The sequence below is a fragment of the Hemitrygon akajei genome, chromosome 11, assembly GCF_048418815.1.
Source record: "Hemitrygon akajei chromosome 11, sHemAka1.3, whole genome shotgun sequence".
NCBI classification, from domain to species: Eukaryota; Metazoa; Chordata; class Chondrichthyes; order Myliobatiformes; family Dasyatidae; genus Hemitrygon; species Hemitrygon akajei.
In genome coordinates, this window is record NC_133134.1 from 131,653,048 (window position 1) to 131,725,136 (window position 72,089).

Genomic DNA, 72,089 nt, shown 5'->3' on the forward strand with positions numbered 1-72,089 from the left:
ACACTCCTTCCCATTAACTGACCAGTCCTGTTTTTCCGTCGCCAGCACTTATCTGTTTGTGTAGCTACATGCAATCTAGGCACATTATGATTTGTTAAATTATAGTTAGGCATATACAATCATTCAAAGCAATTTCCCTTAAAGAATGCCAATACGAATGACATTCATGCAGCTTTTTTTGTATGCTGATTATCTATTCCCACCTGCATCCATTCCTTCCTTTTCTCTGGCCAATATTAGCTTTTAAAATTGCTGGTTATTTTATCAAAGCATTTTACTCCCTTCTCATTGAAGGGAATTGGCTTCGTGCATAGGAATCCCCATATACACCCAACAATTACCAAGAAAATCTGCAGATGCTGGAAGTCCAAGCAATACACACAAAATGCTGGAGGAACTCAGCAGGACAGTCAGCATCTATAGACAAGGGTACAGTTGATGTTTCGGCCAAGATCCTTCAGCAGGAGTCCATGTAGCATACTTATGAGCTAAGCCCAGGTAAGGATTATAGGTTTTCTCCAGCATAATAAACCCCAATAGTCCACACAACAAAGTAATTTCTTCGTAATTCAGTTCTCCATCTTCCCTTCTTCAGGAGAAGATAACTTTCACTTGGTTCCTTATTTCCAATCAGACTTCCTTTGGACTTTCACAGCAGTTCTTGTCAGCAGAATCACCTGATAAGGCCCTTTCCACCTAGGAGAAAGAAAGCCCTTCTTAAGTGTCTTTAAAGTACATAGTCTCCAGGTTTAAAGGGATGGCTGCGGTAAGAAAACAACCACCTGTCTTTGGTTTGCTCTTATTGCTTTACCTAGTGCTTTGACAATATCAATGATCTTCTCATCGGTCCAGACCAGAGACGTTTGTGCACTACTCGAAGGAGGCTGAGATCCTGGCAGCATTTGCCTTCCTACTAGTTTGCATACTGTCCTAACCGCGCAACAGATGACGCCATTGCCATCACCCTCCACCTGGCCCTAATCTACCTGGACAAAAAAGACACATACATTCAAATGCTGTTCATAGACTTCAGTTCAGCATTCAACACAATTATTCCTCAGAAACTGACTGGAAAACTGAACACCTGAACACCTCCCTCTGCAACTAAATACTAGACTTCCGGACTGGGTGACCTCAGTCAGTCCAGATCGGAGGCAGCATCTCCAACACCATCACACTGAGCACGGGGGCCCCCCCAGGGTTGCGTGCTCAGTCCACTGCTGTTCACTCTGCTGACCCACGATTGTGCAGCAATACACAGCTCGAACCATATCATCAAGTTCGCCGATGACACGACCATGGTGGGTCTCATCAGCAAGAACGACGAGGCAGCATACAGAGAGGATGTGAGGCAGCTAACAGATTGGTGCAGAGCCAACAACCTGTCTCTTAATGTGAACAAAACAAAAGAGATGGTTGTTGACTTCAGGAAGGCACGGAGCGACCAGTCTCCGCTGAACGTCGACGGCTCCTCAGTAGAGATCTTTAAGAGCACCAAATTTCTTGGCAGAGAATCTCACCTGGTCCCTCAACACCAGCCCCATAGCAAAGAAAGCCCAACAGCATCTCTACTTTCTGCGAAGACTGAGGAAAGTCCATCTCCCACCACCCATCTTCATCACATTCTACAGGGGTTGTATTGAGAGCATCCTGAGCAGCTGCATCACTGCCTGGTTCAGAAATTGCACCATCTCGGATCACAAGACCCTGCAGCGGATAGTGAGATCAGCTGAGAAGATTGTCGGGGTCTCTCTTCCCGCCATTACGGACATTTACACTACACGTTGCATCCACAAAGCAAACAGCATTATGAAGGACCCCACACACTCCTCATACATACTCTTCTCTTTCCTGCCATCTGGGAAAAGGCACCGAAGCATTCGGGCTCTCACAACCAGACTATGTAACAGTTTCTTCCCCAAGTCATCAGACTCCTCAATACCTACAGCCTGGACTGTCACCAACTTATTGCCCTCTACTGTACCTATTGTCTTGTTTATTATTTATTGTATTGCCAGCACTGTTTTGTGAACATTATGCAGTCCTGAGTAGGTCTATAGTCTAGTGTAGTTTTTTCTGTGTTGTTTTTATGTAGTTTTGTGTAGTTTTTGTACTGTTTCATGTAGCACCACAGTCCTGAAAAATGTTGTCTTGTTTTTACTGTGTACTGTACCAGCAGTTAGGGTTGAAATGACAATAAAAAGTGACTTGACTTGACGACCTCAAAAGGTGCCAATTTAGTTGTTGGCTCACCTGATTTAGTAGAGTGTATACTGCTATGGGAAGAGCCTCTGGCCATTTCAATCCCGTTTCCAAGCCATACCTTAGCCAATATATCTTTTAATACTCCATTCATTCTTTCCACAAGTCCTGAGGACTGGGGCTGATACAGAATGTGATTTTCCAAAGTAAATGCAAACACCTGACCAAATTCCTTAATTAATTTACTTGTTAAATGTGTCCCTCTATCACTGTTAAACTTGTATGGAACCCAAAATCTGGGAATAATTTCCTTCATGAATGCCTTTACCACAGATTGAGTATCATCATTTCTAGTGGGAAACTCTTCCACTCATTTGGAGAACCTATCTACAATCACTAATAGATGTGCACAAGTCTATCTGCAAATTGGCAAATGGTGCCTTTGCAGGTAGCAAGTGATCAAATTTAGCAGATGACTTTCCCCTATTGTTTCACAGATCATCTCAGAGCTTCGCATAACCTGACCCGCAGTTACTGTTAGTCCAGGTGCAAACCATTGTTGATGTATAATACCCCTGATTCCTGGGACACACAGGGTGATTATCTGGATGTTGCCACACCTCCTCGGAGTTCCTAAAGTTCTGCTTTTCTTTCCATACTCCCTTCTCCTTTACCGGGATCCCGTCTTAGCCAGAAATTCCATTTTGCAGGATTGGGGTAGCGGTTACAAGAGTACATTGCACCTGCATATGAACTAGCGTTGTTTTTCCTGTATTAGGGGTTCCTTTAGCAGCTGCGTCTACAGCAGTTCCTTTAGTTATGGGATCTGAGGCATTAGTGTGAGCTTCGCATTCAAAGACAGCAATTTGTTTGGGCAACTGCACTGCTTGTAGCAACTTTTTTTATGTGATATGCATGCTGAATGGGTCTACTCACAGATGTAATGAACCCCCAAAGGCATACCTAGAGTCTATACTGATGTTGACTGTGTATTCCTCATGTTAGGGCAAAAAGCTCCACTGCCTGAGCAGAAGTTCCTTGGGGAAGGGTTTATACCTCTAAAGTTTCAAAGGCAGTCACTATTGCATAGCTTGCCAATAGTGAGCTGTCCATAAAGAGTATTAAATCCGGGTTGTCAAAGTGGATAGGTCAGGCCATCTCTGCTACTTTCTCACAGTCATGGGGTTCTGAGGGCTCCATCATAGGAACCAGCCTCCCTGCTTTGAGCATGGGTAATAACAGAATATTACAAAGACATTGAGTTAATTACAGAACCCCTTGTGGGTCCCCAAGGAAGAGTTCCTCATGTTTCCGTTTAAACAGTACCTCAGCTGCAATTCCCTCAGGGCCAAAATTACCCTCCCCGATAAGAATATTAGCTCCCACTTGCCTTCATGTTGATTTCCTTGGTTTCTATAATCATTACCAGGACCTGGATCCCTGAAGGCCACAGTACAATGTCGTACAGTTACTAGTTTACAAGTTCCAATCAAATTATCCAAGAATTCCCCTACTTTAATGTCGACTTCTATTTGCTGCCACAGCCAATCTCCCCAGAGTTTTCCCTCAATTTGCCAGCTGTAGAGAGCTGCTGGACTTTGTGATTGTTCAATTTTATGTAGCATTATATTGCAGAGCTCAGGTACTCTATTCTCAGGGATTTCAAGATACAATCCTTTGGAAGTACAATGAATAACGGCATTTACTTTACAGACTGCTTGACATCCAAACAAATTAAGAGGTGAGTTCTATGCTATAACATATGTTTCATCAATTAAATTTTATCTCTATCTTTATTTCAGCCAGCTCGGACATAGGAACTCGCTAATCCTATAGTCTTAATACTTTGGCTGCCTTTTGTTAATGCCACTTCAGATTAGTCAATTTAGAAGAATGTGTTACCTCTGGTCAGAGACAATTTATAAATATTTGCACTGCCAGTGGGTTGTATCCTGCTAGGGATTATCCCTGCACTAGATTCCCAAGTATCTTTAAACTGGGCAATAAAAGCAGCAATAGTCTCCCCCTTCTCTTACTGATATTTAGTTACTTGTCCAATATCACTCTGTTGCCTGGCTCCTATGAGAGTGGCATCTTTTGCTCTGTTCATCCAATCATTTATTCCATCAGTAGGACTCCATTCCCCCTGTTTCCCGATGGAGGGACCCAGTCCCCTTGGGTTTCACTGGGAAATCCTGTTCTAACTCCTGGCCAGGAAGTTCCATAGGCTACCTTGTACAATGCCTGGACCTCTCCGGGTAATAGATTAAGCATTTGGCAAGTCTGGACCAACCAGTTCTGGAAGGCTACTGGTTTGCTTCACTAATCATGCTGCGTACCTCTGCCAGGGTCCAGGGTTTAAGTATCAGGACATTCTCTACCATTATACGAGGAGCCTGGTACAGTGAGTCTGAGTTATTCAACACTGCCTCCTCAGGGGTTGCTGTTGTTGCCTGAGCTGTTGGCGGTCTCACTGCTGGGACAGCCATTTCTATTATCTCCATATTATCCTTTCGTGTATTCTTATTTATCAGTGCCTTTGTCAGAGGATCGGTGGGGCACGATTGAAGAAATGATTCACCCAGGTTCTTTCTCTTTGAGTCTTGCATTGAAACTTACCATTGTTATTACCTATTCTCCTTCTCAAGTGACTGTTGAAACAATCTTTTAGCAACTATACAAGATCGAATATTCTTTACAGTTAATATTTACAATTCTTTTTCCTCTAAGTTTGGCTAATAATTTACCAATGAGAGAGGTCTCTTCTCTTACCTTTTATTCTAAATGTTATCCTTCCAGAGGTCTCAGTATCCCTCTTCCAACTCTCCTCTTGTTCCTTTACTTGAACTCAGTGGTGGTCACCAGTCTGATCTCAACCCCGCTTCCTCAAGCAAGTCAAAGGATGGGTTCATCCTCGTCCGGTCTTCACTTCTGTCTTTCAAGCAAGTCTCATGGATGGGTTAATTTGGAATCCTGTATCATAGGAATCCCATCCTCATTGCCAATTTACTGTAGAGAATTTACCCCGTTATCAAACAGTAAAAGACAGACTCAGTATACCATTACCCCTTTAATACATGATCATGGAGAGCCATTTCAAGACTCAGCTGAACAAACTTGGCCAGCGATTCCAAGCAGCTCTTGTTAGGTATCAGCCAATTTACAAATGCTTCCATGCATTACACAAAAGAGCTGCATGTCCGCATTCAGTTCGCCAATTAACCAGACAGAGTCAGACAAAGGTAAGTAATACCTCTATATTGCCATGAGATAGACAGAAAGGGCGTAAGTCGCTTTGTTTCTTGGACAACGGTCAGCAACACTTCATTACAGACATGACCTATTGTCAGATAGTACAAGCAAGACAGGGTCTTCGTCTTGTCCTGTTACCATCAAGACCTAAATCTTGGGCAATACTTAGCCAGTCAAGCTTGACAACAAAATTTAATTTTCCTCCACACATGCTATATTTCCCATCCATTTTTTCCCCCTGAATAAAGGAATCCCATAGGTTTACATGAATATGAATAGGATATGAACCAAATGAAATCAAGTAGGACTAGCTTGAATGGGCATCTAAATTGCCATGGACAAGTTGGGCTGAAGGGCTTTTTTGCATGCTATAAGTGCCAGTGGCTTTATAATTGTAGTTGAGCGAAGTGGGGAATCTTGGTCATCTCATTGGTCTTAAGACCTATTAAATCTCTGGCCTCTAAAAAATGGCTGATTATCAACATCCTGAGAAGGGTTGTTACAAATACTTATTTTTTCTCTCTCTCTCTGGCTGCCCTCATTCTGTCAGAAGACAAATTTCAGGGTTATATACTGCATACATATTTTGATAATAAATGTATTTTGAATCCTTTGAATTTTCTCACTTTGTTTAATGTTTTCTTACAGGGAAGAATGCCACTTAGCCCATTGAGTCTATGTCAATTCCCAGAACAAACCCATCAGTTCTATTCTCCCACTTATTTCCTGGTAATCTGCTCTTCCTCAGAAGCCCCAGTGTCCATCTCCAATTCCATAAACCCATCTCCCATCTTCACTTTTCCAGCCACTCAGTTTTCCTGAGGCTTAGTTAACAGTAACCCATCAACAAGCAGATATGGTGGATTCTACTTAATTGGGACATATTGGAATCAGTACATGTTGGCTCACTTAAGCAGCTGTCCCAATTAGCAAAAGGTTCACGGAAATAATTTAAAAATATTTTAAAAGTAGACTTAGTAACAAATTAAGTATTTAAGTGAAATACAGAAAAACATTATAACACAGTCAATAGTACTACAGTACTATAAAACTGTGTACTAGTTCCTAATAGTATCCAACGGAGGAATTCATCCAGTGTACACAATAAGCAAAATCAGCGGAGACACCCAGTGCAGACAATGGACTGCTTTCATACATGCTATCAATGACTGCATCCTACAAATCTTCATTTTCACTGTAATATTCAAGATGATTGTCGATACCTTCAAATTCTTCATTAAGGTAGTAAAATTGTTTCATTTTCCCTCATGGCCATTTCTGGCATCTCCAAGCCTGATTGCTTGAAACCATAGTTCAAAATTGTTTTATTGCTTATTTATTGCCAACTACCCATGACTAAAATCATTGCTTCATAAACACACACATCTTATGCTATTTAAAAACTATTTTCTCTAAGTATGGTGTAGCATCTAATAGCCACACAAGTGCACACAGCTGACATTAGTTAGAACTTCTTCAGCAACAGTCTCCTGCTCCAATTCAGTGGCACAATGTCCCAAAAATGATGAGAATCTCAGGAATTTTCTTGATTATTCTTTTGTTCTTTAAGAATTGTCTCAAATACGTGGCTGCTCCGAGTAACTGATTAATTGGAATCCACTGTATTTAGATGCATGAGAAAACTGGAGAACCCAAGGTAGGTTAGGGGAGAACATAGAAACGTTACGCAGACTGCAGCCAATGTCAGGATTGAATCAAAGCTGCTGGAGCTGTGCTGTGGCAGCTCTTACTGCTATACTAGTGTGCCACTATTTGTTTATCCCTATTCACTGACACTTCCCCTTCCTCTCAAACCCCTCCATCCCACCCTCTCCTCCCCTCATCTCCCCCCACCCCACCACTCTCTCTGCATCTTAAAACTACCTTACCTCTAATTTTTCTTAGTTCTGGTGAAAGGCCATAGCCATGATTCACTAAATCTCTTTCACCCTCCATGAACGCTGCCAGGCTTGTGGAGTTTCCTGAGAATTTTATGTTTTACTTCAGATGTAAGATTTGTGGTACACAACTGGAGAGGAAAATAATAGTCAAAATTTTCCATAATCTTTTATAAAAGCCTCATAATTCAATAAATATTGATCTATTTTTGAAATGTTGTAATTAGGCAATTGAGCTGTTTACATTATATTAATATTTCATTCTGACAGCCTGTGTATTGAATGTCATTGCACCCACAGCATCTAGATGATCCCAACTACATTGGAGCAATTATTGTTGTATTGATACTTAGTGAGAGATTACAAATAAGTGCAATGGGGCAAAACAAAATTCAGAATCTTCAGTTAACTACATAAATCATATCTTCCTTTAATTCTTCCCTTGGGATGTGGATCACGCTGGTAAGCTCATGTTTATTGCATATCTTAATTGTCCTTGAGAAGGAGTTGTTAAACCATCTTCTCAAAGACAATATCCGACATGTTTAAGGTAAGAAGGGAGAAATTTAAAGGAGATTTTGAGGTACCTCTTTTACACAGATGATGAAATATGAAGGTAAGCTAGCCAATCATATAAAAGAGGATACAAAAAGTTTTTTTCAGATATATAAGGAGCAAAAGAGAGATGAGACTGCTGGAAAATTACGCTGGAGAGGTAGTAATGGCAGAGGAAGCCAATAAGCATTTTGCATCATTTTTCACTGTGGAAGACATGAGTAGAAAGCCAGAAATGCGAGTGTGCTGGGGGCAAAAGTGAATGTTGAATCAAAGGATCAGAGGTGAAGAGGGTCAGTAACTTCAAATTCCTGGGTGCCACTATCTCTGAGGAGCTGCCCTGGAATCATCATATAAATGCAATTACAATTAAAGCACACGGTGCCTCTAGCTCCTTAGGATCTCCTGCAGAGATTTGGCATCAAAAACCTTGACAAACGTCTGTAGATGTGTAGTGGAAAGTGTACTGACTGGCTACAATATGCCTGGTATGGGAACACCAATGCCTTTGGATGGAAAATCCTACAAAAAGTAGTGAATTCGGTCTAGTACTTCATGGGTAAAGCCCTCATAACCATTGAGCCCATCTACATGTAATGGTGTTGTAGGAAAGCAGTATCCATCATCAAAGATCCTCACCACCCAGGCCATGCTCTTTTCTTGCTGCTGCCTTTAGTTAGAAGGTACAGGTGCCTCGGATTCACACCACCAGGTTCAAGAACACCAGGTTCAAGAATCAATGGGCTTTTGAACCAAAGAGGATAACTACACCCATCTATTGAGATGTTCCCACAACAAATGATTTTACTTTCAGAACTCTTTATCTTGTTATTTCATGCTCTCCTTATTTATTGCTATTTATTTATATTTACATTTGCAGTTTGTTGTCTTCCATGCATTTGCTCCATCACTGATCCTGTCACAGTTACTGTTCTATAGATTTGCTGAGTACTCCCGCAGGAAAAAGAATCTCAGGGTTGTATGTGGTGGCATGTATGTACTATGATAATAACTTTTATTTTGAATTTTGAACTTTATTTTGAATTTTGGATTTTGCAACCAATCAGCAAGAGGTCCAAAATGCCTACCTTTCAGTCAGGTCCACATTCAATATTTAACAAGGTAGAGCTTCGCCACAGTTTTATCATGTGTGGGATGTGGGAAGTCTGGGAAACCTTATCCCCATTCAAACAGATGCCCTTCTTTTCTGGGCCTGCGTTCTCTGCTTTTAGCTCTCCCACCATAAGAAACATCCTCTCCACATTCACTCTTTTAAGCTTTCACTACTTGGTCACCTCTCATTCTTCTGAATTACAGTGAACACAGGCCCAGAGCCATCAAACACTTTTCATATGACAAGCCATTCAAACCTGGAATCATTTTTGTGAACCCCCTTTCACACTCTCCAGTTTCAGCACATCCTTTCTAAGATAAGGGGCCTAAAACTGCTCACAATACTCCAAGGGAAGCTTCAGCAGTGCTTCATAAAGTCTCAACATTATAACCTTCCTTTAATATATCTGGTCCTCTTGAAATGAATGCTAACATCACATTTGCCTTCCTCACCAGACTCAACCTGCAAATTGACCTTTAGGGAATCCTGCACAAGCATTCCCAAGACCCTTTGTACCTCAGTTTTTTTCTATTTTTGCTCCATTTGAAATCAGTCCATCCTTTCAGTTCATCTACTAAAGTGCATGACTTAACATTTCCCGACACTATATTCCATTCGCCCATTTTCCTAATCTGTTTAAGTCCTTATTTGCAACAAAGCCGTCAATTCCATCATCCAAATCATTAACATTTATTGTGAAAAGAAGTGGTCATAACACCAACCCAACACAGACACCTGTAGAACATCACTAGTCACAGGTAGCCAACACAGTAAAAATGTTCAAACCTCAAATCCCTCCTCCCAGTCACAAGTACAGCAAAGCAAAGACACTGCATTTATTTCATGATGTCCTTCAGGTGAAATCTTGTCTCGCAAATTTGTTGGAAATCGTTTAGGAAATAACAAGCAGGATAAACTTAGGGTGTTGCTTATTGAGATTTTCAGAAGGTCGTTGAGAAGGTCCCACGCATGATGCTGCTTAACAAGACAAGAGCAGATATTATTACAAGAACAATACTAGCATGGATAGAAAATTGATTAGCTGGCAGGAGTTAAGGATTAGGAACAATGTGGGCCTTTTCTAGTTGGCTGCTGGTGACTAGTGATGTTCTGCAGGGGTTGGTGTTACAACCTCTTCTTTTCATGTTATAAGTCAGTGACTTGGGTAACAGAATTGATGGCTTCTGGCCAATTTGATACAAAATTAGACGGAGGGGACAGTGGTATTGAGGAAACAGGGTGTCTGCAGAAGGACTTAGAGAGATTGGGAAAATAGCTAAAGCTAAAGTGGTAGAGGAAATGTTGTGTAAGCACACTGTAAAGCACTTTGATAGAAGGAATAAAGGCGTGGGGAGAAATTTCAAAAATCGGAGCTGCAAAGGGACTTGAAAGTCCTTGGGCAGGTTCCCTAAAGGTTAACTTGCAGGTTGAGTTGGTGTAAGGAAGGCAGACAGAATGTTAGCATCCATTTCTAGATTACTGGACTATAAAAGCAAGGAGGCTTATATATAAAATGGAGGCTCTATAAAGTAGTTGTCGGACTGCACTTGGAGTATTGTGTGCAGTTCTGGCCCCTTACCTAAGAAGAAATGTGCTAACATTGGAGAGGGTCCAGAGGAGGTCATGAGAATGATTATGGGAATTAGAAAGTTAATGTATGAGGAACATTTTATGGCTCTGGGCCTGTACTCGCTGAAATTTAGAAGAATGAGGGGGATCATATTGGAACCTATCGAATATTAAAAGACCTAGATAGAGTGGATGTGAAGAGGATGTTTCCTATAGTGGGTGAGTTTACAACCAGAGGGCACTGCTTCCGAGTAGAGGGACATCTATTTATCCTGAGGGAGGTGAATCTATGGAAATCATTTGCACAGGTAACAAGTCACTGGGTATATTTAAGACAGAGATTGATACGTTCTTGATTAATCGGGGTGTAGGCAGGAGAATGGGGTTGAGAGGGATAATAAATCAGCCATGATAGAATGGCTGAGCAGACTTGATGGACCAAATGGCCTAATTCTGCTCCTAGGTCTTATGGCCTTAAGATGCTGAGTACCTGGAATGAGGTATCAAGGAGATAGAGACAATGTTCAACAGGAATTTGGACAGGTACCTGGATGGGAAAGGAATAAAGGTATCCAGGAAATGAGGGCGGAAGTGATTAATGTAAAAAAGTATCACAGATGGTATGGGTTAGTAAAGGCTCATTTCCTTGTTATATATGTTTATGATTCTTTCCGATCATTCTTGAAATACTACAGCTGTTTTACTGGAGGTTTCTCTGTACAGATGCTGTCTGACCTGTTGAATGTTTCCTGCATTGTCCACTTTTGTTCTCGATTTCCAGCATTTGCTGTTTTCATAATACATGTTGGAGTGTGACTTGGATGAACATGCACCATATGCACGTTAGAGGTCCCACAATCTACATTGTGTCTCATCAATGTAGAGGAGACTGTATTTGGAGCATTAGATGCAGTAGATGAACCCTGACAGATTCATAGGTGAACTGTTGCCTCACCTAGAGGGACTGTTTGTGAAGTGAGGGAGGAGGTGAATATGCAAGTTTAGCATTTCTTCCATTTGCAGGGATATGTGCCTGGAGGGAAATTAGTGGGGAGGGACAAATAGACAAGGGAATCACAGAGTGAGCAATCCCAGGATAAAGTGGAGAGCAAGGGGAAGGAATAGATGTGTTTGGAGGTAGGGTCCCGTTGAAGGTGGCAGAAGTTGCAGACAATGATGATGAGCTGGATGGATAAGCTCAATAGTAATTGAAGATATGAGGAACTCTATCCCTGTTAAGGTGGTAGGAAGATGGGGTGAGGACAGATGTTCAGGTAATGGAGGAGATGCGGATGAGGGCAGCACCAATGAGTTTTCCTGAAATAGATTGGGGCATGTTTTGTTGAACATCTTCACTCCATACACAAAAAGCAGGATTTCCTGGTGGCTAACCATTTTGATTCTCATCCCCATTCCCATCCAATCCATGGCCTCCTCTGTGGCCATAATGAAGCCACTCTTAGGAGCAACATCTCATATTCCATCTGGATAGCTTCCAAGACGATGTCACGAACATCAATTTCTCTGACATCAGTAATTTTTCCCCATTCCCCCTTTCCTCTTCAATTCCTCACTCTGCCCCCCCTTACCTCTTCTCTTCACCTACAGATCACTTCCCCTTGTGCCCCCTCATCCTTCCCTTTCTCCCATGGTCCACTCTCCTCCCCTATCTGATTCCATTTTATTCAGCCCTTTGCTTTTTCCACCTATCAGTTTCTACTTCATTTCATCCTCCTCCCCAACCTATCACCTTCCAGCTTGCACTCCCTCTCCTCCCCCCCATGTTCTCATTTTGGTTTCTTTCCGTTCCTTTTCTAGTCCTAATGAAAGATCTTGGCCCAAAATGTCAACTGTGTATTCATTTCCAAAGATGAAGTCTGATGTACTGAGTTCCTCCAGCATGTTGCAGGAGTTACTCTGGATTTCCAGCATCTGCAGAATCTCTTGAGTGTGACGTGGTGGGTGCTTGTATGTCATGGTGTCTCAGGCACCTTTTAGTGATCATATGTTTGGGAGAGGCTATCAGAGCAACCTGGGCAGGAAACTGCAGTACATTTTGTAAATGGTAGACATTGTTACCACTGGTGTCAGTACTGAAGAGAATGAATGTTTAAGCTGGTGGACAGGTCATTAATCAAATGGACGGCTTTGTCTGGGATGGTGTTGAGATTCCTGTGTGCTGATGGCAAGCAAAAGGTGTTCCATCATTCTCCTGGCCTGTGGTTTCCGGGTGCCAGAAAAAGTTTTGACATGTCAGGAGGTAAGTCATTTGCTACAGGAAAATAAGTTTCTAACCTGTACTTGTAGACAGTATTTATGTGACTAGTTCAGTTGGATTTCTGTTCAATAATGACTGTAGGATCTTGAAGGTGGGGGATTTGAGGGTGATGATTCCACCAAAGGTGAGACTCTCTCTTTTTGGAAGTGTTTATTGTCCAGTGTATTTATGATGCAAATGCATCTTCTCTACAACTGTCAAACTTTATTCTGCACTCTGTTATTGTCTCACCTCAATGTGTTGTAATGATTTGATCTCTATGAATGGTACTGTACGTAAGATGAGCTTTCTTTTCATTGCAACTCGGTACATGTAACAATAATAAACAAACTTACCAATTTATTAATTAACTTGTGTCAGTACTTTGTCTAGATCCTGCTGCATTTTCATTTATTAAGGAATAAAATATACCACAACTATAAGCAAACATCTCCTCCTGGGAATTTTTGATGCAAAGAATATATATAAGGAGTGACAATGTAGTGGGTATTAATGATTTCACCATTTTGAATTCATGGATAAAAAAAGCAACTGCCATTTCTAAGGTAATTATTAAAGTTCTATGAAGTCACAGAGTATCACTCATGAGCATTATCAAACAAAACAAAGAATAACTAATATCTAGGACTTAGAAGTTATTTGCCCTTGAATTGGTACTTTAGATCTTATACAGGCACCTGAATGAGTAAATGGATCTCAAGGTTTGATACAAGATCCAATGATTGTATTGTCAATGATGCAGAATGTAATTAATACTGGATAGAAAAGTCAGACTAGATTTCTATATCCATGCTTACACAGAACATAGAATATAAAACACTACAACGCAGTGTTGTGTATTTACTATATCAGTAATATTTAAGTAATATCATAAATCTATTGATTGATTAAGTATTCTTTGTTGTTTAAATTATTCATTATGTGCAAAGTATGTCAACGCAGCACATCAACATGCCACCATATCATATGCGTGTGCTTCACTTCAAGTAAAAACAAACTTAAACCCCTATTCTTCGTTCCCTTGTTTTTCTCTTAATTAGCTTTATGTTTTGGAGTTACAAAACAGAACAGTGGCAATGAAGAAGTTTTAAACAAACCCAGGATGATTACCTACCTCTTGAAGTGCAGGAAGACATTTGAGGTAAATAAAACACAGCGAGAAATGTTCAAGTAAACAAAAAAAATGCAGCAGGTTTTCTCTGCAAAAGAAAAGATGATTGTTAAAAAAAGCAGAAAATCGAGAATTTAAGGGTTCATAAACAGTGAGTATTGTGTGATGATAATTATATAAAAAAGAGCAAAATTGGCTGCTGAATCAGAAAGATTGATGCATCTGGTTACACAAAAGGTAACTCCAATATGTATACTGAATGGATTGAGTTGTATTTTAAAGCAAATGGAATATCCAATGAGAAGCAAGTGCCAATTTTGCTGAGTGCATTGGATTTAAAAACACACAGTTTGGCTAGGAGTTCATCTGTTCCAACCAGACCAGTGGGAGTGAGCTTTGCTGAAATCATGAAAGTAATGCAGGAACACTTAGAACTGAGAACATTGTTGATTGCAGAATGCTTTAGGTTTCATCAAGTGAATCAAAAGGAAGGGGAGTCCATTTCAGTGTACATGGCTGAATTGAAGATATTGTCTTAGCATTGTCACTTCAATGATGAGCTTTATGGTGCACTGAGAGATCATTTAGTTTGTGGAACTTTACAAGAATGCTTTCAAAAACGGCTCCAAGCTGAAGCACAACTTACATTTATAAGAGCAGTTGAAATAGCTGTATCAATGGAAACAGCAGACAGAGACTCAACAAAATTGCAACATCCAAACAAATCCCTGCTTGGCTGAAGAAATTGTGCTACCTATATGGCAGGGGCTCACATACACCAGACCAATGCATATTTAAAGGCAAAACCCACAGAAAATACAACGAAGTAGTTCACATACTTAGAGCATATCAGGCAGAAAAAACTGGAATGCACAGGAAAGAGAAAAAAGATAAAAAGTCAGGCTGCAGTTTAAAAAAAAGCAGAAATCTGCATGTTCTTGATGAAAAATATAATTATGATGAGAGTAACACAGGAATGGGTAGCCTTGAGACTTACAACATGGAAATTAACAATAGACAAGCAATATAGGTTACTCTAAAAGTGAATGGTAAATTAATTAAAATGGAATTGGATACTGCTTTCACTTTTTCAGTCATTCAATAAAATGAGTTTGAATAGCATTTCAAAGATACTAACCCAAAGCCTGTAAACATCCAACTAAGAATTTATACTGGAGAAAAGATAATTCCTGTGGGAATGACATTTGTAACCGTGAAGTACAACAACCAACAAGCCACATTGGACTTGTAATTGTAAAAAGCTGGAGGATCAACATTGTAGTGACATGAGTAGCTGAGCCAACTGCACCTTGATTGGAAAACCATCCACTATTTGCATGCCACATTCCCTATAACAGAGTCAAATGAAAGCAAATTAAATAAGGTACTGGATGATGTCACAACGATCTCCATGCTGTACACCATGAAACATTGCTGGAATGACCAAGCTACTCAGAGTGAAAGTGATGAAAGCAGTGTTCCGACTACAATTGTTTTTGTTGGCAATGCAGTATACTATGTAAGAAGTACATGAATGGTATACGTCATATGCACGAATGTCACTTAATGAATTTAGACTTGCTCCTTTGTTTTCCTTTTAATTATCTTTATGTTTTGATGTTACAAAACATAGCACATAGGAATAGGGCCTTCAGTCCATGATGTGCCAAACTAACTAAGACTTCAGGTAAAATGATGACACACTTGGTCACAGTGGCCTCTCCAGGTTCAACAAATGATGCAACTATTTTTTTTGTGCTCACAAGTGCCTATTGGACATTGATAATACAAAACATTGCAAGTCCGGTTCATTGGTTTATTAGTGAGACTGACGGCAGAAGAGCTGCATGGCCTCATTTATTGCAGTGACCAGGCCAACATGCCTTGGCCTGTTACACTCACCCAGGGAGGGAGGTACTGGGGGTGCTGTGGGAGAAAACAGATGCTCGGTGGGTGCGTTGGAATTAGTGCTGGGTTGGGTGTTGGCTCCAGCAGGCCGGCTCTTCTGTTGGTGCTGCTCTCTAGTGTTCGCTTGCTGTAATACAAGCTGGGTTGCCTTTGTCTGTGGCTGTCCCAGCACAAGATGAGGAACTGCTACGTGTTTGCTCTTGGAGAAACATGTCTCAGGGACAATATCCTATGTACATCAGTCTTCAGGCCATGCCACTCAGGGATTTGTGGTAATATTATTTTGCAACTGTAAGTGCTATCATAACAACATGTGCTGTGTGAGATTGTATGTGCTGTGTTCTGCACCTTGATGTGGAAGGAACGATGCTTTGATTGGCTACGAACACAGCATGTGTACGGTTGAATGACAATTGAACTTGAACATGAGATGAGTGCTAAACATTTTGACACAAGGAGAATCATACTGGCTGTCTCTGCCTCTCATAATGTGATAAAACCTCAATTAGGTGTCCCTTCAGGCTCTGCCACTTCAGAGAAAACAAACCAAGGTTGTCCAGCTTCTCCCGATTGCAAATGTCCTCTAATCCAAGTAGTATCCTGGTAAATCTTTTCTGCGCCCTCCCCAAAGCATCCACATCATTTCCGTAATGTGGTCACCAGAATTGAATGCAGCACTCCAGATGTGGCCTAACCAGAGTTTTATAAAGTTGCCACATAATTTCCTGATTTTTGAACTCAATGCCTTGAATAATAAAGGCAAGCATGCCACATACCTTGTTACCATCCTATCAACCTGTGAACCCACATTCATGGACCTATGAACTTGGACTCAAGGTCTCACTGTACATCAGCAGTGTTAAAGATCTTTTGTCATTAACAGTCTACTGTCTCTTTACAGTGGATTTCTCAAAGTGCAGCATCTCACACTTGTATGGATAAAACTCCATCGGTCATTCCTCCACCCAGATCTGCAACTGATCAATATTCTGATGTTTCCTTTCACAATCCTCCACAAAATTTTCAATCTTTGTATCATCTGTGGATTTACTACCTCTCACAGCCATATTTTCATCCAAGTCATTCATATACGTGAGAAATAGATTATTCATCCTCAGATTTAAAAAGGTGTTAATGAATCAAGGTTATCCCTCAATAACAGATCTCAATCACTCTTTGGACTGGCATTCATCAATCTCAAAATCAATCTGAGTGCCTCTTTGATATTTACTGTTTAGCTAAGCACAGTGAACCATTTATGAATGGAGGAGTTATTTTCAAGTTCTTAAAATAAAATAGTGAGGCTTCAGATAGTAGTTGGGTGACTGTAACAAGCTCTTCAGGTCTGTGCGGGGAACCACAAAGAACTGGGCTTCGAAGATATTAGAGCACCTGAGTTGGTTGATTGTTGTTTAATGAGAGTCATTAATCATTCAGAGTTCCTTATGATTTTTTCTCGATTGACTTGCTCTTTGTAACACAGTCCCTTAGTGCTTTCTGCTTAAAATTGTTAAGTTTATTTTGATAGACTCGGGGATTCCGTGTTAATTGCATTATATAAGCAGATGCCCAATTAACACTAATTGTGGGGTTGTAGTTTTGAGAATGTTATGTCTCGTGGTGTTGCTCAGCTGAGCCACCAATTTCCTATTGGAATTCCGATGAATAACCTCCGCACTTGGGTTCCGACAAGGCCGGTGCACATCGTAACAGAAGAAGCCCACCAAGTATTGGACCCATTAGAGATTGAAAAGTGATATTTTGATATCAGTCTGCTTTAGGTGAGAATGTCATCTATTCTCAAGTACATGTTCTGAGTTTCTTAAGATTATGTTCCAAATGTCTCTAGATTAAGTTCTGAGTTTCTCAAGGCCATGTTCCAAGTTTACATTCCGAGTGTCTCTAGTCTATGTTCCAAGTTTCTCAAGTTCATGTTCTGAGTCCACATTCTGAACTTCTCTTACCTATGTTCTAAGCTTCTCTAGTCTACATCAAGGCTTTTTTAGAGCCTCAATATCATCGTTTCCCTAGGTTTCCCAAGGCCTATTCAATGACTTCAAAGTTTATTCAGTATTTCCAAGTTTTTCTCAATGTTTCCAAGTTTTTTTCTATGTTTTCAAAGTTTTTTTTTCAGTGCTGTCTCTGTCTCAATGTTCACAAATCTGTCTTGAGATTCCCCAGTCTCTCTTGAGGTTTGCCAGGTCCCTCTTGAGTCTCCGGGTCTCCCTGGGCCATCAGTTGTCAGCCATGAGGAAAGGGGTACTCTAATCTGCTCTGCAGGTCCATGCAGGAAGCTGGAGAGCATTGGGTTCTGAGGTTTTTAGAACACCAGAATTGATTAATTGTTTAATGAGGGCCATTAATCATTTAGCGTTCCTTGTGTTTTTTCCCAAGTGATTTGCTCTTTATATGATTTCTGTTTAAACCTGTTAAGTTTTTTTTATAGGCACTGATAGTCCAGGCCTTGTATTGTTTAAGTGGATGCTTGATAAGCGCTAATTGTGGGGTCCCAGTTTTGAGAATGTTACGTCTTGTGGTGTCATTAAGCTGAGCCATCGATGTTCTGTTGGAAAGATTCTGAATAAACTCTGGTCACCGTCTCTACCTTGGGGTCTGTCTTTCCACCGCACTTAGGTTCTGACATTGTCAGTGCGTGTCTTAACAGAAGGGTAAAGTCAGGCAGAGCAGTCGTGACAATCCAAGGTCTTATACCCATGTATTGCATTGACATTCCTCCTATATTGTGTTAGCTTCTGAAGAATTATGAAGCACCTACTTTTATCCAGTGTGTTTTCTTTATAATTATAGTATTTTCCAAAGCGATTCTTTGATGTATATCGCTCCCCTATTTGAGGTTTCTTTCAAGTATTACATGGCACTCATTGTAGCATATCAAACTGCCTCCCTAGGTTCTGCTGAAGGCATCTATGGGAAACAATTCATATTCTTCTCATTTAATTGCATCACATAACCCTCGTTTGTTAAATTAATGTCAATTCTCCAATTAACTTGATTTTAAATTATAATTTAAGTTTAATCAGCAAAATTCATCAATTTGTTATCCACAATAACAAAATGATTAAACTCCTGAGGAATTTGCAAAGGTTAGAACACTTGGGAGTATACTATTAATGAAAATCAACACTGTCTCCAATACTGAAAATAAAAGAAAGTTTACACCCACTTAGAGCCAATAAACATAAAATCCAGCAATACGGAGGATAAGGTTTTTCATATTTTGCCACATTCATTTTAATAGCCTTGGCTCCATCTATGTTAATATTATTTACTATATTAATGTTATAAAGTTAATTATTAGTTTTTGTTATGGTAATGATCATTCAATATAAGAACACAAAACAATCAACTCATTAGTCTTCTATAAAAGCAAGAGTTTTGAGTAAGCAAAATGCTTGCTTGCTCTATGCGGAAGTAAGCTCTTCTACTGCCATGTGGTGAGAATAAGGATCGGATAACTGAAAGTGGAAAAGAAGTGCATTGTCTAAAGAGCATTGACACCTATTTGAGGTGATTGGTTCTCTTGTAGTACAATCTTGGGATATACAGGTTATATTCACTCTGCTTCATCTCTCTGTTATCTTGCAGCTTCTTTAGCATAAAAAGAGTCCATCAGTCCATATGGCTATGCCATTTCTTTGAAGAGATATCAACCGCTTGCTAAATTTTATGTTTATTTGATATCTTGGTGCCACCTTCTTGTTTTCTTCCACAGAACTATGCATCTTTATATTGTATTTTTCCTTTTGTATGATTCTATTGCATTTATTCCCAATGCATTTTGCTCTAGATTGTAACATGTAACAAACTGGTTCTTTATTTTGTTTGTTGCAGGAGACTTCCTGCTCCTAGGGCACACTATTCTGTCCCTATGGTTTTCATCAATAGCAGCACTTTCATCAATGAAAACCTGGTCATTCTTCCAGAGTTTACCAATTTCTCATCACAATTATCCCCTAGAATGAGGATGTTGTAACACTGGGTATGAACTCTACTCGTTTTTCTCCTGCTGTTCAGAAATCTTTTTTTTGTAACACAGGGTCCTGTAGGAAACTGCAACAGTTTAACTGGGCATTTGGTTAGCAGCTCTCGCCCACTGTCTCTAACCTGAATGATCTATTTTTGTGCTGCCAGTTGCTAACAGTCCAGGCATATTCAAGCAATTTATCTCAGTAACTACACCTATTATTAATGTACTCATTGCTTAGTAATAGAATAATAAACCAGTTTGTCAAAAACTAAATTATTTGAGTCACCAGAAGTACTCATAGGAAGATGTAGTCTGGAATAAAATAAATATGTTTTATCTTTAATGTAGTAATAACATTTATTTTCCGAGATTATGTGCTCCAATCCATATGTTGGCTCAGAAAATTGAATCACAAATTGAGTGAACAATTGAGTTCTGAATAAGTTAATGCCTATTAACCTCAATGGCAAAAGGCAACTGAATAACATTTTTCTATAATCCTGCATCTTAAGGCTTTATTGGCAAGTCTGTTAAGCAGGGAGTGTGTGCTGACTAGGGGAAATGTAATATAACTAAATTAAGGGTCAAATGTGTCCCATTGATATTTTTGGATTCTGGCTAAAACTGGCAAGGCCAGAATATATTGCCTATCCCTAATTAATGGGGGAATGGAATACCCCTATTAGTGTCAGCTAGCATAGACTTGATGGGCTGCCATAATTTCAAGGGCTATCACTCTAACCCCCCTTCTGGAATTTAATGTGCTGGTCAACACTGAAGCGAAAGGGTCCTGGTTCAATATGTATGTCAGAGAGCAGGTTATTTGTGAGAGCAATTTTCCACATTGTTGAATAGATACCAATGTACCAATGCTATCATTGCACTGGAACAGATGGGCTAGAGGTGGAGATAGGTCTAGAAATTCACTGCTACATATAGCATGTTGTCTGGCTCATGAAGTAAATTGAATTGACTGAAAACTTCCCTCTATGATGTTGGGAATCTCAGGAGGTAGTTGAGGTGTATCATCTATTCAGCATTTCTAGCTGAACGTAACCCTTTCTTTAGTACCTGTCATCATTATGGAACCTGTCGGGAATTTAATATTTCAATAATCTTGGATATATATTGGTTAAGCATTCTTGATTTTAAATAATTCATACTGGGTTATATCTAAAAATACATGAACTGCATACTATCACGTGATACAAGCACACGTCACTTAATGTAAGCTCAAAATTAGACCCATATTTTGGACTCCCATGCCTTCCTTTGAATTAGTTTAAAGTTTTGAGGTTATGAAACATAACAGAACCTTGACCTCTGTTAGCTGTTTGATTTTCCAACACCATTCATGAGTAGATATGGTAAGAGTGCAGACCTTTTAACAGAACTGTTTGTCATGAGATCACTTAGCTTAGTCTATAACATTCTTTTATTTTGTTATTCAGCATGCATGTAGCCCTGACGTACTTCACTTGGCGGGCATCCATTCATGGTTATGTATGCCTGATGCTACTCCCAACATGTCCTTTGTTCCTGTTTGACCTGGTACCACAAACCTCTATGGCTGCTCTGAGAAAATTAGTAGTACACATAGCAGGAAGAATATAGTATTCATGGGTATGTTAACCTGTATATAAATAAGATTAATCTAATCGCAGCAATAACATGGAGGATTAATTCTTAGCAGTGTGGAGGAACAGAGGAATCTTAGGATCCACTTCTATCAGAGGAATTTTAGGGTCCACTCCTATAGGTGCCTCAATGTTGGCCTGCAATTTGATAAGGTTGTTAAGGAGTATGGTGTATTGGCCTTCATTAGTTGGGTGATTGAGTTCAAGAGCGACGAGGTAAAGTTGCAGCAGTATAAAACGCCAATTATACCACACTTGTAATAGAGTGTTCAGTTCTGGTTGCCTCATTATAGGACCAATTTGGAAGCTTTAGGTTGGGAGTAGAGATTTACCAAGATGCTATTTGGATTAGAGACATGTCTATGAGGATAGCTTGAACAAGCTAGATTTTTCTCTTTGGAGCGATGGAAGATGGGAGATGACTTGATAGAAGTGTACAAGATGATAAGAGGCATTAATCAAGTGGCTCGAGAAAATGTTTCTCAGGATGGAAATGGCTAATACAAGGAGGCAAAATTTTAACTGATTGGAGGGAAGTATAGGGGGATGTCAGAGGTAGGTTTTTTGTATAGAGATTGATGGGGCATGGAGCACCCCGCCAGGAGAGGTGGTGGAGGTAGATATGTTAGCAACATAGAATAAACTCTTCGATGGGCACATGGATGAAAGTAAAACAGAGGGCAATGTGGGTGGGAAGAATTGGGTTGATTTTACTTACGTACTGCCTTATATGCTATTGGTGTTCAGGGCAGCATCAAAGGTCTTCCATCTTGAGAAGTGCTCAGGGCTCCCTTCATTGTGTTAGTTGCTTTCTCTTGGTTTTTACTACTGTCAGACTTATAAGTAGCAGATGGAGACTCAGGAATGCCGTTGCAGACAGATGTAGGATTCTTCATTGCAGTTCCCGTAACAGTTTTGTTTTACTAGTCAAGGTTGTTAGCTCTGAGCAGTTTGATGATAGAGTAGGTTAAAATATCTGCACAGTGTCATGTGTTTTTACAGTGTTACAATATTTTATGTCCAAATTTTATAAGATCTAATTCATGGAATGCATACAAGATGCTTTTGTAGATCTAGAAGTTAAGGAATAACTAAGGAAAAGGGTTTTATGGAACTTGTTTTCTTTAATAAGCATTTTGATAAGCTTGTTTGAAAGTGATGTAGTTCGATGCAAAACTGCAACTTTAAATCTAAACAAATGAATCTATTAAGGTATGAGGAGAGGGTGCTTATGGTTGGTTTGGAGAATATGTTGAAAGGTACGATTGTAGACAGGCAATAATAAACATCAGAGAAAGAATCCATAGGCTGCAAACAAAAAATGATCAAAGCACAAAAGGGAAAGTAATGAATCTGTCAGACAAGAAAAAATTGAATATAGTGGTATATCTAAGGAAGACGTTAACAAAGTTGCTGCAATAGTACTCGGCCTGAAGTCTTGGAGCATTTTAGAATTCAGCTAAAGAGAGATGAGAATTTAATAAAGAAAAGAATGAATAAACATTATAGTAACTTAGTGAAGCATAACAACACACTGAGAGATTTCACAACTATATAAAAAGGTAAAAGACTAATGAGGGAAAGTGTGAGCCACATTAATTTATAATGGGGAATAAACAAAAGACAGAGAAATCAAAACTGACTGCTTCTATCTTCACAGAATACAGATAAAATCCATGAGAATCAAGGGTTTGGAAAGAATGAGAAATAAAGGAATTAAGCATGAACCAAAGAAATACATTTGAGAAAATTGGTGAAAATAGAAGCTGTTAAATCCTAAAAGCCTGATGCTGTAAATGAGGTGGTTTAAAGATGGCATGCACTCCAGTTATCATCCTACAAGTTCCACAAATTGTGGATATTTTTCCTCTGAATTAGAAGGTAGCAAGTGTGACCCAATTGTAAAGAAAGGAAGGAGAGAAAAAATGGAACTTCCAATATAATGTTAGTAATGGTTAAGACCTACATCTATAGTGAAGGATATATTCTCAATATCCGCCTTGAAAGGAATAACAAACACAAAATGCCGGAGGAATTCAGCAGGCCAGGCAGCATTTATGGAAAAAAGTACAGTCGATGTTTTGGGCCAAAACCCTTCAGCAGGACTGGAGAAAAATAGCCGAGGAGTAGATTTGAAAGGTTTTCGGAGGGGAGAGAGAAATGCCAGATGATAGGTGCAACTTGGAGGGGAGGGATGAAGCAAAGAGCTAGGATGTTGATTGGTAAAAGAAACAGAAGGCCATGGCAGAAAGAAAAAAGGGGAGGGGGTGGAACTCCAGAGGGATGAGATAGGAAGGAAAGGAGATAACATGAGAGAGACACAAGAGGATGGGAAGTGGTGAAGGGGAGGGAGTAGTGGAGGCATTACTGGAAGTTTGAGAAATTGATGTTCATGTCATCAGGTTGGAGGCTACCCAAACAGAATATAAGGTGTTGTTCCTCCAACCAAAGTGTGGCCTTATCCCAACAGTGAAGGAGGTCACGGATGGACATATCAGAATGGGATGGGAAGTGGAATTAAAATGGGTGGCCACTGGGAGATCCAGCTTGTTCTGGTGGATGGAATGTAGAAGGATTGAGCCGAACATGAAATAAAATGATGTTTGATTTTTTTTTTGAGGATAGAATTTATAGAATAGAAAAAGGGGAACCGATGGATGTGACGTATTTGGATTTTAGAAGATTGTTCAATAAGGTACCCTCACTGGATGTTGATCAGCAAGGTTAAAGCACACTAGAGAATTTGGTTAACATACTGGCATTTACTGAGAATTTGTTATTCGGCAAAAAGCAAAGAGAAGATAAAGCTAAAGGTCTATCTTTCCCTCCTGCCTGTATACCACTGTGCATTACCTGTTCCAATTTACACACCCAGATACTTTTGAGGAATACTTTACAAAGTCAACTGGAGCTGTTTTAGTTTACTACCTAGTTTGATGCCAGGTGGCTGTACCATTTTGATACTTGCTCTGCTTGAACATAATGGTAATTTTATAACATTGAGAATAATGGTAGTTGTATAACACAGTGTTTTGTAGGGTTTGATAAGGTATTTTAGAAGGGTGGATCTAGAATTGGTAAGAATGTTAGATTTCTCTCCCTGAAGGATAGCTATGAACCTAGTTTGTAAACAATAAAAATTTAGTCATTATTGTCAACTCAACACTAATAACTTGGATTGTTTCTATGAGATCCCCCCTCATTTTCCTGAAATCCAAGGAATACAGCCCAAGAGCTGCCAGATGTTCCTCATACAGTAACCCTTTCATTCCTGGAACCATTCTCGTTTTTTGTTTATTGCACCCTTCTCTGTATATTCCAGAGACTGTTGTGCATGAAAATCCCAGGATGTCAGCAGTTTCTGAGATACTCCCTCCACCTTATCTGGCACCAACAATCATTCCACAGTCAAAGTCATTTAGATCACATTTCTTCCCCTTTTTGATATTTGGTCTGAGCAACAACTGAGCCTCTTGTCCATGCCTACATACTTTTAAACATTGAGTTGCTGCCACATGTTTGACTGATTAGACATTTGCATTAACAAGCATGTGTACCTAATAAAGTGACCACTGAATGTATATTCCATTATTGCAAATTCTTTACTCTGATTTGCTGTGGCCTGCCCTCTGTCTGCCCTAATGCTGAATGCCACTGATCCCCTATAGATGGCACCAGATTCAAACTGACTTTCCTGATGATCAAGATTAAAGGTTTATTCCCGTATCGTTTCGGTTCTAGATTTGTTCTGTGGCTCTACGAATGCAATGAGATGGTGGTTGAAAGGAATCTAATGCTATAAGGCTGTTGGATCACAAAAAATATTATTATTTTTCTCTTTAAAATGAATTTATAAAGCATTCAGGAGCACCTTTGCACATTTTACATTAATTTCTGATTTTAGCTTGTTTGTAATTATTTTTGCATATGAAGATTAAAAGTACAAATAAAAAAAAAGACTGTTTAATGTCATTTCCTGTACAGAAATGTAAGGAGAACAAACTAATTGTTACTCCAGATCCGATGCAGCACAACAAAATACACAGAAGATACACAAAAATAAGCTATTAATAATAATGCTTATAGAACACAGTGAGCAACTTATTTTGAAGCAATATAAAGCATTATTTCTGTATCAGTGACAACTAAATAAAAGTCATTGAACTGAGTGTTTTAACTGTTCTGTGGCAACAGATACTTCCATCTCCATTCTCCTCACTTCAAGGGAACAGCACTCTGTTGATTCATCTTAGCAAGTCTTCATACCTGAACTTTCAAATAGATACATGAAGCTGAATCAAGAAATATCTGGCAGATCTTATGGTGAGATCCACTGGAGTATGACAGCAGATATATACTCAGAGGCATTTCTTTGAGTGTTGGCTGTAGTTTAGTCTTCTGTTCTGTAGAACACCTTCAGCGGAATACCTTCTCTGTGCTTGCAAATGTTTCATAATTGTAACAGTGTTACACTTAGCCTTGCAGCTTTCTCAGTCCCAGATTGATGACATGTCTGCTAATCCTGCTCCCGGATTAACACTAGTATGTGCAGTGGCTCTTTGGAATGAATGGGATAAATTGGTTGCCAGAAGAAAGGTAATGAAGAGCTTTGCTGTTTGATTTAATTTAGTGAATGTAAATATTTCTAATTGTTTTAAGTGTGCATGATATATCATAAAAATAATTTTTTAACATTTTTAACATTTTTACTTTATGCTAACACCATGAATTCAGGGATAGCTTTGACATTTGGTGACCTGGATTAGGGTCTCATCTGCAGTCAAAGCCATTCTATCAATTCTGTTGGGCAGTTATAGTGCTGCAGTAGGCCTTGATGATAAGCTGGGAACCGGGCGCCAAGAATCACATTGAGAGATGCAAACTTACCCAGAAATAGACACCTGGTCATCACAGAGAGCAGGAACTCACCACTAAAAAAAGCATGTAATGTATCAGAGAAAAATCAAAGAAAGCTACTGATCTGAGTCATGTTCAATCAAGAACCTATCAACATTTCGGGAACAGCTTCAGCAGATTTCTAAATGGACAGTGAACCCATGAACACTACCTTAGTTTTTTTTTCTTTTCTTTTTGCACTACTTAATTCATTTAATTTTCTTATTTTATATTTACTTATTACTTTAATTTATAGTTTTTATTATTATGGATTGCAATGTACTGCTGCCACAAAACAACAAATTTCATGAAATATAGTATGCTAATGATATTAAACCTGATTCTGATTCTGACTCTAAATCTACAACTTTTTATCAATCAGCAAAATTACTGCCAGTGAAGGCACAGCAGAGATCAAAGGAGCATAATTTCAAAGTAATTTGCTACATTACCAAAAGATGGAATTGGAAACAGGAGCATTTGTAACATTAAATATTCTGCAAAAGTTTAAAAATTCTAGAAATTTACAACAAAGCTGCAAAGCTGGGTTCGTGCTTACCCTTTGAAAGATTTCAGCACATGACTAACCCCCTTTGTCATCTGATGCCTGGAGCTTTACAAAGTTTTGTTTTGTCAAGTATTTATCACTTAGCCTTTCTGTTTTAACTTATTTGTTTGTGTGATGTTCACAACGGGGCCAGGTCAGAACTTATTGATCACCACGAGTTTTCTGCTACACTTAAATGTGGCAGGTAAGGACGACATACTTCCTTTCCTGAAAGATATTGTGCTCAGGCTTGCTTATTTTAAACCATGGTCCATTAGTTTCATGGTAACATTACCAATAGAAGCTTTTTGATTCCTGCTGTATTTAATTATGTAAATTTAATTGCCTGGCTGTCATAATGGGATTTGAAATCTGAACCAATGGTCTGGTCTTTTGGATGAAAGTCTAGCAAGTTATCTGCTTATAACTGTTAAACATAGAAACATAGAAAACATATAGAGCACAATACAGGCCCTTCAGCCCACAAAGTTGTGCCAAACATGACCCTACCTTAGAAATTACTAGGCTTACCTATAGCCCTCTATTTTTCTAAGCTCCATGTACCTATCCAAGAGTCTCTTAAAAGACCCTGTCGTATCTGTCTCCACCACCGTTGCCGGCATCCCATTCCACGCACTCACCACTCTCTGAGTTAAAAATTTACCCCTGACATCTCCTCTGTACCTTCTCCCCAGCACCTTAAACCTGTGTCCTCTTGTGGCAACCATTTCAGCCCTGGGAGAAAGCCTCCGCCTATCCACATGATCAATGCCTCTCATAATCCTATACACCTCTATCAGGTCACCTCTCATCCTCCGTCGCTCCAAGGAGTAAAGGCCGAGTTCACTCAACTTATTCTCATAAGGCATGCTCCTCAATCCAGGCAACATCCTTGTAAATCTCCTCTGCACCCTTTCTATGGTTTCCACATCCTTCCTGTAGTGAGGTGACCAGAACTGAGCTCAGTACTCCAAGTGGGGTCTGACCAGGGTCCTATATAGCTGCAACTGTACCTCTCAGCTCCTAAATTCAATTCCATGATTAATGAAGGCCAATACACCATACACCTTCTTAACCACAGAATCAACTTGCGCAGCTGCTTTGAGTGTCCTGTGGACTCAGACCCCAAGATCCCTCTGATCCTCCACACTGCCAAGAGTCTTAGCATTAATACTATATTCTGCCATCATATTTGACTGACCAAAATGAACCACTTCACTTATCTGGGTTGAATGCCATCTGCCACTTCTCAACCCAGTTATGCATCCTATCAATATCCCACTGTAACCTCTGACAGCCCTCCACACTACCCACAACACCTCTGACATTTGTGTCATCAGCAAACTTACTAAGCCATCCCTCAACTTCCTCATCCAGGTCATTTATAAAAATCATGAACAGTAAGGGTCCCAGAACAGATCCCTGAGGCACTCCACTGGTGACCGACCTCCATGCAGAATATGACCCGTCTACAACCTCTCTTTGCCTTCTGTGCGCAAGCCAGTTCTGGATCAACAAAGCAATGTCCCCTTAGATCCCCTGCCTCCTTACTTTCTCAATAAGCCTTGCATGGGGTACCTTATCAAATGCCTTGCTGAAATCCATATACACTACATCTACTGCTCTTCCTTCATCAATGTGTTTAGTTACATCCTCAAAAAATTCAATCAGGCTCGTAAGGCACGACCTGCCCTTGACTAAGTCATGCTGACTATTCATAATCATATTATACTTCTCCAAATGTTCATAACTCCTGCCTCTCAGGATCTTTTCCATCAACTTACCAACCACTGAGGTAAGACTCACTGGTCTATAATTTTCCTGGCTACCTCTACTCCCTTTCTTGAATGAAGGAACAACATTCGCAACCCTCTAATCCTCCGGAACCTCTCCCATCCCCATTGATGATGCAAAGATCATCGCCAGAGGCTCAGCAATCTTCTCCCTCACCTCCCACAGTAGCCTGGGGTACATCTCATCCGGTCCCAATGACTTACCAAATTGATTCTTTCCAAAAGATCCAGCACATCCTCTTTCTTAATATCTACATGCTCAAGCTTTTCAGTTTGCTGCAAGTCATCACTAAAATCACCAAGGTTCTTTTCCATAGGGAATAATGAAGTAAAGTATTCATTAAGTACCTCTGCTATTTCCTTCGGATCCATACACACTTTGCTACTGTCACACTTGATAGGTCTTATTCTTTCACATCTTATCCTATTGCTCTTCACATACTTGTAGAATGCCTTGGGGTTTTCCTTAATTCTGCCCGCCAAGACCTTCTCATGGCCCTTTCTGTCTCTCCTAATTTCCTTCTTAAGCTCCTTGCTGTTAGCCTTATAATCTTCTAGATCTCTAACATTACCTAGCTCTCTGAACCTTTTGTAAGCTTTTCTTTTCTTCTTGACGAGATTTATTACAGCCTTTGTACAACGTGGTTCCTGAACTCTACCATAACTTCCCTGTCTCATTGGAACATACCTATGCAGAACTCTGCACAAATATCCCCTGAACATTTGCTACATTTCTTCCGTACTTTTCCCTGAGAACATTTGTTTCCAATTTAAGCTTCCAATTTCCTACCTGATAGCCTCATAATTCCCTTTACTTCAATTAAACACTTTTCTAACTTGTCTGTTTCTATCTCTCTCCAATGCTAATGTAAAAGAGATAGAATTATGATCACCATCTCCAAAATGCTCTCCCTCTGAGAGATCTGACACCTGACCAGGTTCATTTCCCAATACCAAATCAAGTACAGCCTCTCCTCTTGTAGGCTTATCTGCATATTGTGTCATGAAACCTTCCTGCACACACCTAACAAATTCCACCCCATCTAAATCTTTTGCTCTAAGGAGATGCCAATCATAATTTAGGAAATTATTATCTGCCATCACGACAACTATGTTATTATTACACCTTCCTGTTCTCCATCTCCCTCTGGTGCTCCCCTCCCCTTTCTTTCTCCCAAGGCTTCCTGTCCCATGATCCTTTCCCTTCTCCAGTTCTATATCACTTTCGCCAATCACCTTTCCAGCTCTTAGCTTCATCCCACCCCCTCCAGTCTTCTCCTATCATTTCGCATTTCCCCTTCCCCCCCCATTACTTTCAAATCTCTTAGTATCTTTCCTTTCAGTTAGTCCTGACGAAGGGTCTCAGCCCGAACCTTCGACAGTGCTTCTCCTTATAGACGCTGCCTGGCCTGCTGTGTTCCACCAGCATTTTGTGTGTGTTGATTGTTGTTATTATTACACCTTTCCAGGATCTGTTTCCCTATCTGCTCCTCGATATCCCTGTTACTATTGGGTGGCCTATAAAATACACCCAGTAAAGTTATTGACCCCTTCCTGTTCCTAACCTTCACGCACAGAGACTCCATAGACAATCCTTCCATGGCATTCACCTTTTCTACAGCCGTGACACTATCTCTGATCAACAGTGCACCTCTTTTTCCTCCCTCCCTGTCCTTCCTAAAACATCTAAAATCCAGCACTTGAAGTAATCATTCCTGTCCCTGAGCCATCCAAGTCTCTGTAATGGCCACCACATCATACCTCCAAGTACTGATCCACGTTCTAAGCTCATCTGCTTTGTTCACAACACTCCTTGCATTTAAAAAGACATATCTCAAACCTTCAGTCTGAGTGCATCCCCTCTCTATCACCTGTCTATCCTTCCTCTCGCACTATCTACAAGCTTTCTTTAGTTGTGAGCCAACCTCCTCTTCCCCAGTCGCTTCAGTTCGGTTCCCACCCCCAACAATTCTAGTTTAAACTCTCCCCTGTAGCCTTAGCAAACCTCCCCACCAGAATATTGGTCCCCCTGGGATTCAAGTGCAACCCGTCCTATTTGTACAGGTCACACCTGCCCCAAAAGAGGTCCCAATGATCCAGAAATCTGAATCCCTGCCCCCTGCTCCAATCCCTCAGCCACGAATTTATCATCCACCTCATTCTATTCCTATTTTCACTGTCACATGGTAAAGTCAATAATCCTGAGATTACTCCTTTTGTGGTCCTGCTTCTCAACTTCCTTCCTAATTCCCTGTAGACTTTTTTCAGGACCTCTTCCCTTTTCCTACCAATGTCATTGGTACCGATATGTGCCATGACATAGGTAGTTAAGTACTCAAGAGGACAACATTATATATTGATGATCTCATTTCAATCCCAAGATTATTTTTCTAAATATTAGTTTTGTTTGTAAGGTTTTCCATATTAACCATTTGATGCTATAATTTCATATTTAGATATTTAAGATACAACTGCATGATTTATATGACAAAATGCAAAAACTGTGTATATCTTTTATGAGCCACAAATTTTATGGAGTAAACAAAAGATTTTTGCTCCCATCTTCAGAATTGCTGTTCCTGGTGGAACAGCAATTGATCTACTTTCCCAATAACATGGACAAAATCTTGTATTCTTGAAACTTCATTGCTTTTTCTTTCCTGAATATTTCCTTCTATGTTTATAATACTATAAAAAAACTGCAATCTAACATGGGCTTTTCTGCAAACCGACAGTTTGTTGTAACTTTTATTTTAGATTTTAGATTGTGATTATTCTCAAATTGTGAAAATATTGCAGAAGGTATACATCAATGCTATGAGGAGATGTTGAAGTAGAACTTCAGGAAAACTCGAGAAGAAAAACTATGCAATTTAATTTCAATGACAAAGAAAACATGATCTATGTTATGTCTTCTAGCTCTCTTGTGTGCGGGTGGCTTAAATGACAAAGCAATGCAGGCATGTACTAGGGCATCCTGTAGTGTGCAATATGCAGCAAGTAATGTTAAGTGAAAATGACAAAGTGCCTATTTTGTAAAACAAAACATATTCTTGTCTACGGACATTTTTGGAGCTTATCAGTTTTTTGACAAGGTAAATTGAACATCAGAATACCATTACCTTTATCAATTAGCTGCCGAGTTTGATTGAAAAATAATGCTGAAGTAATTATTTCCTTGCATGCTCCTATTGATTGCTTAATATCTACCTGGTTTATATGATCAGATTCTTCCAGTTAACTAATACATTGACGGTAAATATTTGCTTACAAGGAAGTGTTTGAAGTTCTTTATGAAGCATTTTAAAGAAAGAAAATACCTAATATATAAAGGAATAATATATTTAGAGCGGAGAAAACTAATGGATTAGGCTAAATTCAGATTTTTGATGACTTAGAACACAGGAGTATGATATTTTGACTTAAAACCCATTTGAAAGCATGCAAGACTAAACACAGAATCCCAACTGTCTTTGGGTGGAGGTAACTGCACAGGACCGAAAGGAGCTACAGAGGGTTGTAAATTTAATCGGCTCCATCCTGGGTACGAACAGACAAAGCACCCAGGACGTCTTCAAAGAGCAGTATCTCAGAAAGGCGGCATCTATTATTAAGGACCTCCAGCACCCAGGGCATGCCCTTTTCTCACTGTTACCATCAGGTAGGAGGTACAGAATTCTGAAGGCACACACTCAACGATTCAGGAACAGCTTCTCCCCCTCTGCCATCTGTTTCCTAGATAGACATTGAACCCGTGAACACTACCTCACTTTTTTAATGTACAATTATTTCTGGTTTTTGAACAATTTTAATCTATCAATATATGTATACTGTAAATTGATTTACTTATTTATTCATTATTATTTTTTCTTCTTCTTCCATGTTAATGGATTGAACTGCTGCTGCTAAGTTAACAAATTTCACAACACATGCCAGTGATAATAAACTTGACTCTGATTCTGATTTTGTTCTATTGCATTTGGTGAATTATAAGGATTGAATGATGATATTTTCATTTTTAGGGATACATCATGCTGAAAATATTGAAGGTTATCACAAATACTAAATAGACATCTCCCAAAATCTGCTATTCCCATGGTCCATTGTTTGTGGAATTTGGGAACTCATCTGTAGGGAAATGTAAACGATGAACTCTGTAACTCACTGTGTTGTGGACTTCCTCACCTTCCTATTCCTTAGGTTGGAGAATCTTCCTAGTGGATCTACAGCTGGTTAGTATTGACACTGATTGTGCTGCATTTTAATTTCAATAAGGCGATGGATGTCCAGTTCTGAGTATAGATTTTGGGTTAGAAGATCACCAGTGGAGGTTGTGTGAGTTTAGGTGTACTGAAAATAGAAGACTGGAGGCAAATCTGCAGAGCATTGGAATGTTCTGGAGGTTTCAAAAGAGTGAATGATATCATGAGCTGTCCTTTGGCATAATACTGTATATAATACAGAAAATTAAGAAGTAAATATTTGTTGAAATTTCAGCAACAAGTAACAGTTTTCAGGTTTAATTAGCTAACATTGGAATTCAACCATTCTCTGCAAATTAACAAATGAATTCTATTTTGCCATGTACTATTTATCACAGAAGAAAAAGTTAAGTATTTGATAAAAACTCTGAATATAAGATCAGCTAAATGAAGTATTCAACTTCAAGCATTACTAATTTGGATGAAACAGTTTAAAACAGTTACTTTTGTTTGAATATTTTTGATGATCTGTTCTATTTGTTCAGAGAATGATAGCTGATTACTCCAGTCAGCTGACCTAAGAGAAAGGCTCATGGCTGACACTCCAGTAGTGCATTGAAGAGTTTCTAATCTGTTTGTGATGTCACTTTGCAGATGAGACATTAATTTCTCTGCTCTCTCTGGTGAATATAATTATATGTTCTGCGGCATTTTATGAAAGAAAGTCAGGAAGTTATGTCAGTATACAGGCAATGTTTAAGCTTCAGTCCATATCACTAAAAATAGATAGTCTATAAAGTTATGGACTGTGGGAGCAAATGTTAACTTATGTGGTCTCCACATTACTGAGTGTGTGAATGATACTGAGTTTCATTAACTGTAAAGCATTAGGAAAGTTTTCCTAATTAGGAAAGTTTTCAGGTTCTGTTACATGCTGTATATAGGTAATTGTTTATTTTATTTGCAATAGTGCTCCGTAATGAAATACAGTGTTATGACATTCTCAAGCTGTTTGTATGCTTGGCTTTTATATTACTTTACCTCATTGAATAACTAATTATCAATAAAAATACAGATAGAAACATTTTAAAGTGGCCTCTGAATAGAATGAAATGTCAGCAATATTCTAACAATAACTTCTGAAATAATTAACATAAAGCTTTGCAGGACTAGTTGAAGGTTATTCTTTCATTTGCAGAGGAATAGAATCCTGATTGATTTCTATATAATTAACATTAACATTTCTGCAGTGAATTATTTAAAGGAACTAATATTTATTTTTTTTTAAATTCCATGACTCTTGGCACATAATTTGCCTGTGGAGAAATTAACAACTTTTTGGACAACTAATGTGGAATTTAAAACTGTCCAAGGCAATCATTTTCATTCCTGTAGCACTTCAAATAAGAATATGATTTAGCCCGTTAAGAAATTCATTTTGTTCTTCCCGCTGTTGAAAGTCTCATGAAAAGCACAATAAATTGAAATCTGGCAAACTGCATAGCATAAACGTATTAATGTTAAAATCCGATGAAATAATCTTCCTTCAATTTTTGGAAAAGCACTTACTGTAAGATTTTTAATTGAAATCATTCAAGGGGATGTGCCATGGCATTGCCAATAGGGCAAATAAAAGTAATTTATCACACAGAGGCACAGATCATATTAATCATTTAATTTTCATTAAAAGAACTACAAAAATAATATTAATAACAGTTCAGAAATGTACTGACAGCATAAATTTAAATTATTATTCTATAACATGTAATTAATTTTATAAATTCCTGACAGGAAAATCAATCATATTCAATAAATAATCGTATTTTTTTTTATCCAGTTATATGGCAGAAAGGTCCAGTTCTACACTTTAAGTACACTAGTAATTTCTGAATTTAAAACAGTATTGTAGCGGTGTGCTACACGCAGCGCTAAAATAACGACACGGAGTCAGTAAACTGCAATCAAAGATAATTTTATTCAAACTTCACAGCCTTGCTTTAAAGCCTCCCTCATCCCGCCCTCCCCGGGCGCGGATGCTCTAAGGGACACGTACTCACAAACCCCCGCAGGCTTTTTGCCTTTGTTGCGGACCTGGCCTTTGTGTCTGCGAGCTGGCTATTTGTGAGCCGGTTCGAGTGCGCTAGGAAGTGGGTCGCCACATAACCGCCCCTCAGAACCGGCGATACACCCCCCAATGTCCACAGTCTGGGCCGGACCCTGTTTGGGAGGTCGGCCTCTGCGCCGCGGTGCCGGAAACTCGACCGGTTGCGCCAGGTCCACATGGGCCGGTTTGAGTCGGTCCACCGTGAAAACCTCCCCTCTCCCCCAACGTCCAGCACGAACGTGGACCCGTTGTTCCTGAGCACCGTAAACGGCCCCTCATAGGGCCGTTGCAGCGGTGGCCAATGCCCGCCCCATCATACAAACACAAACTCACAGTTCTGCAGGTCTTTGGGTACGCAGGTCGGGTTCTGCCCATGCTGCGAAGTGGGTATGGGGGCCAGGTCACCGAGCCTCTCGCGTAGTCTGCCCAGGACCGCTGCGGGTTCTTCCTCTTGCCCCCTTGGGGCTGGCATGAACTCCCCGGGGATGACCAGGGGTGTGCCATACACCAACTCGGCCGACGAGGCGTGCAGATCGTCTTTGGGCGCCGTGCAGATGCCGAGTAGAACCCAGGGAAGCTCGACCGCCCAGTTAGCTCCTCTCAGGCGGGCCATGAGAGCCGACTTTAGGTGACGGTGGAAATACTCCACTAGTCCGTTCGACTGTGGGTGGTAGGCAGTGGTATGGTGCAGCTGTGTCCCCAAAAGGCTGGCCATGGCTGACCACAGGCTGGAGGTGAACTGGGTGCCTCTGTCGGAGGTAATGTGGGCCGGTACACCAAAGCGGGACACCCAGGTTGCAATCAGTGCTCGGGCGCAAGATTCAGAGGTGGTGTCCGTGAGCGGGATCGCCTCTGGCCATCTTGTGAACCAGTCCACGATAGTCAGGAGGTGCTGCGCTCCACACGACACTGGCAGGGGGCCCACGATATCCACGTGAATGTGGTCGAAAAGCCGGTGGGTGGGGTGGAACTGCTGCGGCAGAGCTTTGGTGTGCCGCTGCACCTTGGCTGTCTGGCAGTGCATGCACGTTCTGGCCCATTCACTGACCTGCTTGCGGAGTCCGTGCCAAACGAACCGGTTGGCTACCAGCCGGACGGTTGTCCTGATGGAGGGGTGTGCTAAGTTATGAATGGAGTCGAAAACGCGCCACCGCCAGGCTTCCGGGACGACGGGACGGGGCTGGCCGGTGGTGACGTCACAGAGTAGGGTCCTCTCACCTGGGCCTACGGGGAGGTCCTGGAGCTGCAAACCGGAGACTGCGGTTCTGTAACTCGGGATCTCCTCGACTGCCTGCTGCGCCTCTGCCAACGGCTCAAAGTCTACCCCTTGGGAAAGGGCGTGAATGTTAGGGCGAGAGAGCGCGTCCGCCACAACATTGTCCTTACCCGAGACGTGCCGGACATCCGTCGTGTATTCAGAGATGTAGGACAGATGGCGCTGCTGGCTGGAATACCAGGGATCAGACACCTTTGTGAACGTAAAGATAAGCAGCTTGTGGTCCGTGAGCGCGGTGAAGGGCCTACCTTCTAAGAAGTACCTGAAATGCCGGATTGCCAGGTATAGCGCCAACAGTTCCCGGTCGAAAGCACTGTATTTGAGCTCGGGTGGTCGCAGGTGTTTGCTGAAAAACGCCAGGGGTTGCCAGTGACCCGCGATGAGATGCTCCAGTACCCCACCGACTGCCGTGTTAGATGTGTCCACTGTGAGGGCGTTAGGGATGTCCATTCTGGGGTGCACTAGCATCGCGGCATTCGCCAAGGCTTCCTTCGTTTGAATGAAAGCGGCGGTGGACTCCTCGTCCCAGGCAATGTCCTTGCCCGGACCCGACAGCAGGGCGAACAGGGGGCGCATGATTCGGGCAGCTGAAGGGAGGAAGCGGTGGTAGAAATTGACCATACCTACGAATTCTTGAAGGCCTTTGATCGTGGTGGGTCGGGGGAAATGGCGGACCGCATCTACCTTAGCGGGCAGAAGGGTTGCCCCGTCTTTAGTAATCCTGTGGCCCAGGAAGTCAATGGTGTCGAGCCCGAACTGGGATTTGGCCAGGTTGATTGTTAGACCGTATTCACTCAGTTGGGCGTAGAGTTGACGGAGGTGGGACAGATGCTCCTGACGACTGCTGCTGGCTATGAGGATGTCGTCCAAATAGATGAATGCGAAGTCCAGGTCGCGTCCCACCGTGTCCATTAACCGCTGGAACGTCTGTGCGGCATTCTTCAGGCTGAACAGCATGTGGAGGAACTCGAAAAGGCCAAACGGGGTGATGAGAGCCGTTTTGGGGACGTCGTCCGGATGCATCGGGATTTGATGGTATCCTTGGACGAGGTCTACCTTGGAATAGATCTGTGCGCCGTGCAGGTTTGCTGCAAAATCCTGAATGTGCAGCACAGGTTAGTGGTCCGGTGTGGTAGCCTCGTTCAGCCTGCAGTAGTCACCGCACGGTCTCCAGCCCTCTGTTGCTTTGGGCACTATGTGCAGGGGGGAGGCCCATGGGCTGTCAGACCGCCAGATGATCCCCGATTCCTCCATCCGCTTGAACTCCTCCTTCACCAGTCGGAGCTTGTCCGGGGGAAGCCGCCGAGCCCGGGCGTGGAGGGGTGGTCCCTGGGCCGGGATGTGGTGCTGTACGCCATGTCGGGGCATGGCTGCCGTGAACTGCGGTGCCAGAACCGATGGGAAATCCGCCAGGACTCTGGTGAAGTCGTTGTCGGACAGCGTGATGGAGCCGAGGTGTGGGGCTGGCAACTGGGCTTCTCCCAGGGAGAACGTCTGAAAGGTCTTGGCGTGGACCAGCCTCTGCCTCGGCAGGTCGACCAGTAGGCTGTGAGCCCGCAAAAAATCCGCACCCAGAAGCGGTTGGGCTACGGCGGCCAGTGTGAAGTCCCACGTGAACCGGCTGGAGCCGAACTGTAGTTGCACTGTACGGGTGCCGTAGGTCCTTACCGTGCTGCCGTTCACGGCCCTCGGGGGGGACTCGGTGCCCTGTTGCGGGTGTCGTAACTCGTCGGAGGTAAGACTCTGATCTCAGCACCGGTGTCGACCAAAAAGCGGCGTCCCGACTGCTTGTCCCACACATACAGGAGGCTATCCCGATGGCCAGCCGCCGTAGCCATCAGCAGCGGCTGGCCCTGGCGTTTCCCGGGAACTGGCAGGGCGGGCGACAATGGCGGGCTTCTGCACCCCACCGCTGGTGGTAGAAACACCAGTGTTCGTTGGGCTCCCCACCCCTGCCTCTGGGGCTAGTGGGCTCTGCTGCCGGGCCTGGTCTGGTCTGCTGCTGGGAGCATGGCCTGGGGATCTGTGCGATGGACACCCCACTCACCTTCTTGGCGTTCCACAGCAAGTCCGCCCGGGCTGCCACCTTCCGGGGGTCGCTGAAATCCGCGTCGGACAGCAGCAGGCGTATGGCCTCGGGCAGCTGCTCCAGGAATGCCTGCTCAAACATGAGGCAGGGTGTGTGTCCGCCAGCCAAAGACAACATCTCATTCATTAAAGCCAATGGAGGTCTGTCTCCCAAGCCATCCAGGTGCAGTAAGCGGGTAGCCTGCTCGCGCCGTGAGAGTCCGAAAGTCCTTAGGAGCAGGGCTTTGAATTCCGTGTACTTGCTGTCCGCCGGGGGAGACTGTACGAACTCCGCAACCTGGGCCGCTGTGTCCTGGTCGAGGGAGCTCACCACGTAGTAGTAACGAGTGTCTTCTGAGGTCAGCTGCCGAACGTGGAATTGGGCTTCTGCTTGCTGGAACCACAGGTGAGGTCGTAGCGTCCAGAAGCTTGGCAGTTTCAACGAAACCGCATGAACAGATGCGGCGTCGGTCATCTCCGGTCCAAAAATCGTTTGGACCGTCGGGGTCACCAATTGTAGCGGTGTGCTACACGCAGCGCTAAAATAACGACACGGAGTCAGTAAACTGCAATCAAAGATAATTTTATTCTTGTGAATAAAAGCACAAGCACAAGAACCAAGTGAGCCGGTTCGAGTGTGCTAGGAAGTGGGTCGCCACAGTATACTAATTGTACCCAGTTGCTGAATTTTCACTTGTTTGCCATAATCATAATACATCACAAAGTTAAATAAATAAATCAATATATATTTAGATAGTAATATACTTAAAGTCTATGCATACAGGTTTTTTATACCTTGTTTGCTATAATTTTTAACTTGCATAACTGTCACTATTTCAAGGCAATTCATTGCATGTGGAGTATTTAAGAAGGTTACAAGGCATTTTGCACTAAATAACAAACACAAGGAAATCTGCAGACGCTGGAAATTCAAGCAACACACACAAAATGCTGGTGGAACGCAGCAGGTCAGGCAGCATCTATAGGGAGAAACGCTGTCGACGTTTCAGGGCGAGACCCTTCATCACTTCATGAGTCCTGATGAAGGGTCTCGGCTCGAAACGTCGACAGCGCTTCTCCCTATAGATGCTGCCTGACCTGCTGCGTTCCACCAGCATTTTGTATGTGTTGCTTGCACTAAATAATACATTTTATCCTCCTTTTCATCTTTTCATTGTCTTACCCAAAAATAAATTGTGGCATTAACCTAGATAATCATGGCTTGGTGACACACTTGCAGGAATTTAGACATGAACAAAAATAGATGCTAACAACCTAGCACAAAGTGAAGGGCATGATAAAGACTGGATCAGGACTTGGTGAGACAGCATCCATGAATAAGGAATCTGAGTTGGAAGCTCACAAAAAGGTATGGTTACAGGCATCTGTAGAACTGAATAAAAGAAATTTACAGGACAGGAGGCTGTATGCCTATCAAGTTAATACCACACAAAAATGGAGAAATTGCGAAGGCTCTATTCCATTAGAGCGTGATAATGAATGGATGCATAATCTGTGTATTGTGCTGCTGGATGGGAGATAATTACTGGAAGAACAATAGGGAGAACTCTCTTGCTGTTCTATGAAACAGTACTGTGGAATCTTTTGCAAGATATGCTTTTAATGTCTCATAAGAAAAATGTAATTTCTGATATTACAACACTCTTTCAGTACTGTACAGAAATATCAATCTAGATGTTCTTGTTTTCAGGTCTCTAGAGTGCGACCTGAAACTGGAAATTTCTGATTCAAGAGTCACAGAATCAAAGCTGGCACCTTGTTGAAAACCATGCAAGATAAAGACATAAACACAACAGACTCTGTAGATGATGGAAGTCTTCAATACCGGAGGATCTCAGCAAATCAGGCATCAAAGCGTCTACGTGGGGGTATAACAGTTGACACATTTGATTGAGTCCCTTCATTGGAATGGAAATGAAGGGGGCAGAAGCCATAATTAGAAGGTGGGGGAGGGGATGGTGTACAATCTCGTAGGTAATAGGTGAAACCAGGTGAGGAGAAAGGTGGTTGACTGGGGGAGGAGATGAAGTAAGAATCTAGAAGCTGATTGGTGGAAGACATAAAGGGTTGAAGAGGAAAACATATAGTAGGAGAGGACTGTGGAGCCATTCTCCATTTTGTTTCCCCTCTCACCCTTCTCTTCACCTGCCTATCACCTCCAATAGGTGTCCCTCCTCTTCCCATGGTTCACTATCCTCTCCTATCATATTCCTTCTTCTTCAGCCACCACCTTTCTTCTTTCACCTACCACCTTCCTGCTTCTTTCTTCATTCCTCTTCCCCACCCACCCAACTTCCCCCTCACTAGGCTTCATCTATCATCTGCCTGCTTGTACTCCTTCCTCTTCCCCAAACTCCTTATTCTTGATTTTACCCCTTCCTTTCCAGCCCTGATGAAGCTTCTCAGCCCAAAACATTGTCTGTTTATTCCCTTCCATAGATGCTGCTTGACTTCTAAGTTCCTTCAGCATTTTTGTCTGCCGTGCACAATAAAATGATCGGTTCACTGAGAATATAGCCAGTAAACCTTATTTATTGTCAATGAATAAGAGTCAAATCATGGCTTTGGCACACATTGCGGAATTTGTAGCTAACTGCGTGTTCACAATTGTGGATGTAAGAGTAATACAACATCTTGTGTCTGGGTATCACAGCTTCCAATGCAACACAGACAGCAGTCAGTGTCCAAGTGCTGCCAGCAAACTCAAACTGCTGCTGTTATGTCTGCAGATTACAGGCTTGCTGGGTCTCACATCTGTTCTGAAATCCCTAATGGTTTATTAGTTTGTGAAGGCTTTGGCCTGGAGCAGTGGCAGTGGCTTCATGGAGCACAAACCTTCTGTCCTCTGTCAGGAAACTTACATTTATCCTCCCACCATCTCCACTCCACCAAGACCTTTGCTGTTGCCTGCTGGCCAGAAGACCCAGGCAGCCACTGCCCTTGTGAACTGATAATCTTACATACTGTTCATACAGGTCAAATCATTACACAGTGCACTGAGGTAGAACAAGGTAAAGTAATAACTGAATGCAGAATAAAGTGTAACAGCTACAGAGAAAGGCGGTGCAGATAAACAATAATGTGAAATATCATGTCGGGCTAGATTGTGAGGTCAAGAGTCCATCTTATTGTAAGAGTGCACCAGTCAATAATCTTATAACAACAGGGTAGAAGCTTTGAACCTGTTGATATGTGTCTTCAGATTTTAGTATCTTCTGCTCGATGAAAGAGGAGAGAAGAAAGAATGTCTGCAGTGTGGTGTTTTTGATTAATCTAGCTGCTTCATCAAGCCAGTAAGAAGTTTAGACAGACTCCTTGGAGGGGAGGCTGGCTTCTGTAAAGTGCCAGCTGTGTCCACAACTCTGCTGTTTCTTGTTGTCCTATGCAGAGCCATTGCCATACCAAGCTCTTATGCATCTAGACACGATGCAATCAGAATCAGAATCATGTTTATTATCACTGGCATGTGTCGTGAAATTTGTTAACTTAAAAGCAGCAGTTCAATGCAATACATAATATAGAAATAAAATAAAATAATAATAATAATAAATCAATCAATCAATTACAGTATATGTATATTGGATAGATTAAAAATTGTGCAAAAACAGAAATAATATATATTTAAAAAGAGAGGTAGTGTTCAAGGGTTCAGTGTCCATTTAGGAATCGGATGGCAGAGGGGAAGAAGCTGTTCCTGATTCACTGAGTGTGTGCCTTCAGGCTTCTGTATCTACTTCCTGATGGTAACAGTGAGAAAAGGGCATGCCCTGGGTGCTGGAGGTCCTTAATAATGGATGCTGCCTTTCTGAGACATCGCTCCTTGAAGATGTCCTGAGTACTTTGTAGTCTGGTACCCAAGATGGAGCTGACTAGATTTACAACCCTCTGCAGCTTCTTTTGGTTCTGTGCAGTAACTCCCCTCCCCCCCACCCCCCCCGCCATACCAGGCAATGATACAGCCTGTCAGAATGCTCTCCACGGTACATCTATAGAAGTTTTTGAGTGTATTTGTTGATGTACCAAATCTCTTCAAACTTCTAATGAAGTATGGTCGCTGTCCTGCCTTCTTTATAACTGCATCAATATGTTGGGACCAAGTTAGATCCTTAGAGATCTTGAAACCAAGGAACTTGAAGCTGCTCACTCTCTCCACTTCTGATCCCTCTATGATGATTAGTATGTGTTCCTTCATCTTACCCTTCCTAAAGCTCACAATCAGCTTTTGTCTTACTGACATTGAGTGCCAGGATGTTGCTACGACACTACTCCACTAGTTGGCATATCTTACTCCTGTACACCATCTCTTCACCATCTGAGATTCTGCCAATAATGGTTGTATCATCAGCAAATTTATAGATGCATGAATGGCAGTGATGCTTCACTACCAGATGAACTCAATGCCTTCTATGCCCGCTTTGAAAGGGAAAATCCCTGCTGCACCTGATGACCCTTTGATCTCTGTCTCAGAGGCCAATCTTAGGCTGCCTTTAGAGAGTGAACCCTTGCACAGTGGAAGGTCTCGATGGAGTACCTGGTAAGGCTCTGAAAACCTGTGCCAACCAACTGGCAGGAGTATTCAAGGACATGTTCAACCTCTCACTTGTTTCCACTTGCTTCAAAAAGGCAACAATTATACCAGTGCTTAAGAAGGATAATGTGAGCTGCCTTAATGACTTTCACCCAGTAGCACTCACATCTACAGTGATGAAATGTTTTGAGAGGTTAGTCATGACTAGATTGAACTCCTGCCTCAGCAAGGACCTGGACACATTGAAGCTTGCCTATCACTACAATAGGTCAATGGCAGATGCAACCTCAATGGCTCTCCACACAGCTTTAGACCACCTGAACAACACAAACACCAACGTCAGGATGCTGTTCATCGACTATAGCTCAACATTTAATACCATCATTCCCACAATCCTGATTGAGGAGTTACAGAACCTGGGCCTCCATACCTTCCCTTTGCAATTGGATCCTTGACTTCCTAACTGGAAGACCACAGTCTGTGTGGATTGGTGATAACATCTCCTCGCTGACGATCAACACTGGAGTACCTCAGGGGTGTGTGCTTAGCCAATTGCTCTACTTTTTCTACTCCCATGACTGTGTCACTAAACATAACTCAAATTAATAAAAAACTGCATTATTAAAAATTGATAAATGTGGACAGGGACATGCCAAATTGCTTTAGTTTCCTGAAGAAGCAGAAATGTTAGTGAACTTTTTTAGTTATGGCATCTATATGATTTGACCAGGACAGGGTATTGGAGATGTTTACTCCATGGAAATAAAATCTCTGATTTCTCTCAACCAAAACACTGGTAGTAGACCGGAGCAAGAGTGTGTGCACTGTCCTCTTTCTGAAGTAAATAATCTGGGCTGTAAGTAAAAGAGCTGGGTATTCTAGGTAAAAAAAAAACTGTTCAGTGTTTAAAAAAAAAATCATTTCAAAGCCACTTTGAAATGGTAGCAGATGTCCACATCCTGATGGAGAAATTCAAATAACACTGTGTAAGAACTCACTTCTGGACAGAGGAGACAATCACATTATTATGGTTGGAAATGTTTCTTTTGTGGTTGTTTTTATGTTAGTATAGTGACCACGTGAGTATGGAAACAGCAAGCAAGGCAATAACAGACAATAAATTGAGAATTTGCTTTATGGTTACTGGATGCCACTGTAACCAATTGAATCCCTCATGGCCAGTCCTGGAAGATATGAGGTATCTAGCTTGTCCCTTCCTTCATCCCCCTCAATTTTCACTCCATCCTGTTTCTCAACTACATGCAGCATAACTGGTATTGTCATTTCATGGAGATTACTAATAGAGGTCAGAGACTAGCTTCATTTGTCACGTGTACATCAAAACGTTGAAACATATAGTGAAATGTGTCAACTCAAATCTGAGGATTTTTGCTAGGGGCAGCCCAAAAGTGCCGCCAACCTCCAAGCCAAAATAGCATGCTCATGACATGGTATCTCGAACTACACATCTTTACAATGTGGGAGGATACAGGAGTGCCCAAGAGAAACCCACGTGGTTACGCGGAGAATGTACAAATTTCTTACAGACAGCAGCAGGTATCGAACCTAGATCAATGATCACAGGCACTGTAAAGCGATTGCGCTATTACTGTACAGTACCATGCCTAATATGACTGATAACAATCTATCATGCATCTTGACATGGTGTAAGGTGTCTGTGGTATGTGGCCAAGACAGCACAAAACTGCAGTACTCCTCCGTAGCTAGTCAGGCTGTGGAATCAATGTTTCAGAATCTAGTTTATCTGTTCAGTCATATTTAATGAGTCAATATTGCTTATTTATTGTGCATATGAACATAGGATGGACAGTGTATTCACCAAGCATATGATTAGTAGATAGATCAGATGGTCTAGTCACTGCCCCTTGATGTGTTACTCAAATGCAGCACAGAGTTTGTTCCACAGCCAAACACCATACTTTGAGCTGAAACACAGGTCATACATCACCTGGTTTCCAAGGGAATGAAATCCCTGTTTATTCTGGCAGAAGGTGTAGGTGGTTTCTGGATTACAATAGGGCCAATGCCCCTTGATAGGGGCCCTGTTGGGCATCTGCAGTATGACAGAATATGTGAGGGAAGGGGAGTTAAAGTACTGTTGTGACAGAAAGCTAATTCCGGACCAGGTACTGTACTTAAGTTCAAAGTTTTAAGTAAATTTCTTATCAAAGTATGTATACCATACACAATCTTGAGATTCATTTTCTTGCAGGCATGTACAGCACAATAAAGAAATGCAATACAATCCATGAGAAACTATACCTAGCAAAGGCTGTGGATTCAGTTCAACACTGAGGTGAGTGAAAATAGCCCTGCTGGTCCAGGAGCCCACTGGTTGTAGGGCAACAGCTGTTCCTGAACCGAGTAGTTCAGGACTCACAATAACTATGTTACTTTTTCTATAGATGCATCTTGACCTGCTGAGTATTTGCAGCATTTTATATTTATAGTGATTAAGTATTTATTAAGTTATTATCAGATGGTGCACAAAATATTGGTTCACACCATAGAATTTCTAGACGATTAATTTTCTCTGTACACGTCTCTGCAGCTATTATGAAATTAATGATTTGCCAAATAGCCGTACTCTTAATGAATAAAGCCTGAAAATTATCCACAAATTCAAGTCACGAAAACGAAAATGCTTTTAACATTCAAAGCGTAAAATGAGTGAAAAGGAATATAATCTTAATAGGAATTAACAGTGGCTTGCAAAAATCTGAGTAACACAAGAAAATAATTACAGTGTTCTATGATTAACTGGATAGGTCCATTTGTCAAAATCAAATATGTGTGAGGTGAATTCTGATGAAATATTCAGACCTGAAGCATGAATTGTTTCTTTTGCCACGGATTCTGCCTGACTTGCTGACTGTATCATTTCCTTTTCTTTTCAGATATTTTGCAATTTTATTTAAACTTTCATCTGTAAAATGGGATGAACTTTATGATGCATTTTTCAAATGATACTTGTACCTTGGCACATCATCTATGTTATGTTTTTTTAAGACTTTGAATTTCCTGGAAAGTTTTACTATGATAATGGTATGTAAGAAATCTGCTTTTCATGAATAAATGGGCAGGATTTGCAGCTGGAGGCAAGCCTGCCTTCAGTACTGACCTGTATTTTAAGTTGTTACACCAGGGATGATTAGCAGCCTGAAGCCATCACAATGTAAGTGGCCACCCCTGAATATATGTAAGACCCTTAGTACATCATTATATATCTTCCTGTACAATATGAGTGAGTGTGTGTCTTTGAACGTATCTCTGTGCGTGTTTGTGTGCAGACTTGCAGCTATGTCTGTGTGTCTTGTGTGAGAGAGGAGGAATTTAAGCCATGCCCATGACAAAATGGGAGAAAGTTCAAAATCATTGAAAAGCTATTAAAAATTAATGTCCAAATGGAAACATGTTAATTATTATTGAATATCTTTGAAACATTAATTGAGATACTACAGATACTTAATAATTTGAAATGTTTAACAACCTGAATTAGCTTAGAATTAAATTGCCTATTATTTACACAATATTTTATCAGTGCAACTGCTGGAATTTGTAACAAGTTTAATTTAAGGAATCTAATATTGGAGTACAGTGGTAAGAAAATGACCTACAAGGTTGAGATGTACACTTAAATGGGATTCCCAGGTTTGGTGTGTTATATATTTGGGATGAAACTACTTGCGTCTCTCAACAACCTTTGGCCTTGCATTTGACAACCATTGCCATACAACCACTAGACCTAAATTTGTTTGAGCATTTGCACCATTCCAAACAGATGTCAGTGATGAAACTTACCAGCACCTTCAATGTCCAAGAACAGCTTTTAGTCAATCAATGAAGAGGGCTTTTAAAGATCAAGACCTTGGCTTTGGCGCATAACTCTACCTACAGGGCAGCAATAAACCCTACCATCCTGTGTGCATCTGAGCCCTTGACTACTTGTAGTGGCATCTACAAACACTGAGAAAATTCAATCAATATTCCAAAATTCTGCAAATCAGTATCAGCATCCTCACCAGCATCTCATTACAGATCTCATTACTTTGTCAGATACATTGGGTTGAAATGCTCATTTGCCCAATTCCAGACTTCCCAAACACACTCTATTCCAAACTCTGTTGTAGGAGGACATTGCCAAGTAAACAAAAAGGAAGATTCAAGAACTTGCTCAAAGTTTCCTTGAACCATCCCACTGACTGCTGGGCTCTCTGTCCCATGAACATTTGAAATAAAAATGGAATTTCAGGATGGTACTTACCCCAAACAATGCAGCAGATTAATAAATGGTGGCAAGAGCTCACCATCAGGTGAGGCAGGTAGTTTTGAGAAAGTAGCAAGGCTACAGAAGAATTTTAAGAGATTAAGAGAATGGACAACGAAGCGGCAGATGGAAGACAGTGTCAGGAAGTCTATTGCCAGGTACTTTGTTAGAAGAAACTAAACGGTTGACTATTTTCTAAATAGAGTGAGAAAACAAAAATCCAAGCTGCAAAGGGACTTGGGAGTTCTTGTGCAGGATTCCCTAAGGTTAAATTGCAGGGTGAATCTGTAGTGAGGAAGGCAAATACAATTTTAACATTCATTTCAAGAGGACTAGAATATAACAGCAAGATTGTAATGTTGACATTTTATAAAGTACTGGTGAGGCCTCACTTAGACCATAAGACATAGGAGTAGAATTAGGCCATTTGACCCATCGAGGCCGCTCTGCCATTCAATCATAGTTGATCCTTTTTTTCCCCTGAGCCTCACTCCCTGACCTTCTCCCCGTAATCTTTGTTGCAGTGTCCAATCAAGAACCTATCAAGCTCTGCCTTAAATACATCAACAACCTGGTTTCTACAGCCGCCCGTGGTAATCAATTCCACAAATTTGTCACCCACTGGCTAAAGAAATAGCTCTACATCTCTGTTTTAAATGGACGCCTCTCTATCCTGAGGCTGTGCCCTCTTGTCCTAGACTCCCGGCTGTGGGAAATACCTTTTCCACATCTACTCTGTCTAGGCCTTTCAACATTCGAAAGCTTTCAATGAGATCCCCCCTCATCCTTCTAAATTTTAGTGAGTATTGACCCACATTATTGTGTGCAGTTTTGGGCCTCTTATTTTAAAAAGGATATGCTCAAACTGGAGAGGGTTCAAAGGAGGTTCCCAAAAATGATTCCAGGATTAAATGGCTTGTCATATGAAGAGCATTTGATGGCTCTGGGCCTGAATTCAGAAGAATGAAGGGTGACCTCATTAACACCTTTCAAATGGTGAAATACCTTGATAGAGTGGATGTGGAGAGGATATTTCCTATGCTGGAAGAGTCTAAGACCAGAGTGCACAGCCTCAGAATAGAAGGGTGTTCCTTTAGAATGGAGATGAGGTGGAATTTCTTCAGCCAGAGAGTGGTGAATCTGTGGAATTCTTTGCCACAAGCATCTATGGAGGTCAAGCCTTTATGTATTTTAAGATAGATCTTGATAGGTTCTTGATTGGTCAGGACATGAAGGAATATGGGGAAGGCAGGAGACTGGGGCTGAGAGGAATATTGGATCAGCCATGATAAAATGGCGGAGAAGAATTGATGGACCAGGTGGCTTTATTCTGCTCCTCTATCTTATGTTCTTATCTCATAAATAAAACACCAAACCTGTCCAAAGTTGAACAGTGGTGGGTAAGATATTGGAAGGTATTCTAAGGAGCTGGATATTTTTGGATAGACAGGGCCGGATCAGGGGCAAACAAAATGGCTTTGTGCATGCTTTGAGGAGATAAGTTGGAAAGTTGATCAAAAAAAGGCGGAAGATATCTGCATGGACTTTAAAAAGGACTTTGGCACAGGTAAATAAGGTTCTGTTGCTTGGCATTCAAGACATCATAGTAAATTGGATTCAACATTGACTTAGAGGGCGTGGTGGTTATTGGTTGCTCTCTGAGTGGAGGCCTGTAACTAGTGGTGGGTCCGGTGATGTTTGTCATCTGTATCAACAATCTGAATGTGGTAAACTGGATCAGCAAATTTGCAGATGACACCAAGATTGGGGGAAAAGTAGACACTGTGGAAGGATATCAAAGCTTGCAGTGTGATTTGCACCTGATGGAAAAATGGGCTCAAAATTGTCAAATAGAATTGGATGCAGCCAAGTGAGAGATGTTGCACTTTGGGAGGACAAATCAGGGACAGATTTACACAATGAATGTAGGAAACTGATGAGTGAAGTAGAACAAAAGGATCTGGGAATACAAGTCAAGCCATTCCTTGAAAGTTGTGTCACAGGTAGATAGGGTTGTATTTGTAGCTTTTATTACATTGACCTTCATAAATCAAAATATTGAGTACAGGAGTCAGAATGTTAAGTTAAAGTTATTTAAAATGTTAGTGAGGCCTCATTTTGAGTAGTGTGCGCAGCTCTTGTCATCTACCTTCAGGAAAGATGTAATTAAGATTGAAAGAGTACAGAAAACAATTTACAAGGATGTTGCTGGGAAATGAGGATCTGACTTATAGGGAAAGGTTGAATATGCTAGAAATTTATTCTCTAGAGTATAGGAAAATGGGAAGTGAATTGAAAGAGGTATACACAGTTATAAGGTGTATAAATAAAGTAAATGCAAACAGGTCTTTTCCACTGAGGATATGTGAGACTAGAACTAGAGGTTATGGGTTAAGAGTGAAAGGTGAAATTTTTAAAGCGAACATAAGGTGGAAATTCTTCACTCAGAGGATTGAGAGAGTGTGGAAGGAGCTTTGAGCTGAGTAAATGTATGTGGGATTGATTTCAACATTTAACAGAAGTTTGGATAAGTGCATAAATGAGAGAGGTGTGGAGGCCTATGGTGCAGGAGCTGGTCGATGGGACTATGCAGAATAATGGTTAGGCATCGACTAGATGGGCCAAATGGACCTGTTTCTGAGCTGTAATGCTTAATGACTCATAAGTAACCTTTTTCTCAGCTGTTCAAGAAACCAGGGATCTTATATTAGCTTAATTAGTCACCTCAGAAATCATACAACCGAAATAAAAGCAAATCATCCTTGATCCTGAAGAACTGCATAAGAAGAAACCAAAGAATGCATTTAAGTCCATTAGCATTCATGCCCAACAATATAATACATTTTTTGAGGATATAGAGGTAATCTTTAAATGCTCATAGCCATTCATGAGCAATGCTTCCATCTGGTTATTATAGTCCAACTTCAATTGTGTCCAATTTATTTCCCATTATTGAATGAGTTGAGAGAGATAATCGACTATGACTACAGAAAAAGACTCTGTGACATCTGGAAAACATCAATTAGATGTTTTTGCACTTTACAGTATATAATATTGGGTGGTCAAGACAGGTACAGTAGGAAAATAGCAAGTTATATGAAATGTCCGAATAGCTTTTTCAAAAGCTATGTCACTGGCATTGGTCAAGAAGACCCCCTTTGGCCATGGATTGTGAATAGAATTAAATTCAACTTTTCAACCTGCGGTATCTGGAAATTGATAGGATGATCAAATGAGTTACGTAAAGTGGTGGAGATAATTGTTCATTGTTAGTGGATAAGTGAATTGTTAAAGAACTAACACAAAAAAATATGAAGAGTCCTGTGGATGCTGGAAAACTTGAGCAATCCACACAAAATGCCTGAGGAACTCAGCAAGTTAGGGAGCTTCAATGTAGGGGATAAACAGTCAACATTTCAGGCAGAGACCCTTTATCAGGACTGTAAATTCTCCTCCATAGATGCTGCTTATGTTTATGAGTTTCTGTAGCATTTAGTGTGTATGTTACTCACGTAAAGAAAAGGGAAGTGTTCTGCATCCTCTGGCAAGATGTCTGGAAGTGTCAAGTACTGGAGAAGCTTTTCATTTTGCTCATGTGAAATCTAACCAGGCAATCTGTTTTGGGGCATTCCACACAGCTTGATTATAGCAGCAACTTATATTACTTTCCATGTTCCCTTAAGACTAGTAGAATCCAGCCAGCTGTCTATATCATGCAATAAAATGTGTTGGTAATTGCAAAACCTGCACAGTGCCTGAATTAATTAATTACACCAGAAAATCCTCCTTATGCTTAGATTGCTAACAATCATTTGGACTTGAATATCCCAGGAGAAATAAAATAGTTTCAAGTTATAAATGCAAGTGATTGAGGATTCTAAAACCCTAGTGGTTATCCACTGCCAGGATTTTAACATCCTTAGATGTAGAATTAGTTAGTTCTTTATCAGGTTACATTAAAATTTAATGATTAAGGATAGATAAGGAAGACACTGAAGGAACAATTGCTCCAAATTGAGAATGACCAATGCTGATAGTACATTTCTCTTCTTCAGTTGCCATAGTAATCTATCTTATGTGTAAAAAATACATTCAAAACATAATGGTGGATGCTTTTAAATGGCTTTATTAAATAGAATTCATGACTGCAATGAACCATTGAGTTTTGGATTTCACATCAAAAAATGAACTGAAATTGTGTATATTCCTCCTAAAATGATCTTTAGTGGATCTTAAATTTTCACAGTAGCTGCTTGCTTAGAATGTACGCTAAGCTTATACATAATATTAATGTGGGGAATTTCTCTGCAGCACACATACTGTTAAAGTAATTTTGGATTTTGAGTACTGATAGATTTTGTTTTTAATCATCCATTTAGCATACCATTACATTACCAAATGGAATGGCAGCTGTGAAGGTAGTGGGAGAATTGACTGGGCAATGCAATAGTGAAATCTACAAAACAAAATACCAGCATAATAGCCACACCAGCTTCTCCTTGCTTACTTGTAATTCTGTGTTATTCCTTTGTCAAGATCTACAGATAGAGAATTATTTTTCAAGTTGATGTTTTATTATTATACCTTAATGGACATTGTGCAATGATGTCAGCAGTACCATTACTCAAGGAAAGCTAATGTTCTTGACTCTCTAAGTATAGAGCTGATGGTATTTTTGCATTTCTCATTTATTAGGTGCCACTTCATGATCAGATGATGATTGATGACTTAAGATAATCTGTAGTTTTCTCATTTTCCTTTTTTCACTTAATTTCTTATTCTCTGCACCTTCAACAGAAGCTCAAAATTATCTATTGTCTGCTTTGCACAATCATGCAATACATTATGTGATAAGACTTGAATAATTTAATATTTTATTTCACATGTGTTTGCACTTCTAATTCAAATAAAAGTCTTTTAAGACAATACTTGAAATTGACCACAAGCAGACGAAACAAACAATGAACTGCAAGTAGGTGGTAATTCAAACTACATAGGATATAACTTGTCTACTAATAATAACTGATTTGGTACATGTCATGCTTTATATTTTAGGTGTTAAAATACTTCAGTAAATCAGATTGAAGTGACAGCACTGTAGAACTAATATATTTGTTACTATGGATTCGGAAGAATCTACTTGATGAGCATAGGGAAGTTACATAGAGGATGCTTTCAGATAACTGCCTTTATATTTTAACACCACTAGAGAATACAATTGTGAGTAATAGAGAATGTGAAAATATGCAAAAAAATTGGAAAAATTACGAAAGGTTTCTTAATTAATATATAGTGATGGCTTCCTGGTTTGATATGGTCAACTCCCTTGAGTTTCAACAAAGGATGCTTCCTTTGATTTTCAAGTCCAGGTTTCCTTGTCAGGATTCTGTAATGTTATTACTGCTGATTATCAGACCATGAAGAAGAACATTTCCTTTCCATTACCTCAAATAAATAGTTTTTTTCTAAGTGTTTATTGGCTATTAAACCCCTTAGTCACCTCTTTGTACATGTGTTTAGTATATGCATAATTTTCATATTTAACTATTAATCTCCCTTGTTGGCTGCATTCAGAATACACCACCTGGGAGCTCTGAGTAATCTCCGGTTATGCCCTGACTGAGGAGGAGCTGCCTATGTGGCAAATTGTAAGTCTGTTCATTCACCTTGGAGCTGTTGTGTATCTGATTGTCAGCCATGTTGCCTCTGAATTGATGCTCATTCGTAAATGATCCATAATGCTTAAAACTTAACTGTGAAAATTCCATTTTTGAGGCAATCAGATGGATAGTGAGGATTTATTGATTACTTCCATCAGCTCAACTGAAGCATGCCCATGCAAAATGTAACCATATTCATTTCCTTCCTGTTAGTGATATAAATTTTGTCTGATTCCATCTCTTATTGCTTTTGCTCACAAATAATATTATTCCAAATTGAGTTGGAGTATCGGGTACTGCAGGGAATGTTGTGGGTAAATTTATAGGTGCATAATGTGTCATTAGTTGTCAGAAAGTTGACAACTAATATAGGGTATGCAATGATTGTTTTCCAGTTGGCAAAGTAGTAGGCGATAGAGATACAATACCTCATTGTTAACAACATCAAGAAGCTTTCTGGAGATATGCTATCAAAGATTGGTCTACAGTTTCATAAGAGTCAAACAACACAAGAACTGATCCTTCAGCCTTTGAGTCTGCGCCAACCAATAGGCATTCACCCATACTAATCCTATTTTATTACCCCCCACTTCACTTCAACTCCCTTCAGTTCCCTTTTGTCCCTTTCCCCTCTTGTTCTTTTCTTCTCTCCTTCTGATCCATCTGGCCCCCGTCACTCTATGTCTTTCCCCTCTCTATCTGCCCATCACCAATCTGCTCGTCACACCATTTCCTGCCCTGCTTCTTTCCCTTTATTCCATGTCCTATCAATTTCCATTATGTCATTTCCACCTGTCACCTCTCAGCTCCTGACATCGTTCCCACCCTCATCTGCCTATCATCCCCTCACCTGGATCCTCCTAGCACCTCCCAGCTCCTGCTGCAGCTCTTCCCTCCACCTTCCAGTCCAGATAAAGGGAGTCAACCCAAAATGTTGACTGGAAATTACCTCCATAAATGCTGAGTTCCTCCAGCATTTTTTGTTTTGTTCCAGATTCTAATGAGCATCTGCTCTCTATGGACAATTTATAGTGGCCAATTCACCTATTAGCAATACATTTTTTTGGAATGTGGAAGAAAACTGGATTATCCCAAGGAAACAAATAGGGTAAACTCTGTACAGAGAACATCGGTGATCAGGATTCAACCTGGGGGTTATAAGTGCTCTGAGCCAGTAGCTCGGCTGGATGTGCCAATGTGAGCTGCAGAGGGCTGTAAATTTAGTGGGCTCCATCTTGGGTACTAGCCTACAAAGTACCTGCGACATCTTCAAGGAGTGGTGTCTCAGAAAGACAGTGTCCATTATTAAGGATTCCGAGCACCCAGGGCATTCTCTTTTCTCACTGTTACCATCAGGTAGGAGGTACAGAAGCCTGAAGGCACACACTCAGTGATTCAGGGACAGCTTCTTCCCCTCTGCCATCCAATGCCTAAATGGACATTGAACTTGTGAACACTACCTCACATTTTTAATATATATTATTTTTGTTTTTGCATGCTTTTTAATCTATTCAATATACATATACTGTAATTTATGTATATATTTATTATTATTATTAATTTTCTTCTTCTATATTATGTATTGCATTGAACTGCTGTTGCTAAATTAACAAATTTCATGACACAGGCTGGTGATAATAAACCTGTTTCTGATTATGATTCTTTCTTTTTAAATCTTTTTATTGATTTTCAAACAAAGCATAATAACAATAGAAATACAGAGAGATTGGGAATACATAGTTAATAAAGCAGTATATACAAGTATAAACTAGTGATAACACAGATGTATTAAACCTCTCAAACTCATACTGTATTTGCATAGTAGAAAGAGAAACCCCCAAATTAAAAAAAAATTTTAAAAAACTAACTAACTTGATTCTGATGTCTCATCTCAAGTGAAGCAGCAATATTCCACACGCCACTGAATAAAGAAAATCAGAAAGTTACAGTTCAGCACCGATCTGGAACTTCGGTGAGATTAACAGGAAACTGTGGGTTGTGGCACTAATTGCAGTTCGAATGCTGACAGGATGGTCAAATTTAGTTGAGTATATATTTTTAACAAATATATTAGTTATATATATTATATATATATTATATATTATATTATAAACAATATTAGCTCATTGATTAGAATCTGAATCAGATTAATCACTGGCATATGTTGTCAAATTTGTTAACTTAGCAGCAGCAGTACAATGCAATACATGATAAAAAACAAATTTCAAAAAGTAAATCAATTGCAGTAAGTATACATATGAATATTAAATAGATGAAAAATAGTGCAAAAACAGAAGAAATATATATTAAAAGAAAAGTGAGGTAGTATAGCAGAGGGGAAGATGTTCCTGAATCACTGAGTGTGTGTGCTTTCAGGCTTCTGGACCTCTTTCCTTATAGAAACAATGAGAAGAGGGCATGCCCTGGGTGATGGGGGTCTTCAATAATGGACATCGCCTTTCTGAGGCACCGATCCTTGAAGGTGGCTTGGATACTACAGAGGCTAGAGTCCAAGAAGGAGCAGACTACTTTTACAACTTTCTGTAGCTTCTTTCGGTCCTGTGCAGTAGTGCCCTGCCCCCACCACCCCTTCTCCATACCAGACAGTGATCCAACTTGTCAGAATGCTCTCCACAGTACATCTGTAGAAGTTTTCAAATGTTTTAGGTGATAAACCAAATCTCTTCAAACTCCTAACAGGCTCAATAAGCTGATTAGAAAGGCTGGCTTTGCTATAGGAGTCTAACTGGATGTACTGGAAGCTGTGGTAGAACAAACAACCCTCTTCCGGGAAATCCTTCTCACCCTCCGCATGCCACCTTGGCCGAACAGAGGAGCACAGTAATAGCCTATGCCAACTGCGCTGCTCCAAAAAACACTGTTTGAGGTCATTCTTACATTCGGCATTTGGCTCTATAATGAGTCAACCTATAGCCAGGGAAGTTATGACGCCCCTCCTGTTATTAACCTCTGTTTACCAGAGCTCTGTTTAAGCTCTGTTTAGATCTGCTTACCACACCCTGCTATCACGGATACGCTGTGTACTACTGTGGAATACTACCATCACTTCTTATCTGGATGGTGTGAATGCGCACCATTACAGTATAATATTACAATAATTCTGCATTGCCATCTTATCAGTGTGAACTTGTAAATCTTGTAAATCTTGTCATCTTTGACTTGTAAATCCTGTACATCTTATTTTTAAGGTAACTTATTTTTTATTTTTCTTACTTCTAGTATTTGTATATTTGTGCACTTGTAATGCTTCCGTGACACTGTAATTTCCTTTGGGATCAATAAAGTATCTAAATATCTATCAACATGGGCATCTGAGACAGAGATCACAGGGTCACCAGGTGCAGTGGGGATATTTACCTGCTCTTCCTTTTAAAGCAGGTGTTAAAGTGATTCTAAGGCATTTGGCAATTGACATTAACTACTAGTCTTCACATCTGAATATGTATTGTGGATTTAATTTGGAGAGCAGTTCTAAACAATGGTTTCGTTAAAGTCTTGAATCCCATACCAGATGATGCTGATTAAAATTCACTTGGACGTCTGTGATGTGGATGTGAATCAGGAGGTGTGAAGGAAGGATGTATGTAATTTCAAAGAAAGCATTGTCCGTACAGTGTAAATATGGAATTGTCCTTTGATGTTTAGCATATAAAATATCGAGCCCCATGTTAGAAGAGTGAGACTGTTTGACTGAAAGCGTCTCTGAATGATGCCTGCTGCACCTTGTTTTGTCGAATTAAGAAGCTGCTTTGTATCTACCAGTACCTTTCTCCAGTGACTTAATTCACACAACATCAGCAGGCATGGAAGGTGCTGAGCTCATCTGGTACTGAAGCATCACTACCATTAATGTTACTGGGTTTCGCTTTTAATGTCCTACAAAACCCTACCAGAGTTGACGTGTATCCAATGTCCCCTCCAACCTTGCTCAGAAATGTTTCTTCGCTCTTGACATAGCCCTCTGCAAGTCATACCTGTAGTAGTTCCTTCCTGTCTTACTGATATGCAGTATTGAATATATGAATGGGGAGACATTTGTGCCTTCTCCTAACTCTAAAATGCCATTCTGTTGAAGGTTTTGAGTGACCTTTAAATACTGAAATTGTATTTGACATGCAAGTTCAGGGTAATTGGCCACAGAATCTGATGCTGATATGGCATAATAGAAGCTGGGTTACTGGGTCAGAAAGGTCCTGGTTTCAAAGAGCTGGCAGAGTCTTCTAGACCTGTCCCAGTGAATTGCCCACTATATATGACAAGGATGCCAACTGGGACATCAAAAAGTCATATTATGTTCCCCTTGAATCATGATAAAATAGATGCCTTTTCTTGCATTGATGATTATAAAGCTGTAAATAGTCTTAATTTGCTGATCTGTTTAACATACCATCATTTTCATTACACTGACTCAGAGCATTCAGAAACATGAATAAAGGGGAACATTTATGCAAGGTATTTTTATTAGTTAAACTTAGTCTCATTTCCCAACAGAAATGATTCAATCAAATACTTTTGTTGAGTCTTACATTTTAGTTATGCACACCATAAATACAGCTCTATGCAGGCAGAACAATATCTACTACTGTTAGCTGAAATAGACCAAATCATTGGGGTAACATCTACTGTTGAAATGGGTGAGTTTGTTGGTATATACATATGGTGAGGGGTGTGCTGCAAAGTGTAATCACCCTTAAAACATGGGTGCGGTTGTTGTTGTGTCAATTAAGCCCACCAATTTCTTCCTGTGCTGGCAATCTGCTAACTTCCTGCTATTCATTAGGAAAATAATTGTGGCATGCAGTCAGTAAACTCATCATTGTCTACAAATCTCTGCAAGGGCAAATGTTGTAAGTTTCTGACAACAAAGTTAGAATCCCCTAATTAAAGGCAACCTGTGTCTCCTTAAAGGGAGATGCACCATAACAGGCGATGGAATGTATTTTTAAAACAAGGTGGTAAATATCATGCATGTTATGTTGTAGAAATTATTTGGACCTGGAAAATAATGGGCCAACTTAGTTTTCTACATACAACATTCCCACTGAAGGAGGTGAAAAAGACAAGTAAATTTCCTTGTCTTGATGCCAAACACTAGTCTGGACTTTTTTCATAGTTCATGGGATTTAAAATTATTACACTGTGAGTCAGCTCACGAAATAGGCTGTGTCCATAGATGAAATTAGTAAACATGAGAGTTTCTATTAGTTTGCAATCTATGAGAACTCTTTCCAAACTAAGTTACCTAAAACAGAAAATCTACCAGTGGTTAGATAGTGTATCTAAAAATGTGTGTTTCTGTCTTCAAAGATACTGCCCGACCTGCTGAGCATTTACTGATTTTAATTTACATCTACAGCATCATAATATTTAGTTTTCAGAGCTACATTTAACATACATATATTAAACTGACTGATGGATAATGATGATTATCCAGACAAGTGCGAGGTTTTGCATTTAGGGAGGACAAACCAGGGTAGGTCTTACACAGTGAACGGTAGGGAATGTTGAAGTTGTATGTGACATTGGTGAGGCCTGACTTGGAGTTCTGAGTGCAGTTTTGCTCACCTACCTACAAGATAAATGTAAATAAGGTTGAAAGGGTACAGAGAAAATATACAAGGATGTTGCCAAGTCTGGAGGACATAGGTTGTAAAGAAAGATTGAATAAGTTAGGATTTTATTCCTTGCAATGTAGAAGATTGAGAGGAGATTTTATAGATACATACAAAGTGATGAGGGTTATAGATAGGGTACATGAAATAGGCTTTTTCCACTGAGGTTGGGTAGGACTACAACCAGAGGTCATGGATTAAGGATAGAAGGTGAAAATTTAAATAGAGCATGAAGAGAAACTTTTTCACTCAGAGAGCCATGAGAGTGTGGAACAAGCTGCCAGTACAGGTGGTGGATACAAGCTCGATTTAAGAGATGTTTGGATAGAGACATTGATAGCAGGGGTATGGAGGGCTATGGTCCCAGTAACGGTCAATAGGAGAATAGGAGAAGGCAGCTTAAATGGTTTAGTGTTGACTAGATGGACCAAAGGGCCTGTTTCTGTGCTGTACTTTTCTATGACAATGAAGCTCATTTGGTTTCTGTAATGGAATTTTTGGACAGGTTGTTCACAACTGCTGGATTTCTTATTAGAAAAACTTTATTTGTTATTGTTGTATCTGTACACAGCTACATATATATTAATTAAAAGCATGCATGCGAGAGATAGTTTTAACTGGTGTATTCACATTGCAACACGAGAGAGAACACCATGCATACATAGATAACAGCACATGCACAGACAACAGATCAATACAGATGAGCGGATGAGCTAGGAGTGTAGATCAGTACTTGGAGCTATGATGTTGTGGCCATTACAGAGACTTGGATGGCTCAGGGGCAGGAATGGTTACTTAGAGTGCCAGGCTTTAGATGTTTCAGAAAGGACAGGGAGAGAGGCAAAAGAGGCGTGACACTGCTGATCAGAGATAATGTCACGGCTGCAGAAAATGAGGAAATCATGGAGGGATTGTCTACTGAGTCTCTGTGGGTGGAAGCTATGAAAAGGAAGGTGTCAATAACTCTACTGGGTGTTTTTTATAGACCATCCAATATTAACAGGAACATAAAGAAGCAGATAGGGAGACAGATTCTGGAAAGCTGTAATAATGGCACGGTCGTCATGGTGGGAGATTTTAATTTCAAAATATTGATTAGCATCTTCCTTGGGTGAGGGGTTTAGATGGGGTGGAGTTTGTTAGGTGTGTGCAAGAAGGTTTCCTGACACAATATGTAGATAACTCTACAAGAGGAGAGACTGTACTTGATTTGGTATTGGTAAATTTACCTGGTCAGGTGTCAGGTCTCTCAGTAGGGGAGCATTTTAGAAATAGTGATCATAATTCTAATTCCTTTACCGTAGCATTGGAGAGGGATAGGAACAGACAAGTTAGGAAAGCGTTTAATTGGAGGAAGGGGAAATATAAAGCTATCAGGCACGAACTTGGAAGCATAAATTGGGAACAGATGTTCTCAGAGAAATGTACAGCAGAAATGTGGCAAATTTTCAGGGGACATTTGTGTTATGTTCTGCATAGGTACATTTCAATGAGACTGGGAAAGGATGGTAGAGCACAGGAACCGTGGTGTACAAAAGCTGTTGAAAATCTAGTCAAGAATAAAAGAAAAGCTTACGAAAGGTTCAAAAAACTAGGTAATAATGATAGAGACCTAGAAAATTATAAGGCTAGCAGAAATGAGTTTAAGAATGAAATTAAGAGAGCCAGAAGGGGCCATGAGAAGGCATTGGCGGACATGATTAAGGAAAACCCCAAGACATTCTACAAGTATGTGAAGAGAAAGAGGACAAGACATGGGAGAATAGGACCAATCAAGTGTGACAGTGGAAAAGTGTGTATGAAACCGGTTGAGATAGTGGAGGTACCTAATGAATACTTTGCTTCAGTATTCACTACAGAAAAGGAACTTAGTGATTGTAGGTATGACTTACAGCTGACTGAATAGATTGAGCATAGAGACATTAAGAAACATGATGTGCTGGAGCTTTTTGAAAGCATCGTTGGATAAGTCAGCGAGACCGGACGAGATATACCCAAGGCTACTGTGGGAGGCAAGGGAGGAGATTGCTGAGCCTCTGCTGATGAACTTTGCATCATCAATAGGGACGGGAAAGGTTCTGGAGGATTGGAGGGTTTCAGATGTTGTTCCCTTATTCAAGAAAGGGAGTAGATATAGCCCAGAAAATTATAGACCACTGAGTCTTACTTCAGTGGTTGGAGGTTGATGGAGAGGCAGGATTAATGAACATTTGGAGAGGCATAATATGATTAGGAATAGTCAGCATTGCTTTGTTAAAGGCAGGTCATGCCTTACGAGCCTGATTGAATTTTTTTGCGGATGTGACTAAATACATTGATGAAGGTAGAGCAGTAGATGTAGTGTATATGGATTTCAGCAATGCATTTGATAAGGTACCCAGTACAAGGCTTATTGAGAAAGCAAGGAGGCATGGGATCCAAGGGGACATTGCTTTGTGGATCAGGAATTGGCTTGCCCACAGAAGGCAAAGAGTGGTTGTAGGTGAGTCATGTTCTGCATGGAGGCCGGTGACCAGTGGTGTGCCTCAGGGATCTGTTCTGGGACACCTGTGTTATGTTACCTCGTAACCAGGTAACTTACCAGCCAAGATAGCGGGATCAGCTGAGTCGGATGCTACTATTTTCAAACGTTTTATTCAAAAAGGGGCACAAACGTATGGTTAATACAAAACATTCAGATCATATACATCGTCAAAACTCAATCTAAAACACCGGTGTAACAATAATCAATCAGAAATAAGCTCTATAGTTGTCTAGGGGTAATACTGAGTCCAATTGAAATATAAAGAGTCACTCAGAAGTTTGCAGGCTTTTCCCTTTTGGGAACCGCTGGGGTTTTCACGTTGTAGAGAGAGAGAGATGGTTTAGAAAGGATAAACACTTGCCCGTTGTCTTTACAGAGCAAATCCTTGGAATCAGGGGAGCAGGCTTCCCCGTTGGTAGTTAAAAGCAGTCTTCCATTGGTTCTAGCCACAGATTCTAAATTTGGAATCTAACGCACGTGGCTTCCTTCAAAATGCCTTCCCGCTCCCATGGGAATCGTTATCGTGCTTCCTTGGTGTCTCCTGGGTGCGTCTGAGGGTTGTCCCCCCCTCAGACCCTCCTTTATACTTCTTCACGGGATCGCAGGTGTCAATCAGGTTGCAGGTGATGCGATCTCTCTCTCAACCAGCCCACTTTGCCCGAGGGCTTTTCACGTGGTCTCCATGAGACAATAGTTAATGTCGCCTTTATTCTGCTTCTCGGGAGAATGTGGTCTTCCACACGTCTCTCTCTCTCTCTCCCATTTCCTGTGTCTATTCAGCACGTCTCTTTCTCTCTTGGGTCAGTTGACCCCCCCCTTGACTAGGGCTCTTGCGATTCTCACAAAGGAGGGGGCCGAGGTCATAACACCTGATCTTTGTGATTTTTATAAATGACCTGGATGAGGAAGTGGAGAGTTGGGTTAGTAAATTTGCTGATGACGCAAAGGTTGGGGGTTTTGTGGATAGTGTGGAGAACTGTCAGAGGTGACAGTGGGACATCGATAGGATGCAAAACTGGGCTGAGAAGTGGCAAATGGAGTTCAACTCAGATAAGTGTGAAGTTGTTCATTTTGCTAGGTCAAATATGTTGGCAGAATATATTATTAATGGTAAGACTCTTGGCAGTGTGGAGGATCAGCAAGATCTTGGTGTCAAAACTGCTGCACAGGTTGACTCTGTGGTTAAGAAGGCAAATGGTGCTTTGGCCTTCATCCACCATGCGAATGAGTTTAAGTGCCGAGAGGTAATGTTAAAGCTTTATAGGACCCTGGTCAACCCCACTTAGAGTTTCAGTTCTGGTCACCTCACTACAGGATGGATGTGGTAACTACAGGTAGGGTGCAGAGGAGATCTACAAGGATGTTGCCTGGATTGGGAAACATGCCCTATGAGAATAGGTTGAGTGAACTTGGCCTTTTCTCCTTGGAGCGACAGAGGATGAGAGGTGATAGAGGTGTATAAGATGATAAGAGGCATTGATTGTGTTGATAGTCAGAGGCTTTTTCCCCAGAGCTGAAATGGCTAACATGAGAGGACACATTTTTAAGGTGCTTAGAAGTAGGTACAGAGGAGATTTCGCGGATAAGTTTATTTACGCAGAGGGTGGTGAGTGCATGGAATGGGCTGCCAGCGACAGTGGTAGAAGCAGATATGACAGGGTCTTTTAAGGGACTCCTGGATAGGTACATGGAGCTTAGAAAAATAGAGGCTATAGGTAAACCTAGGTAATTTCTAAAGTAAGTACATGTTTGGCACAGCATCATGGGCAGAAGGGCCTGTATTGTGCTATAGGATTTCCATGTTTTCTATGAATAAGTAGCTCTAAAAGTGGGATCATTGCTGTAAAAGAAATAGATCCATACATTACACCTCCTCTCCCTTTAGATTAATGCAACATAAAACTGTATATCTACAAAACATTCAAATTTCCTTTCCTAAACCCATATTCCAGATAATTATGCTTTTACAATAACAGACCATAGCTAATTTCACAGTTCTAAAGTTTCAGTCTTTTGGGTGGTGCTCTATTTATTTCAGGTAGTGTCTCTGGACCTGTGGAGTGGATTCAGGTTTGGCAGATGTCTTGTCAGTGATAACATTCTTGTCGCACCCCTGGGCCTATGTAGTGGCATCTAGTTTGGTAGGTGTCTTATCTAAGACAACATTCTCTGTTTCCAGTGTAACCTTGCTGTCACAGACATGATAATCTCTGAGAGATAAATCCGGTGATTGCAATGTGTCCATCTTGTTGGATGCAATCGACTCAGGTGTGTTCTTCAGTTGAGCATGCAGTATCTGACCCATATGATGTCTCCATGTCTGATCTCCAACACCCACTGCATACATCAGTGATCCAGTTCGTCTAGGTATCCTACAAAGTTTATTTTCAGTAACCACACACTAATACTTCCTGTCCAGTCTCAAAAGTCCTTGCTACTTTGCTTGGCAACTAGCTGAACTGTTTATTCTGTACTTCCCTCCATAGATCTTGTTTTAAGACACCTACAGTATGCAAGATTTCAGATTCCTATTCTTGAACAACATTGCAGGGGCTTGAGTTGTCTTTGTATGAACAGAGTTCTGAGTCACAAAAAGGATGCCGTCCACCTTGTGCTGTAGAGAAATGTCCTCCTTGTCCATCATTTTAATGGACGTCTTGATGCTTTGAATAAACCTTTCAGCTAACTCATTTGTTGCTGGGTGGTGAAGAGCTGGCTTGAAATGCCTGATGCCGTTTTTCTTCACGAACAGTTAGAATTCTTCTGAAGTGTATTGTGGTCCATTGTCACTCTCAATTTGTTCTGGTATGCCACTTATGGCAAAGATAGTCCTCAGAGTGTCTTTAGCATCACTGAGGCTTTCTCTAACGGTAACTTAGAAAACAGAGGCTGTTGTAGTCAGCCTCTGGAATTATCGACAAAGCTGACCCTGTATCCAGCTCCGTTTTCAGTTTTACACTGGACAATCCATTTTGATCTAGATGATTTTGTGATATGCTTCCTTTATACTATGCAGCTTTAGCCATGACGGATCACCTTTGTCATACTCAGTGTTGTCTGATTCTGGTTTACATTCGGTAACTTTATGCATTTGCTTAGTTTTGTTTATGACTCTTTTCACTTCGTTGTGCTTTTTGTCCGCCTTGCATACTCTCTCTGTGTGAACTTATCTGTGACACTTAGTGCAGATGTTCTCTTTGAACTAACAGTCATTTGCATCATGGGAGGATTTGCCACTTAGGTAACATATTTGGCTTTTTGCACCATTCAGGGAAATTTTGTGCATTTCACATCCTAATTTCCTTTTCTGTACTTCTACTGCATCGTTTGCTGCAGTCTCTAACAATATTGCAATGGTCAATGCCCATTCTAAGGTTAGGTCTCTGTTGGACAGTAGCCTCTGTTGAGTGCTTTGACAATACATGCCACATACAAACCTATTTCCTAAGGCATCAGAAAGTCCATCTCTGAAGTTACAGTACAGAGAATGCTTGCACAGTTCTGCAATGTATTCAGAAAGACTTTCATCTTTTGACTGGTTCCTTTTGTAAAATCTAAATCTCTCAGATATTACTAGCGGTTTAAGGCTCAAGTGATTGTGTAAAATTGTAACAATTTCATTGAACATCTTGCTTGTTGGCTTTTTAGGGGTTACTAAATTACATTCTTGGGTCCATTAAGCTAAGAATTGTAGGCGCTTTCTTTTGCTCTTCTATGTTGTTGACATTACAATACTGTTCAACCCTCTTGATATACGACTCTCAGCCTTCCATACTGCTATCAAATTCATCAACTTTACTGATTGAAGCCACCAACACATTAACTTCACTTTAGATTCAGTGCATGTTTCACTTGTGCTCACACGTTTGTTAGTGTCCGTGATGACCTTCTCTGTACCGTTTAACTCTTGCTGTTTCAGCCCGTAATCATGCCATAACTGTCAATGGAGCTTGTGATATTTTCTGATATATTTAGGTTCATATTCACCACTGACTGTTTATCAAGACTTCTGTAATATTGATCCATGGGCAATTCCATAACTCCATTATGGACTGTGATTTGTGACTCACTGCCCTCCACAGTGCAACACTAATGCAAGAAGTTTTGAAGGGAAGGTAGTCATTTTGGAAGAAAGCTACAATCAGGGAAATAAGTTGACACTGTATACTCTTTCATTAATAAAGTGCCTGTGTTGTTACTTTTGATTTTCTACTATTATCCAGTATCCTAGGAGTCAATAAGTGAGAAACTGTGACAAGCAAAAAATCATAAAGCAAAGCATTTTTAAAATTGTCAACTGAAAAAAAAGGCTTTTTGAATAAAGAAATATCATCAGATAATTCTAAATTCACAATGTATTGGATATATTTTTCTCTGTTCGAAGAAGAATTAATTAAACTACCATTAACCTTTAACTTTAAAACAGATGTCAACTTAAAAAGGAAAGGAAATTCTATGACTTAATTGAAAATGTCACATTTAAATGAGTCGTGCATTTTATGTGAAAGCAATAGTCATAGATATAATTGTGGGTCTAGAAACAATTTTTTCAAAATTGTTTGGAGTGAGATTATTAATCTCATCAAATAGGATTAATGGTATTAATCATCTCAGTCTTGCCACAACTGTTTGCAAGAGCAACTTATATGGACCACAAAGACAATTAATATGTCTAAAACATTGAAAATGTATAAAGCTGCTGTATTACAGATGACGCATTGGCATGTTTAATAAAGAATCCAACTTAATTTTAGACTTGGGCCTAGTATAGTTTCAGAATCAGGTTTATTATCACTAATATGCAGTGATAAGTCATGAAACTTGATGCTTTACAGCAGGAGTAGAGTGGAACACATAAAAGTGTGACTATAGGTTTAAATCAGAAAATATAAAAAATAAGTAAATAGTATTTTTAAAAAAAGCAAAATAGTGAGGAAGTGATCATGGGTTCATGGACAGTTCAAAAAAATGATGGTGGAGGAGAATAAGCTGTTCCTAAAACATTGAGCATGCATCTTCAGGCTCCTGTATCCTTTCCCCGTTGGTAATAACAAGAAGAGGCATGGCCTGTATGAATGAGGCATCTGCTTTTGAATATGTCCTTGGTGGTGGGGAAGCTAGTGCCCATGGAGGACTGCCTGAGTTTACAATCCTCTGCAGCTTTTTATGATCCTGCGCAATGGAGCCTCCATACCAGGTAGTTGTTCAGCCAGTCAGAATGCTCTCCACTGCACATCTGTGGAAATGTGCTAGTCTCTGGTGACTCGCCACTCTCCTTATACTCCTAATGAGGTATAGCCGCTGCCATTCCTCCTTCGTGATTGCAACAGTATGTTGGCCCCAGGACTTAGATTCTATGAAATGTTGACAGCCAGGAACTTAAAATTACTCACCTTTTCCACTGCTGACCCCTCAAAGAGGACTGGTGTGTGTTCTCCTGATTTCCTCTTCTTGAAGTCCACAATCAATTCCTTCAGTCTAATGACACTGAGTGCAAGGTTGTTATGACACCACTCAACCAGCCAATCGAACTCACTCCTGTACACCTCCTCGCCTCCACTTGAGATTCTGCCAACAGCAGTTATATCTTCCACAAATATATTGATGGCATTTGAACTGTATCTAACTATACATTCATGAGAGTAAAGAGAATAGAATAGTGGGCTAGAGTTATAATGGAATAGTAGAATAGTTTTGATTTCAGTGAGAAGGAGATATTATTTCCAAATTGCACTGACTGCTGTCTGCCGAAGAGGAAATCAAGGATTCATTTGCAGAGACCCAGACTTTGAAGCTTGTTGATTAGTACTGAGGGGTTAATGGTGTTGAACACTAAGCTGTAATTAATCAAGTCAAGTCACTTTTTATTGTCATTTCGACCATAACAGCTGGTACAGTACACAGTAAAAATGAGACAATGTTTTTCGGGACAATGGTGCTACATGAAACAGTACAAAAACTACACTGAACTACGTTAAAAACATCACAGACAAAAGAAACACTAGACTACAGACCTACCCAGGACTGCATAAAGTGCACAAAACAGTGCAGGCATCACAATAAATAATAAGCAAGACAATAGGCACAGTAGAGGACAATAAGTTGTTGTCAGTCCAGGCTCTGGGTATTGAGGAGTCTGATGGCTTGGGGGAAGAAACTGTTACATAGTCTCGTCATGAGAGCCCGAATGCTTCGGTGCCTTTTCCCAGATGGCAGGAGGGAGAAGAGTTTGTATGAGGGGTGCGTGGGGTCCTTCATAATGCTGTTTGCTTTGCGGATGCAGCATATAGTGTAAATATGTGTAATGGCAGGAAGAGAGACCCTGATGATCTTTTCAGCTGACCTCACTATCTGTTGCAGGGTCTTGCGATCCGAGATGGTGCAATTTCTGAACCGGGCATTGATGCAGCTGCTCAGGATGCTCTCAATACAACCTCTGTAGAATGTGGTGAGGATGGGGCCGGGGGGTGGGTGATGGACTTTCCTCAGCCTTTGCAGAAAGTAGAGATGCTGCTGGGCTTTCTTTGTTATGGAGCTGGTGTTGAGGGACCAGGTGAGATTCTCCACCAGGTGAACACCAAGAAATTTGGTGCTCTTAATTATCTCTACCAAGGAGCCATCGATGTTCAGTGGAGAGTGGCCCTCCTGTAGTCAACAACCATCCTTTTTGTTTTGTTCACATTCAGAGACAGGTTGTTGGCTCTGCACCAGTCCATTAGCCGCTACACCTCTTCACTGTATGCTAACTCATCGTTCTTACTGATGAGACCCAGCATGATCGTGTCATTGGCGAACTTTATGAGGTGGTTCGAGCTGTGTATTGCAGCAGTCGTGGGTCAGCAGAGTGAACAGCAGTGGACTGAGCACACAGCCCTGGGGGGCCCCCGTGCTCAGTGTGATGGTGTTGGAGATGCTGCTCCCAATCTGGACTGACTGAGGTCTCCCAGTCAGGAAGTCTAGGATTCAGTTGCAGAGGAAGGTGTTCAGGCCCAGTAGGCTCAGCTTTCCAATGAGTTTCTGTGGAATGATTGTGTTGAATGCTGAACTGAAGTCTATGAGCAGCATTCAGATTCAGTTTATTGTCATTTATAAACCACAAATACAATGCATTTAAAAAATGAGACAAAGTTCTCCGGAATTATATTACGAAAAAGCACAAAACAAACCACACAAGAAAAACCACGTAACGTTTGGTAATCCCCAATCCAGAGTCCAGAAAGGCTGCTGCGTATCGATATCGCACTACCATCTTAGCACATTCCCCGGAAAGGAAATACAAACCCATCAGACAAACCTAAAGCTACAAGACATACACAAAACCACATAGTTACATATAGTTTCAACAGTGCAGACAATGCCATAAGAAAGACTAATTAACAAAGACCACGTAATTATAACACATAGTTTCAACAATGCAAAGCAATACCGTAATCTGATAAAGAACAGTCCATGGCATGGTTTAAAAGAAAGTCTCAAAATCCCGACAACCCATCATTTCACGCAGACGGTAGAAGGAAGAAAAACCCTTCCTGCCATGAACCTCCAGCGCCACAGTTTGCTGATACAGCACTTAGGGAGCTCCAACCACAGCCAACTCTAAGTCCGTCCAAAAACTTCGAGCCTCCAACCAGCCCTCCAACACCGAGCACCGAGCACCATCTCTGCCGAGCACTTCAACCCCAGCACCAGCCGCCAAGCAACAGGCAAAGCTGAGTATTTGGGGCCTTCCTCCCGGAGATTTTTCTGATCGCACAGTAGCAGCGGCAGCAAGACAGGCATTTCAAAAGTTTCACCAGATGTTCCTCCATGCTTCACATGTCCGTCTCCATCAAATCAGGATTGTACATGGTCCCTACTTACAGATAACAGATATTCATTCCTGGAGTGGCCGCTGCGCGCTGTGTTGCACCGCCATCTTGCAATTTTGACCACCTGACATAGATACTGCTACTGTCCAAGATGTCCGAGGCCGAGTGAGACTGCATCCACTGTAGACTTGTAGCAGGAGACAAAATAAAATGGGCCCAGGTCTTTGTTCAGGCAGGAACTAATTCTAGCCATGACCAACCTCTCAAAGCACTTCGTCACAGTATATGTGAGTGTTACCAGATGAAAGTTGTTGCGGCAGCTCACCCCATTCCCCTGGGACACTGGTATGTTTGATGCCCTTTTGAAGCTGGTGAGAATCTCCAACCTCAGCAGTGAGAAATTGAAGATGTACACTTCAGACAGTTGGTCGCACAGGTTTTCAGTGCTCTGGCAAGTACTCCATTGGGACCTGACGCCCTGCTGTGGAACATCAATATCATGAAGCACCCCAACGGTGTGAAATCTACTCCTTAATTATACTGATTCTGACTCTTCATTTCAAAGGAGAGGAAATGCTGCCAGGGAGAATTGTAAGTTTCACAAAACATTTATATGTTTTCATTTAATGTAAATGTGTTTCATTATTTCTAAGCAAGTTCCATCAATTTTTGTTTAAATGTTTTAATTACTTTTAGTATGTTTTAATGTTATTTTTATATGTAACTTATTCTGGGCGTTTTAAAATATTTGCATACTTTGGACAGATTTACAACCATTCAAGCTGTTTGATGGGTTGACAGCTACTTTATAATACAGCAAGAAAGCTTTGTGTTTAGGAACTTAGTGAAGCCTATGAAAACTTTGCTTAAATTCAACTGCATGTAAACTTCTTTAGTCAAGCAGGCCAGGAACTAATTACACACAGTAATAAAAATGTAATAGGATACAGCAGAACCAAGGAGGAAGGTCAGAATGGTTCATCTGGATGAATGATGAGCTACAAACAAACAAAGGAGACACAGATAGTAGCTACAAACAGATGGCTACAAATCACATCTAACAAGGCAAGGACATTGTAAATTATTTTAAGACAGAAAGGTGACAGAGAAGAGACAGGTAGGAAGGTCAGTATTGGCAGTATTGTGTATTCTGTATTTCAGTGATATTTGGGTAATATTGTAACTATATTGCTTGATTAAGCATTCTTGTTCAATATGTAAAAGTATGTGAATGGCATCTGTCATCACACCACCATGTCATATGCACGCGTCACACAAAGTAAAAACGAAACTCAAAGGTTTCAAAGGTACATTTAATGTCAGAGAAATGTATACAATATACATCCTGAAATGCTTTTTCTTTATAACCATCCACGAAAACAGAGGAGTGCCCCAAAGAATGAATGACAATTTAATGTTAGAACCCCAAAGCCCCCCCAGCTCCCCCCCACACATAAGCAGCAGCAATGACCCCCTCCCCCACCAGCAAAAAAAGCATCAGCGTCCTCACCGAGCACTCAAGTGTGCAGCAAAGTATCAATAAAGACAGAGACTTGCAGTACCCCAAATACCACTTGTTCACCCAGTAATCTGACACACCACAGGCTCTCTCTCACCCTAATAAGGGAGAAATATGTGTCCCCATTTCACAGCGAGAGGGGAGACATAACAAACAACTCGCTGATCTATGATGTTAAAAGTCCATGGCATTTTTTTTCCGAACTTTGTGCCTAAAGAACTTGGGTCTCTGGGCAGACAGCCAGCAGCCAGCTCACTGCTTATGATCTTCCATCTCCCTTGACACACCGATTCCCAGCAGAGGCACTGACCACGAGTCTGCCCACCTCCAGAGCCACGAAACCCCGGAACTCTGAAGGCGAGCTAATCTTCTAGGCTGCATCCTTGGTACATCAAATAACAGCCAGTCATGAGACCCCGAGAACGGGTCCCATTCCCACAAAGAACTGAAGTTGGCGTGTCCAAACTAAGGCACATTATTACCAGCTCCATATCTTTATTTTAATTAGTTTTAAATTTTGGAGTTACAAAAGATAGCAGTGGTAATGAGGAAGTTTTAACAAACCTGAAACAACTACCTACCTGTTGAAGTCCTACCTGTTCAAGTTTTTTAAAAAGCACAGCAAGATGTTGCAATTTAAAAAAAATGCAACACAGCGCTTTTTTCCTAGAGGAGGGACAGACATAATCAACTTACAAAAAATGGCAATAAACAGATGAATTTAAAGTTTTAAAAACAGTGAGTACCAGGTGATATTAATAATAAAACAACATAAAAATGACTGGCTACATTGGAAAGATAGATGAGTTTGATTGCATAAAAACATAACTGACTGCAGTATACATAATGAATTGAGTTGTATTTTGAAACTAATGAAATAGCCACTGAGAAACAAATGCTAGTTTTGCTGAGAACATTGGATTTAAAGGCATACATTTTGTATGGAAGTTTAACTGTTCCAACAAACCAGCTGAAATGAGCTTTGCTGATATAATGAAAGTAATGTAGGAACAGTTAGAACTGAAGCTCTTGTTGAATCCAGAACATTTTTGGTTCCATAAGCAGAATCAAAAGGAAGGGGAGTCCATTTCAGCTTATGTGGCTGAATTGAAGAAGTTTCCTGAGCATTGTTGATTTAATGATTGGCTTAATGAAGTACTGAGAGATTGTTTAGTTTGTGGAATCTTACAAGAAGACATTCAAAAATGGCTCCTAACTGAAGCACAACTTACATTTTAACGAGTAGTTAAAATAGCCTGTTACATACCTATGGGTATCTTGTGACTGTCTTATGACCATGATGTAATTGAGTAACTGGTGAGCATGATGTAATGGTCTTGTGATGGTGCAGTGATATAATTTCCCGCCAGTGTGAAGTCACATGATGTAATTTTCCCGCCAGTGAGAGGTCATGTGATGGCCTGTTTCAACAGGTATAAAACGGGAAAGCCTTGCTATGACGCAGGTCAGCTCATTGTTTAATTCGGCAGTGACTCCGTTATGCTGCGTATCCATCTCATGACGCAGTTTTGTTTTAACGCAGAGTTTTACTTTCTATTGTAAGTTGTGCCGGCAGTTTTTAAAATCACTGCCAGTTATGTTCGATGTATCTTCAATTTAATTTTAAAGTCTAAGTATTGGAGAGTGAAGATTTGTCAAAGTGCGGGAACCCAAAGGATCGAGTAAAGTTGGTGTCGTCGCCAGTAATACA